Source organism: Triticum urartu, chromosome 2A (assembly GCF_056163025.1).
Source record: "Triticum urartu cultivar PI428250 chromosome 2A, HENAU_Tu73, whole genome shotgun sequence".
Taxonomy (NCBI): domain Eukaryota; kingdom Viridiplantae; phylum Streptophyta; class Magnoliopsida; order Poales; family Poaceae; genus Triticum; species Triticum urartu.
The window spans coordinates 631,877,835-631,949,923 of NC_141874.1; the positions used below are offsets into that span (position 1 = coordinate 631,877,835).

General features: G+C 47.1%; 3 protein-coding genes across 3 annotated transcripts; all 3 read right to left on the minus strand.

Annotated features, from left to right (window-relative positions):
- Positions 1–25,572: 25,572 nt before the first annotated feature.
- Positions 25,573–26,281, minus strand: LOC125539290 (uncharacterized). Its single transcript, XM_048702715.2, has one exon. It carries the CDS (start codon positions 26,171–26,173, stop codon positions 25,808–25,810), a length of 366 nt encoding a protein of 121 aa, XP_048558672.2. The 5' UTR covers positions 26,174–26,281; the 3' UTR covers positions 25,573–25,807.
- A 9,092-nt stretch (positions 26,282–35,373) lies between these two features.
- On the minus strand, positions 35,374–38,947 carry LOC125537589 (uncharacterized). The gene is made up of 3 exons (XM_048700911.2): positions 38,261–38,947; positions 37,946–38,147; positions 35,374–36,196 (listed from the first exon to the last, which is right to left on the minus strand). Exons 1-3 carry the CDS (start codon positions 38,696–38,698, stop codon positions 35,724–35,726), a joined length of 1,113 nt encoding a protein of 370 aa, XP_048556868.2. The 5' UTR covers positions 38,699–38,947; the 3' UTR covers positions 35,374–35,723.
- A 26,961-nt stretch (positions 38,948–65,908) lies between these two features.
- On the minus strand, positions 65,909–66,848 carry LOC125533820 (dehydration-responsive element-binding protein 1E-like). Its single transcript, XM_048697159.2, has one exon. It carries the CDS (start codon positions 66,802–66,804, stop codon positions 66,151–66,153), a length of 654 nt encoding a protein of 217 aa, XP_048553116.1. The 5' UTR covers positions 66,805–66,848; the 3' UTR covers positions 65,909–66,150.
- Positions 66,849–72,089: the final 5,241 nt, after the last annotated feature.

Genomic DNA, 72,089 nt, shown 5'->3' on the forward strand with positions numbered 1-72,089 from the left:
CCCGAACCCGTAGGGTCTACACACTTAAGGTTCGATGACGCTAGGGTTATAGGGAATAGAAATACGTGGTTACTGAATGTTTTTCGGAGTCCCAGATGAGATCTCGGACGTCATGAGGAGTTCCGGAATGGTCTGGAGGTAAAGATTTATATATGGGAAGTCCTGTATTGGACACTGGAAGTGTTCTGGGCGTTATCGGTAATGTACTGGGACCACCAGAAGGGTTCAGGGGTCCACCGGGAGGGCCCACCAGCACCGGAGGCTTCTGTGGGCCAAGTGTGGGAAGGGACCAGCCCCTAGGTGGGCTGGTGCGCCTCCCACAAGAGGACCAAGGTGCATGGAAGGCGAGAAAGGGGAAACCCTAGGCTCAGATGGGCCTAAGGCCCACCTAGGGTGCGCCCCCCTCTCTCCCCCTCTGACCGCCCCCCTAGATGCATCTAGGGATGGCCACCACCCCTAGGGGGGAACCCTAGATGGGGGCGCAACCCCTCCCCTCCCCCTATATATAGTGGGGGTCTTGGGGCTGCCAGAGACACGAGTCTCCCTCTCTCTTGGCACAACCCTACCCCTCTCCCTCCTCGTCTCTCATAGTGCTTGGCGAAGCCCTGCTGGAGTGCCACGCTCCTCCACCACCACCACGCCGTCGTGCTACTGCTGGACGGAGTCTTCCCCAACCTCTCCCTCTCCCCTTGCTGGATCAAGGCGCGGGAGACGTCACTGGGCTGCACGTGTGTTGAACGCGGACGCACCATTGTTCGGTGCTTAGATCGGATTCGGCCGCGATCTGAATCGCTTCGTGTACGACTCCTTCATCCGCGTCCTTGTAGCGCTTCCGTTTCGCGATCTTCAAGGGTATGAAGATACACTCCCCTCTCTCTCGTTGCTAGTCTCTCCATAGATTGATCTTGGTGATGTGTAGAATTTTTTTAATTTCTGCAACGATCCCCAACAGTGGCATCATGAGCTAGGTCTATGCGTAGTTTCTATGCACGAGTAGAACACAAGTTGTTTTGGGCGTCGATTTTCTCAATTTACTTGCCATTACTAGTCTTATCTTGATTCGGCGGCATCGTGGGATGAAGCGGCCCAGATCGACCTTACACGTATTCTTACGTGAGACTGGTTCCACCGACTGACATGCACTGGTTACATAAGGTGGCTAGCGGGTGTCTGTCTCTCCCACTTTAGTCGGATCAGATTCGATGAAAAGAGTCCTTATGAAGGGTAAATAGAAATTGGCATATCACGTTGTGGTTTTGGCGTAGGTAAGAAACGCTCTTGCTAGAAACCTAGAGCAGCCACGTAAAAACTTGCAACAACAATTAGAGGACATCTAACTTGTTCTTGCAGCATATGTCGTGTGATGTGATATGGCCAAAAGGATGTGATGAATGATATATGTGATGTATGAGATTGATCATGTTCTTGTAATAGGAATCACGACTTGCATGTCGATGAGTATGACAACCGGCAGGAGCCATAGGAGTTGTCTTAATTTATTTATGACCCGCGTGTCAACATAAACGTCATGTAATTACTTTACTTTATCGCTAACCGTTAGCCATAGTAGTAGACCTAATAGTTGGCGAGACAACTTCATGAAGACATGATGATGGAGATCATGATGATGGAGGTCATGGTGTCATGCCGGTGACGATGATCATCATGGCGCCCCGAAGATGGAGATCAAAAGGAGCAAAATGATATTGGCCATATCATGTCACTATTTGATTGCATGTGATGTTTATCATGTTTTTACATCTTATTTGCTTAGAACGACGGTAGCTTAAATAAGATGATCCCTCGCAATAATTTTAAGAAAGTGTTCCCCCTAACTATGCACCGTTGCTGAGGTCCGTTGTTCCGAAGCACCACGTGATGATCGGGTGTGATAGGTTCTAACACTCGCATATAACGGGTGTAAGCCAGATTTACACACGCAATACACTTAGGTTGACTTGACGAGCCTGGCATGTACAGACATGGCCTCGGAACACGGAAGACCGAAAGGTCGAACATGAGCCGTATAGAAGATACGATCAACATGGAGATGTTCACCGATGATGACTAGTCCGTCTCACGTGATGATCGGACACGGCCTAGTTGAATCGGATCATGTATCACTTAGATGACTAGAGGGATGTCTATCTGAGTGGGAGTTCATTAAATAATTTGACTAGATGAACTTAATTATCATGAAAATAGTCTAAAAACTCTGCAATATGTCTTGTAGATCAAATGTCCCACGCTAATGTTGCCCTCAACTTCAACGCGTTCCTAGAGAAAACCAAGCTGAAAGATGATGGTAGAAACTACACGGACTGGGTCCGTAACCTGAGGATTATCCTCATAGCTGCCAAGAAAGCATATGTCCTTGAAGCACCGCTAGGTGATGCACTTGTTTTCCCAGCAACTCAAGACGTTATGAACGCCTGGCAGTCATGTAGTGATGATTACTCCCTGGTTCAGTGTGGCATGCTTTACAGCTTAGAACCGGGGCTCCAAAAGCGTTTTGAGCAGCACGGAGCACATGAGATGTTCCAAGAGCTGAAAATGGTTTTCCAAGCTCATGCCCGGGTCGAGAGATATGAAGTCTCCAACAAGTTCTACAGTTGTAAGATGGAGGAGAATAGTTCTGTCAGCGAGCACATACTCAAAATGTCTGGGTTGCACAACCGCTTATCTCAGCTCGGAGTTAATCTCCCGGATGATGCGGTCGTTGACAGAATCCTTCAGTCGCTCCCACCTAGATACAAGAGCTTTGTGATGAACTTCAATATGCAGGGGATGGAAAAGACTATTCCTAAGGTATATTCAATGCTGAAATCAGCGGAGGTGGAGATCAAAAAGGAACATCAAGTGTTGATGGTGAATAAAACCACTAATTTCAAGAAAGGCAAGGGTAAGAAGAACTTCAAGAAGGATGGCAAGGGAGTTGCCGCGCCCGGTAAGCCAGTTGTCGGGAAGAAGACAAAGCATGGACCCAAGCCTGAGACTGAGTGCTTTTATTGCAAGGGAAACGGTCACTGTAAGCGGAACTGCCCCAAGTACTTAGCGGATAAGAAGGACGGCAATACCAAAGGTATATGTGATATACATGTTATTGATGTGTACCTAACCAGCGCTCGTAGTAGCTCCTGGGTATTTGATACCGGTGCGGTTGCTCATATTTGTAACTCAAAACAGGAGCTGCGGAATAAGCGGAGACCGGCTAAGGATGAGGTGACGATGCGCGTCGGGAATGGTCCCAAGGTCGATGTGATTTCCGTAGGCACGCTACCTCTACATTTACCTACGGGGTTAGTTTTAAACCTCAATAATTGTTATTTAGTACCAGCTTTGAGCATGAAATTGTATCTGGATCTCGTTTAATGCGAGATGGCTACTCATTTAAATCTGAGAATAATGGTTGTTCTATTTATATGAGACACATGTTTTATGGTCATACCCCGCTGGTCAATGGTTTATTCTTATTTAATCTCGAACGTGATGTTACACATATTCATAGTGTGAATGCCAAAAGATGTAAGGTTGATAATGATAGTCCCACATACTTGTGGCACTGCCGCCTTGGTCACATTGGTGTCAAACGCATGAAGAAACTCCATGCATATGGACTTTTGGAGTCTCTTGATTATGAATCATTTGACACGTGTGAACCATGCCTCATGGGAAAAATGACCAAGACTCCATTCTCCGGAACAATGGAGTGAGCAACCAACTTATTGGAAATCATACATACTGATGTGTGCGGTCCAATGAGCGTTGAGGCTCGCGGTGGTTATCGCTATGTTCTCACCCTCACGGATGACTTAAGTAGATATGGGTATGTCTACTTAATGAAACACAAGTCTGAGACCTTTGAAAAGTTCAAGGAATTTCAGATTGAGGTTGAGAATCAACGTGACGGGAAAATCAAGTTCTTACGATCAGATCGTGAGGGAGAATATTTGAGTCACGAATTTGGCACTCACTTAAGGAAATGTGGAATTTTTTCACAACTCACGCCACCTGGAACACCTCAGCGTAATGGTGTGTCCGAACGTCATAATCGCACTCTATTGGATATGGTGCGATCTATGATGTCTCTTACCGATCTACCGCTATCATTTTGGGGTTATGCTATAGAGACTGCCGCATTCACTTTAAATAGGGCTCCGTCTAAATCCGTTGAGATGACACCGTATGAATTGTGGTTTGGGAAGAAACCTAAGCTATCGTTTCTGAAAGTTTGGGGATGCGATGCTTATGTCAAGAAACTTCAACCTGAAAAGCTCGAACCCAAATCGGAAAAATGCGTCTTCATAGGGTACCCTAAGGCAAGATCTTTGTTGCCAAGAATGGATCCTTTCTAGAGAAAGAGTTTCTCTCGAAAGAAGTAAGTGGGAGGAAAGTAGAACTTGACGAAGTATTGCCTCGTGAACTGGAGAGTAGCGCAGCTCAAGAAAATGTTTCTGTGGTGCCTGCACCGACTAGAGAGGAAGTTAATGATGATGGTCATGAAACTTCAGATCAAGTTGCTACTGAACTTCGTAGGTCCACAAGGACACGTTCCGCACCAGAGTGGTACGGCAACCCTATCCTGGAAATCATGTTGTTAGACAATGGTGAACCTTCGAACTATGAAGAAGTGATGGTGGGCCCGGATTTCGACAAATGGCTTGAAGCCATGAAATCCGAGATAGGATCCATGTATGAAAACGAAGTATGGACTTTGAGTGACTTGCCCGATGATCGGTGAGCCATTGAAAATAAATGGATCTTTAAGAAGAAGACAGATGTGGATGGTAATGTAACCATCTATAAGGCTCGGCTTGTCTCTAAGGGTTATCGACAAGTTCAAGGGGTTGACTACGATGAGACCTTCTCACCCGTAGCGAAGCTGAAGTCTGTCCGAATCATGTTAGCAATTGCCGCATTCTATGATTATGAGATATGACAAATGGACGTCAAAACAACATTCCTTAATGGTTTCCTTAAGGAAGAATTGTATATGATGCAGCCGGAAGGTTTTGTCGATCTTAAGAATGCTGACAAGGTATGCAAGCTCCGACACTCGATCTATGGGCTGGTGCAAGCATCTCGGAGTTGGAACATTCATTTTGATGAGATGATCAAAGCGTTTGGGTTTACACATATTTATGGAGAAGCATGTGTTTACAAGAAAGTGAGTGGGAGCTCTGTAGAATTTCTCATATTATATGTGGATGACATAATATTGATGGGAAATGATATAAAACTCTTGGAAAACATAAAGGCCTACTTGAATAAGTGTTTCTCAATGAAGGACCTTGGAGAAGCTGCTTACATATTAGGCATCAAGATCTATAGAGATAGATCGAGACGCCTCATTGGTCTTTCACAAAGCACGTACCTTGACAAGATATTGAAGAAGTTCAATATGGATCAGTCCAAGAAGGGGTTCTTGCCTGTATTGCAAGGTGTGAGATTGAGCATGCTTCAATGCCCGACCACGGCAGAAGATAGAGAAAAGATGAGTGTCATCCCCTAAACCTCGGCCATAGGGTCTATTATGTATGCCATGCTATGTACCAGACCTGATGTAAACCTTGCCGTAAGTTTGGTAGGAAGGTACCAAAGTAATCCCAGCATGGAACACTGGACAACAGTCAAGAATATCCTGAAGTACCTGAAAAGTACTAAGGATATGTTTCTTGTTTATGGAGGTGACGAAGAGCTCGTCGTAAAGGGTTACGTCGATGCTAGTTTTGACACAGATCTGGATGACTCCAAGTCACAAACCGAATACATGTATATTTTAAATGGTGGGGCAGTCAGCTGGTGTAGTTGCAAGCAAAGCGTCGTGGCGGGATCTACATGTGAAGCGGAGTACATGGCAGCCTCAGAGGCAGCACATGAAGCAATCTGGATGAAGGAGTTCAGTACCGACCTAGGAGTTATTCCCAATGCGTCGGGCCTGATGACTCTCTTCTGTGACAACACTGGAGCTGTTGCCCTTGCCAAGGAGCCCAGGTTTCACAAGAAGACCAGGCATATCAAGCGTCGCTTCAACTCCGTTCGTGAAAATGTTCAAAATGGAGATAGATATTTGTAAAGTGCATACGGACCTGAATGTCGCAGATCCATTGACTAAACCCCTTCCACGAGCAAAACATGATCAACACCAGAACGCTATGGGTGTTTGATTCATCACAATGTAACTTGATTATTGACTCTAGTGCAAGTGGGAGACTGTTGGAAATATGCCCTAGAGGCAATAATAAAATAGTTATTATTATATTTCCTTATTCATGATAATTGTCTATTGTTCATGCTATAATTGTGTTATCCGGAAATCGTAATACATGTGTGAATACATAGACCACAACATGTCCCTAGTGAGCCTCTAGTTGACTAGCTCGTTGATCAATAGATTGTTACGGTTTCCTGACCATGGACATTGGATGTCGTTGACAACGGGATCACATCATTAGGAGAATGATGTGATGGACAAGACCCAATCCTAAGCCTAGCACAAGATCGTGTAGTCCGTATGCTAAAGCTTTTCCAATGTCGAGTATCCTTTCCTTAGACCATGAGATTGTGCAACTCTCGGATACCGTAGGAGTACTTTGGGTGTGCCAAACGTCACAACGTAACTAGGTGGCTATAAAGGTACACTACAGGTATCCCTGAAAGTATCAATCGAGACTGGGATTTGTCACTCTGTATGACAGACAGGTATCTCTGGGCCCACTCGGTAAGACATCATCGTAATGAGCTCAATGTGACTAAGGGGTTGGTCATGGGATGATGTGTTATGGAACGAGTAAAGAGACTTGCCATAACGATATTGAACAAGGTATCGGTATACCGATGATCGAATCTCGGGCAAGTGCTATACCGGTAGACAAAGGGAATCGTATACGATATTGATTGAATCCTTGACATCGTGGTTCATCCGATGAGATCATCATGGAACATGTGGGAGTCAACATGGGTATCCAGATCCTGCTGTTGGTTATTGGCCAGAGAGATGTCTCGGTCATGTATGCATGGTTCCCGAACCCGTAGGGTCTACACACTTAAGGTTCAATGACGCTAGGGTTATAGGGAATAGAAGTACGAGGTTACCGAATGTTGTTCGGAGTGCCGGATGAGATCCCGGACGTCACAAGGAGTTCCGGAATGGTTCGGAGGTAAAATTTATATATGGGAAGTCCCGTTTTGGACACCCGGAAGTGTTCTGGGCGTTATCGGTAACGTACAGGGACCACCGGAAGGGTTCGGGGGTCCACCGGGAGGGGCCACCAGCCCCGGAGGCTTGCGTGGGTGTGACGCCCCCGATTCAATCGTACACTAATCATACACGCAAACGTGTACGATCAAGATCAGGGACTCACGGGAAAATATCACAACACAACTCTACAAATAAAATAAGTCATACAAGCATCATATTACAAGCCAGGGGCCTCGGAGGCTCGAATACAAGAGCTCGATCTTAGACGAGTCAGCGGAAGCAACAATATCTGAGTACAAACATAAGTTAAACAAGTTGCCATAAGATGGCCAGCACAAACTAGGATACAGATCGAAAGAGGCGCAGGCCTCCTGCCTGGGATCCTCCTAAACTACTCCTGGTCGTCGTCAGCGGGCTGCATGTAGTAGTAGGCACCTCCCGAGTAGTAGGAGTCATCGTCGACGGTGGCGTCTGGCTCCTGGGCTCCATCATCTGATCGCAGCAATCGGGTATAGAAAGGGGGAAAAGAGGGAGCAAAGCAACCGTGAGTACTCATCCAAAGTACTCGCAAGCAAGGAGCTACACTACATATGTATGCATTGGTATCAAATGGAAAAGGCTATCATATGTGGACTGAACTGCAGAATGCCGGAATAAGAGGGGGATAGCTAGTCCTATCGAAGACTACGCTTTTGGTAACCTCCATCTTGCAGCAGAAGAAGAGAGTAGATGGTAAGTTCACCAAGTAGCATCATGTAGCATAATCCTAACCGATGACCCTCCCCTCGTCGCCCTGTGAGAGAGCGATCACCGGTTGTATCTGGCACTTGGAAGGGTGTGTTTTATTAAGTATCCGGGTCTAGTTGTCATAAGGTCAAGGTACAACTCCAAGTCGTCCTGTTACCGAAGATCATGGCTATTCGAATAGATTAACTTCCCTGCAGGGGTGCACCACATAACCCAACATGCTCGATCCCATTTGGCCGGACACACTTTTCTGGGTCATGCCCGGCCTCGGAAGATCAACACGTCACAGCCCTACCTAGGCACAACAGAGAGGTCAGCACGCCGGTCTAAACCCTATGGCGCAGGGGTCTAGGCCCATCGCCCATTGCACACCTGCACGTTGCGTACGTGGCCGGTGAGCAGACCTAGCCTCCCTTATACAAGAGTAGGTGTTCCAGTCCAACCCGGCGCGCGCCGCTCAGTCGCTGACGTCACGAAGGCTTCGGCTGATACCACGACGTCGAGTGCCCATAACTGTCCCCGCGTAGATGGTTAGTGCGTATAGGCGAGTAGCCAGACTCAGATCAAATACCAAGATCTCGTTAAACGTGTTATTTTGAAATAACCGCGAACGCCGACCAGGGCCAGGCCCACCTCTCTCCTAGGTGGTCTCAACCTGCCATGTCGCTTCGCCAAAGAGATCCACCCAGAGGGCCGTCGGGACAAAGGTCCTTTCAGCCCACAATCCGTGAATCACTCGCGGGTACTCCTCGAGCCAACCCGACTTTAGTCATCACATGTATCATGTATAAAGTATATAGTATATACCCGTGATCACCTCCCGAGTGATCATGGCCCAGTAGTATAGCATGGCAGACGGACAAGAGTGTAGGGCCACTGATGATAAACTAGCATCCTATACTAAGCATTAGGATTGCAGGTAAAGGTAACAACAGTAGTAGCAAGGACAGGTTATGCATCAGGATAGGATTAACGGAAAGCAGTAACATGCTACACTACTCTAATGCAAGCAGTATAGAGAGTAGAGTAGGCGATATCTAGTGATCAAGGTGGGGGGGCTTGCCTGGTTGCTCTGGCAAGGAGGGGTCGTCGTCGACGTAGTCGATCACAATGGCAGCATCGGTCTCGGGGTCTACCGGAGAGAAGAGGGGGAAGAAACAGTAAATATAAAAGCAAACATAGCATCACAAAGCATAACGTGGCAACATGCTGTGCCGGGTGTGACCTAACGTATGGCTACACGATAAAGGTGAAGGGGGAATTCAACCGGGAATGGTTTCCCGGTTCCGGACCTATGTCATACAGATGACCGGAGAGGGAAAGTTCCATGTTCAGCATGCTAGGGGCATGTGACAGATGAACGGACCGCGTATTCGGATTCGTTGGATTTTTCTGAGCAACTTTCATATAGAAAACATTTTCATCCGAGCTACGGATTATTTTAAATGAATTTTCAAAGTTTTAAAATTATTTTGAAATTATTACTAATAAAAAAACAGGAAATTGCTAGGTGCACCCGGTGTAGTGCACCCAGCAGCGCAACAGAAAATGACAGTGGGTCCAGGGGGTCCCAGTTGACCAGTCAACGTTGACTGGTCAACAGGGGGTGGGCCCCCCTGTCATACATACCTTTATCTAATTACTGATTTAAATCACTAATCTAGTTTGTTAGTTTAGTTAAAGCTAATTAATTAAGTTAATTAAACAATTAATTAATTAATTAATTATATTTTATTACTTTTTTCTTAATTTCACAGGTGCCTGGGGACGGGCCCAGTGGTCAGTGGCCCACTTAGGCCTTAGCGGGGCGGGTACGGGCGCAAGGGCGTGGGCGTGGGCGCCCGCCCAAACGGCCATGGGCGAGGGGATGCGCCAACGGGCACCGACGCGGTGCCGACGCCGGACGCTAGAGGTGGTCGCGGGGACGGGCGCGGATGTAGGCGGCGGCGCTAGCGAAGCAGCCGCAACGCGACGGACGGAGGCGCCGGCTAGGGACGCGGCAGCGGCGTCCGGTGGCAGTGGTGGCGGAGCGGCAACAGCGGGCCGGCAGAAGCAGAGGCGCAGCGGCGGCAGGCCGGACGCAACGCTGGTAGGAGCGGGCAGGCGCGGCTTCAGCGCAACAGCAGAGGAGCCATGGCGGCGGCGGTGTAGCAGCAACAGAGAGCAGTATAGGAGGCGGTAGCAGCGGGAGAAAGGCGAGCGGGGCGAGGCTGCGTGCAGGCAGGCTCGCGGCCAACACGCCCAGGCGGGCGCGCGCGTGCACAAAGCGCGGCAGCGGAGCCCCGGGGCGCAGGCTGGGTAGGGGTGCAGGCTGCGGTGAGCGCGAGCTCCGGTGGGTTCGGCCGCGGTGACGTACGACAACTACGGCGACGGATTCGACGGTGGGAAAGGGGGAATCGATGTAGGAGCTCACATTGGTGCGGCTGGAGAGGTCAGTGAGGTCGGGGGAGCACCGGAGGCGGCGAATTGAGCGGCGAGGTCCGGCGGGGCAGAGGTTGAAGATGGCGTCGAGGAGCTTGATGCGTGCGTCGACGTGGGGGCCTCCCGGCCTCAATCCGGCAGCGTAGAGGACGAAGACGAACACAACGGAGCTCCTGGAGTTGGTCCTAGCCGTCGGGGACCTCGGTGGCCGCGTGACTGGCGGCGTCCATGGCGACGATGGTGCGTGCGGTGGCTGTAGCGAGGGGATCGAGCGGGGGGAAGAGGAAAAGGGGCTAGGGTTTGACAGGGAGAGAGAGGTGGGGCTTGGGGTGCCCTTATCCATCCCCTCGACCGCAGGATGAACGACAACGGCGGCATTGGCGGCCATGGCGGGGTGGATGGCTGCCACGCCATCCCCCAGTGTACAGAGGAAAAGGATGAGGGGGACTGGGATGGGCCTTGCACTGTGGTCTTTCAGCCCAGTCCACAGTGGGAGGCCTTTTAGTTTCCTATTATCTTTTCTGTTTTTAAACTTTCACCGCTGTTTTCTATTTCTAGCTACAGCTTGGTATTTATTTGAGTGAGCAAACAAATTTTTTTATAGACGAAACGTGGCACATAAATACAGTACGATAGCATAGGGCCACACACAAAGTTTCTTGTGGTTCGGGAAAAGTAAGAATATATGTTGGAATTTAAATGACCAAATTAAATGTTGTTGGTCCACCAAAATAATGCCATGGCCAAAATAGAAATCCAATTTGAGTTGATTTCTTCATGAAAATTACTTGACGAATACTTGCAACCCATTGAACATTTTTATTTGACAGATTAAATAAATAAGAATTTGGCTTGTATTTCAAAAGAAATTTGGATTTGAATTTTCTCCAGTAGCAATGTGGCTTAGTCAAACTTGATGACATGGAACCATTAGTGTGAGGTTAATGTAGTTGAACTACCGGGGTGTTACAGTGGGCCAAGTGTGGGAAGGGACCAGCCCCTAGGTGGGCTGGTGTGCCTCCCACAAGAGGCCCAAGGCGCATGGAAGGGGAGAAAGGGGAAACCCTAGGCTCAGATGGGCCTAAGGCCCACCTAGGGTGCGCCCCCCTCTCTCCCCCGCTGGCCGCTCCCCTAGATGCATCTAGGGATGGCCGCCGCCCCTAGGGGGGAACCCTAGATGGGGGCGCAGCCCCTCCCCCCTATATATAGTGGGGGTTTTGTGGCTGCCAGAGACACGAGTCTCCCTCTCTCTTGGCGTAGCCCTACCCCTCTCCCTCCTCGTCTCTCGCAGTGCTTGGCGAAGCCCTGCTGGAGTGCCACGCTCCTCCACCACCACCACGCCGTCGTGCTGCTGCTGGACGGAGTCTTCCCCAACCTCTCCCTCTCCCCTTGCTGGATCAAGGCGCGGGAGACGTCACTGGGCTGCACGTGTGTTGAACGCGGAGGCACCGTTGTTCGGTGCTTAGATCGGATTCGGCCGCGATCTGAATTGCTTCGTGTACGACTCCTTCATCTGCATCCTTGTAACGCTTCTGTTTCGCGATCTTCAAGGGTATGAAGATACACTCCCCTCTCTCTCGTTGCTAGTCTCTCCATAGATTGATCTTGGTGATGCGTAGAAATTTTTTAATTTCTGCAACGATCCCCAACACCTATGCATAGGGGTTGGCACACGTTTTCATCTTGACTCTCCAGTAGAAACTTTGGGGCACTCTTTGAAGTACTTTGTGTTGGTTTGAATAGGTGAATCTGAGATTGTGTGTTGCATATCGTATAATCATACCCCGCGGATACTTGAGGTGACATTGGAGTATCTAGGTGACATTAGAGTTTTCATTGATTTGTGTCTTAAAGTGTTATTCTAGTACAAACTCTAGGATAGATTGAACGGAAAGAATAGCTTCATGTTATTTTACTACGGACTCTTGAATAGATCAATCAGAAAGAATAACTCTTTGTTTGTTCTCCGCTATTAGTGACTTTGGAGTGACTCTTTGTTGCATGTTGAGGGATAGTTATGTGATCCAATTATGTTATTATTGTTGAGAGAACTTGCACTAGTGAAAGTATGAACCCTAGGCCTTGTTTCCTAGCATTGCAATATCGTTTACGCCCACTTTTACCATTATTTACCTTGCTGTTTTTATATTTTCAGGTTACAAAAACCTTTATCTACCATCCATATACCACTTGTATCACCATCTCTTCGCCGAACTAGTGCACCTATACAATTTACCATTGTATTGGGTGTGTTGGGGACACAAGAGACTCTTTGTTATTTTGTTGCAGGGTTGCTTGAGAGAGACCATCTTCATCCTACGCCTCCTACGGATTCATAAACCTTAGGTCATCCACTTGGGGGAAATTTTCTACTGTCCTACAAACCTCTGCACTTGGAGGCCCAACAACGTCTATAAGAAGAAGGTTGTGTAGTAGACATCAAATATCCATCAAGTGATGCTACGTGAACATGGAGAAAAAACAAAGAAATAAAGTGATGTGGATGGAAATTGCTGAGGTGGCTAGACGATGATGTGGACGGGTTGCATGTTGAGAGAATTGGTAGTAGTGGGGATCAACTTTTTAACAATGTAAAATGCGAGGAGTAGGGATTTCCATGCAACGGATGCACTAGAGCTATAAATGTATGAAAGGTCAACAAAAGAAACTAAGTGGGTGTGCGTCCAACTTGCTTGCTCACGAATACCTAGGGCATTTGAGGAATCCCATTGTTGGAATATACATGCCAAGTTCTATAATGAAGAATTCCCACTAGTATATGAAAGTGACAAAATAAGAGGCTCTCTATCATAAAGATCATGGTGCTACTTTGAAGCACAAGTGTGGAAAAAGGATAGTAGCATTGTCCCTTTTTATTTCTTTTCTCCCCCTTTTTTTGGGGCCTTTCCCTTTTTTGGCCTTTCTCCCTTCTTTTTTTATTTTTTTATTTGGGACAATGCTCTATTAATGATGATCATCACACTTCTATTTATTTACAACTCAATGATTACAACTCGATACTAGAACAAAATATGACTCTATATGAATGCCTCCGGCGGTGTATCAGGATGGGCAATGAATCAAGAGTGACATGTATGATAAATTATGCATGGTGGCTTTGCCACAAATACGATGTCAACTACGTGATCATGCAAGGCAATATGACAATGATGAAGCATGTCATAATAAATGAAACGGTGGAAAGTTGCATGGCAATATATCTCGGAATGGCTATGGAAATGCCATAATATGTAGGTATGGTGGCTGTTTTGAGGAAGATATAAGGAGGTTTATGTGTGATAGAGCGTATCATATCACGGGGTTTGGATGCACCAGCGAAGTTTGCACCAACTCTTAAGTTGAGAAAGGGCAATGCACGGTACCGAAGAGGCTAGCAATTATGGAAAGGTGAGAGTGTGTATAATCCATGGACTCAACATTAGTCATAAAGAACTTGCATGCTTATTGCAAAAATCTACAAGTCGTCAAAAACCAAGCATTACGCGCATGCTCCTAGGGGGATAGTTTGGTAGGAAAAGACCATCGCTCGTCCCCGACCGCCACTCATAAGGATGACAATCAAAGAACACCTCATGTTTCAAATTTGTTACACAACGGTTACCATACGTGCATGCTACGGGACTTGCAAACTTCAACACAAGTATTTCTCAAATTCACAACTACTCAACTAGCACGACTCTATTGTTACCATCTTCATATCTCAAAACAATCATCAAGTATCAAACTTCTCATAGTATTCAATGCACTTTTACGAAAGTTTTTATTATACCAATCTTGGATGCCTATCATATTAGGACTAAATTCATAACCAAAGCAAACTACCATACTGTTTAGAGACTCTCAAAATGATATAAGTGAATCATGAGAGTTCATCTATTTCTTCAAAATAAAACTACCACCGTGCTCTAAAAAGATATAAGTGAAGCGCTAGAGCAAATGACAAACTACTTCGAAAGATATAAGTGAAGATCAATGAGTAGTTGAATAATTATGTAACTATGTGAAGACTCTTTAACATTTAAGAATTTCAGATCTTGGTATTCTATTCAAACATCAAGCAAAACAAAATAAAATAAAATGAGGCTCCAAGCAAAACACATATCATGTGGTGAATAAAAATATAGCTCCAAGTAAAGTTACCGATGAACAAAGACGAAAGAGGGGATGCCATCCGGGGAATCCCCAAGCTTAGGCTCTTGGTTTTCCTTCAATATTACCTTGGGGTGCCTTGGGCATCCCCAAGCTTAGGCTCTTTCCACTCCTTATTCCATAGTCCATCGTATCTTCCCAATACTTGAAAACTTCACAGCACAAAACTTAACAGAAAACTCGTAAGCTCCGTTAGTATAAAAACAATAAACCACCACTTTAAGGTACTTTAATGAACTCATTCTTTATTTGAATTTGTGTTAAACCTATTGTATTCCAACTTCTCTATGGTTCATACCCTCTGATACTACTCACAAATTCATCAAAATAAGCAATCAACACAATGAAAACAGAATCTGTCAAAAATAGAACAGTCTGTAGTAATCTGTATCATTCTAATACTTATGTCACTCCAAAAATTCTGAAATAAATTGAGATTTTTGTCTATTAATCATCTGCAAAAAGAATCAACCTAATCGCACTCTTCGGTAAAAAAATGGCAGCTAATCTCGTGAGCGCTAAAGTTTCTGTTTTTTACAGCAAGATCGCAAAGACTTCACCCAAGTCTTCCCAAAGGTTCTACTTCGCACAAACACTAACTAAAACATAAAAACACATCTAAACAGAGGCTAGATTAATCATTTATTACTAAACGGGAGCAAAAACCAAGGAACAAAAATAAAATTAGGTTGCCTCCCAACAAGCGCTATCGTGTAACGCCCCTAGCTAGGCATGATGATTTCAATGACGCTCACATAAAAGATGAGAATCGAAACATAAAGAGAGCATCGTGAAGAATATGAATAGCACATTTAAGTCTAACCCACTTCCTATGCATAGGGATTTTGTGAGCAAACAACTTATGGGAACAAGAATCAACTTGCATAGGAAGGTAAAACAAGCATAACTTCAAGATTTTCAATACATAGAGAGGAAACTTGATATTATTGCAATTCCTACAAGTATATATTCCTACCTCATAATAATTTTTAGTAGCATCATGAATAAATTAAACAATATAACCATCACATAAAGCGTTCTTTTCATGATCTACAAGCATAGAAAATTTATTACTCTCCACATAAGCGAATTTCTTATCGTGAATAGTAGTGGGAGCAAACTCAACAAAATAATTATCATGTGAGGCATAATACAATTGAAAATTAAAATCACGATGAAAACTTTCATGGTTATCATTATTCTTTATAGCATACATGTCATCACAATAATCATCATAGATAGCAATTTTGTTCTCATAATCATTTGGAACCTCTTCCGAAATAGTGGATTCATCACTAAATAAAGTCATGACCTCTCCAAATCCACTTTCATCAATATAATCATCATAAATAGGAGGCATACTTTCATCATAATAAATTTGCTCATCAAAACTTGGGGGACAAAAAATATCATCTTCACCAAACATAGCTTCCCCAAGCTTGTGGCTTTGCATACCATTAGCATCATGGGTATTCAAGGAATTCATACTAACAACATTGCAATCATGCTCATCATTCAAATATTTAGTGCCAAACATTCTAATGCATTCTTCTTCTAGCACTTGGGCACAATTATCGGAATCCTTATTTTGAAAGACATTAAAAAGATGAAGCATATGAGGCAATCTTAATTCCATTTTTTGTAGTTTTCTTTTATAAACTAAACTAGTGATAAAACAAGAAACTAAAAGATTCAATTGCAAGATCTAAAGATATACCTTCAAGCACTCACCTCCCCGGCAACGGCGCCAGAAAAGAGCTTGATGTCTACAACACAACCTTCTTCTTGTAGACGTTGTTGGGCCTCCAAGTGCAGAGGTTTGTAGGACAGTAGCAGATTTCCCTCAAGTGGATGTCCTAAGGTTTATCAATCCGTGGGAGGCGTAGGATGAAGATGGTCTCTCTCAAGCAACCTTGCAACCAAATAACAAAGAGTCTCTTGTGTCCCCAACACACTCAATACAATGGTAAATTGTATAGGTGCACTAGTTCGGCGAAGAGATGGTGATACAAGTGCAATATGGATGGTAGATATAGGTTTTTGTAATCTGAAAAAATAAAAACAGCAAGGTAGCAAGTGGTAAAAGTGAGCGTAAACAGTATTGCAATGCTAGGAAACAAGGCCTAGGGTTCATACTTTCACTAGTGCAAGTTTCCTCAACAATAATAACATAATTGGATTATATAACTATCCCTCAACATGCAACAAAGAGTCACTCCAAAGTCACTAATAGCGGAGAACAAACGAAGAGATTATTGTAGGGTACGAAACCACCTCAAAGTTATCCTTTCTGATCGATCTATTCAAGAGTCCATAGTAAAATAACAGGAAGTTATTCTTTTTGTTCGATCTATCCTAGAGTTCGTACTAGAATAACACCTTAAGACACAAATCAACCAAAACCCTAATGTCACCTAGATACTCCAACGTCACCTCAAGTATCTGTGGGTATGGTTATACGATATGCATCACACAATCTCAGATTCATCTATTCAACCAACACAAAGAACTTCAAAGAGTGTCGCAAAGTTTCTACCGGAGAGCCAAGATGAAAACGTGTGCCAACCCCTATGCATAAGTTCACGAGGTCACGGAACTCGCAAGTTGATCACCAAAACATACATCAAGTGGATCACGTGAATATCCCATTGTCACCACAGATAAGCACATGCAAGACATACATTAAGTGTTCTCAAATCCTTAAAGACTCAATCCGATAAGATAACTTCAAAGGGAAAACTCAATTCATCACAAGGAGATAGAGGGGGAGAAACTTCATAAAATCCAACTATAATAGCAAAGCTTGCGGTACATCAAGATCGTACCATTTCAAGAACACGAGAGAGAGAGAGAGAGAGAGAGAGAGAGAGATCAAACACATAGCTACTGGTACATACCCTCAACCCCGAGGGTGAACTACTCCCTCCTCGTCATGGAGAGCGCCGGAATGATGAAGAAGGCCACCGGAGAGGGATTCCCCTTCCGATAGGGTGCCGGAATGGGTCTAGATTGGTTTTTGGTGGCTACAGAGGCTTGCGGCGGCGGAACTCCCGATCTAGGCTTCTTTCTGGAAGTTTGGGGTTATATAAGAGGTGTTAGAGTCGGGAACAAGTCAGGGGGGTCCCCGAGGCGGCCACGAGGTAGGGGGCGCCCAGGGGGGTAGGGCGCGCCCCCCACCCTCGTGGGTGCCTCGGGACTCTTCTGGCCGATCTCCGATATTCCGTCGGCTTCTTCTGGTCCAAAAATAATCTCCGTGAAATTTCAGGTCAATTGGACTTCGTTTGGTTTTCCTTTTCTGCATACTCAAAAACAAGGAAAAACAGAAACTGGCACTGGGCTCTGGGTTAATAGGTTAGTCCCAAAAATCATATAAAATAGCATATAAATGCATATAAAACATCCAAGGTTGATAACATAATAGCATGGAACAATAAAAAATTATAGATAGGTTGGAGACATATCAATGTGCTCATGTTTATAATTTATGATGATATATTGTTATTTATGATTATTTGTTGCTCAAGTTGATGTGTGCACACGCGGGCATTTTTACCTGTGGGTACCCATTTCCCCTATTAGGTGGTGGATATGGGGAAAATTTGTACCTGTTGACGGATATAGATACGGGTGATAGGTAAGCTCGATGGGGATGGTTAAGGGTATGAGATACCTCCACCCGTACCCAAACCCAGCCGGTGGGTACCATCCCTACACGGGAGGAGGCAGGGGTGCGCATTTGTGTGTTGTTCCCCGCCCTGAATCCTATTCAACGCCTTAATCGCATGTTACAATACATTTTGCAAACGGACGGGCACCCCCCCCCCCCTTCCGCGTTGGACCGACCCAATGTGGTGTGATTTGAACCGGCGACTTTCTTGGTTCAGTGTACGCCGTACTAACCAGCCAACCACCTCACCGGATGTGATTAAGTACCTCTTTTTCCATCTTTTCTTCTTGCTCCTTTTTTCTTTTTTCTTCTTCTTCGCTCGATGAACTTTGTTCAAATTCATGAAGTTATTTCTTCAAAATCGATATTATTTTGCAAAATTCCTGAACTTTTTTCCAAACTCAATGAACTTTGTTCAAATTTGTGAACTTTTTTTTATCAAAAGTTCATATTTTTTCCAAAATCGATGAATTTTTCTCAAAACTGGTAAACTTTTTAAAAAAATTGATGAACTTTTTTCAAAATCGATGAAAATTTTCAAATTTATAAAATTTTCTTCAAAATTGACAAACTTTTTAAAATTGTAATTTTTTCTTCAGAATTGATAAACTTTTTTGAGTGAGTGCGATCGAGAGCGAACTCGCCTATGTGATTGAGAGCGATCTTTCTGTGTTTTTGAGGCAGTACGGTTGAGAAGGATCGAAGCGTTTTAATGGGTCGGCCCAATTAACCGTGCGTGTGGGCACCAACAAGGTCGACGAGTGCTTAAGACGCTGTATAGGAGCTCTAGTCCCCTGCACAGGTCCCTCCTAACACGGGGATCCTTCCTTTGAGAGTCCCTTAGGATGGCGGATCCTATTTGGCGCTTCAGGCGCTCATTCCTATTGTTTTCGCAAGCGGGCACCTGAAGGCACATCTAGTTGGGCTCGGCCCATCTTTCCTTTTTTTTTTGTAAAAGAAAAACACTATACACACGTTTGGTGGTATTCAAACCAACGACCTCCAGGCCGTTCGCACCCTGCACTAACCACCCCACCGGCCTCACCTCATGTGCTCAAATATATCTTCTTCACCATTTCCTTCTTATGTCTTTTTCTTTTTTTCGTTTTTCTTTTATATCTGGAACAATTTTGTTCAGTTTTCTATTCTTTTTTTTCTTTTTGCTCATTTGAATGAACTTGTTTTTTCAAAATCAATGAACTTTTTTCAAGTTCGATGATTTTTTTTCAAATTTGATGAAATTTTTGCAAAATTGATGATATTTTTTCAAAATCGATGATTTTTTTAAATTTGTGAACTAGTTTTCAAATGAATGAAACCTTTTTCATATTTGATGAACTTATTTTCAAATTCGATGAAGTTTTTCCAAAATTGGTGATTTTTTTTTCAAAACCACGAAATTTTTACAAATTCTATGAAACTTTTTTCGAATTTGTGTTTGTTTTCCATATGTTAACTAAGGTAGCGTCAAATAGAGTTGTTTCCTACTTGTTTTCAAGGAAATGAGCTAGACATAGTGGTTATTACTTATTGCCTTAAACTCTCACGAGCAGTGTTCAAATGCCGCTTCTCTAAAACTAGTGATAAGAATCGGACATTTTATATTCCTTTTCTCTGTGTTTGCGAGCAGGTTGGGGAATTATTGGGCCAGTCCAGGAGCGCGGCGCGTGAGCGCCAGGTGGAACATCTGGCGCTGAATGCGTTGTTTAGGAGCTCCCCCTTAGACATTTGCAGTTTCACGAGAAAAAGGCAATGTAGAGACACTGTTTTGCTTCGTACTGTAGCAAAACGATGTTGTAACGTTCGGTTCACTGTAGTGTTCTTGTTTTTTGGGAGGTTTTCATTTTGACATTTTATGAATATAAATGCTGAACAAATTTTTAACACACGTTGAACATTTTGGTAATATGCATTGAACAATTATTTAACTACAGTGAATTTTTTTGTAAAAAATGCAGAATAAATTTCAAATACACAATGAACATTTTTTAGTATACATTGAACAGTTTCTTAATATACGGTGAACAATTTAATAATACGCAATGAACATTTTGTAATATATATTGAACAATTTATTAATATATGATGAACATTTTTATCATACACGATGAACATCTTTGTAATGCATGGTGAAGTTTTTTATAAATATACAGTGAATATTATCTTAATATAATATGAATATTTTTATAATACATGATGAACTTTCTATATAATATATGCAATAAAGGGAAGAAAACAGAAACAGAAAAAAAGTAAAGGCAAAAACCGAAAGGAAAAAAGGAACCGGAACAAAACAACAGAAAACCGGACCAAACGCTGAAAATCGGAAGCAAAAAACCTCAGAAGAAAAACGAAAAAAAAACACGCAGGGAAAACAGCAGCGAACGAAAATAGCATCCGTTGGTGGGCTGGCTCAAGTGGACGCTCGCTTCAGCGAAGCCTTGACGGGCGGCCGAATAACTGCCCAAGATACTGTAAAAATGTCGGCCCAATAACCCATGGGCTACTGGTTTTCTCTCTTTTTTTTGGCGCTTTCTTTCTTTCTTAATTTGGGACTAAATAAATTCACATGTACGAACGGTATGAATTGTTCTTAAGAATTTTTGTGTTAAATTCGCGGAAACAATGCTCATGTGTGAAGTTAGAATTCGATACCAAATTGGCCAGGACAATTTTTATATGCAAGTGGGGAAATAATAATACTTTCTCCGATCCATATTAATTTGCACAACCTCTATTGAGACTGCGCTAATTAATTTGGATTGGAGGGAGTAACATGAACAAAAAGAAAATTCACTATAACAAGGGTCATGCATACGTATGAACGTTTAATAGATTGAGGTGAGCAATAGTTATAAATTAGTGAATAGAACAATAAGTAGCATGATAAAAATTTGTGACATGCATAAAACACATATGAACATTTTTTAGGGCTTGAGGTTTTCTAAGTGAACAAACAAAAAAGTTGATGAAAATGATATGGCTACTGCTAGTGGTGTGCGTACATACAGATGTATGAGCATTATAATACTCAAGGTGAACAATTCAGATCCTATTTGTCTCACAAAAAATCAGATGCTATTATGAACACAACAAATTTTCATAACCGGCAAGAGACACTAATGGGTGAGTTTGCTTAGTACTTCGTGTATTGAGAGCATCTCCAACCACAATTGCTAAATTTGTGCCCCCATTTATCTAAGGACATGTCCGCGGACAACAAGGGGTGGTCCCCATTTGTCTGTCCGGGAATGATGCCCCTCATTTGCCCTTTCAAAAATCCATACAGCCCCATGTAATGTCGATCGACATAGCAACACCCAATTGCATATGCCATTTGATAGTACATAGTTCATACATATGACAAATAGCACATAGTTCATGCATAGGACATTGGACATACTACATTCAACATAATAGGCATAGGACATGAAAATATCATCTTCGCCGACGTTTTCCGTTGCACTTAGCATCTTCATGACGCTAGTAGACTTTGAAAAACAACGGCTCGTCGAAGCCGTCGACCATGGTGTATGGTGGCTGACGGCTGCCCAATATATGTCGGAAAGCCAAGGAAGTTGGTGCCATGACAAGGAAGAGACAACCAAGGCCCCAGTGAATGACGACCATAAGGTGAAGAAATTCCTTGTCTGGTAAGTTTTGACCCGCATGAAAGGTGTAACGATCTGGGCACTCTCTTGAAGGAAGGCTCGGTGACGACGTGAAGCAGGTTTGTTAATCGATGCCGTTAACTGATTATCCCACACACGGTGGTTTGGGCAGGGATATGGAGACCCTTAGCTTTTGTTTCGAAACCCTCTTAAGGCAATTTGCATTCCTACCTGCTAAGGTATATCTGTTTCCATTGTATGAATTGTATCTTGGTCCAAAGATTCATATTGTATTCATTCATTAAAGTTGACCCTTCGGAGTTGTTCTATATATACTTATTGTTGTTGCCGACCGTTTCACCACATGTCATGCATGTTTTCACATGTATGTTATGTGAAGGTGATGTCTTTGGATCGGAGGCTAGCAGAGGTGGCTAGATCTACATAGTGCAGGTCCTATCTATATTTATCCAAAGCCCACAAAATAGGTGCTTTTTAGCTTGTAAGCGAAAGTGCAAAAGCCAAGAGTAGGCCCAACCAAATACCCTCTAAGCGCCCCTGCATTGGACATGCTCGACATCATTTTGTGGTTATGAGTCATTTGTGTGCTATTTCATTTTGTTTCACCAATACACAATCCGGTAGTGCTATTTTACAAAGTTTCTATGCAATAGTATTGCTCCATAGTCTTTATAGTTTGGTTTGAAGGAAATATTTTAATTTTGGTATTTTTTAACATAAGGGTCTATTCTCTTGTGAATGAAGATATTGTGCTTGAACATATTATTTTTAAAAATCATACAAATATTTTCTAAACAATCTACTGTATGAAATCATATATTGGTTTTTAAACATGATTTATGAATTGTAATTTTATGACCAAACTGTTAAGAGGAATCATAAAATTTAGTTGGGCCAACCTGATTTGCCGACTCCTTTGCGCTTTGCATCACTTGACTCCTCAAACACATAGATAATACCCGAATGCTATTTGGCGCCTTCAGAGCCACATAGAGTGTATTTTTTTTAGACAAAAATAGAGTGTAAATCGTATGTGGTGCAAACAAGACCGAATGGCCGACCCATTTAATGCCATAGCGGCAGTCTAGTTCTTCTCGTGTTTTTTTTCTGGTCGGTTCTTTCATGTTTTGTCTCGGTCCATATTTAGGCCGCTTTTGGTTCCTTTTTCCCTTTTATTTTTTTATTTTAATTTCCACGAATTTTTTTATTTTTCAAATTTGCAAACTTGTTTTCCAAATTCGTGAACTTTTCTTAAATTCGCGAACTTTTTACAAATTCATTTTTCAAGTTCGTGAATCTTTTTCCAATTCACTTATTTTTCAAATTCATGACCTTTTCGAATCCACAAACTTTTTTATATACATGTTTTTTCAAATTGATGTATCTTATTTGTATTCACAATCTTTTTTTTCAAATTTGAAAAGACATTGGTCAACACAGTCAACGATGAGCCATCAAGGCTCCAATGGTCAACTTATGACCGAGTTTTGTCTTGAGAAAATTGACAACAAAACTAGTAGGGACAATCAAGCGAGCAAGCAGGCTGTTCGAGCGGTGTCGTGCTGAATGGGCTGGCCCAAACGATCTCGTGTGTGAGGGTCGCGTGGCAAAACTGGCGCATAAGGTGCCATATAGGAGGTCTCTAGGTAACATGCGGAACACATGAGCCCATTGAGAGTCCAAAGCTACCTAGTTAAAACACGAAATAACTAGTTATTCTACTTTTTCGTACGCTGACAACTGGCGCACTGCATGTACGCCACTTGACGTAACCTGCGAGTTTTTTCTTTTTTTTAGATTCGTTTATTCAAAATGATTTATCTTTTGAACCGTCCGTTCAAATTCCAAATTGTTTTCACTGCTGGATTTCTCGCGTCGAAATCTTAGAAAGTAGATCCAATGTTATTAGGTTTCGATGATTTTTTTCCTAGGATAAAAGCCAATAACCGACCCCCCCCCCACCACCACCACCACCACCACAAAAGATGAAAAAATGGCAACAAAAAAGGAATGATGAAAAAAATGGTTGCGGCATTTCACTTTCCCCTTTTGAGAATCTGTACTTGCACAAAAAGAAAATTTATGCTTCTTGTGGAAGCACGGTTTGTTTTTCCGAGAAGCAATTTGTGTGCTTGTCGTGGAAGCACAATTTTTTCCCTTTCCCAGAGCACAACAATGTGTTTGTTGTGGAAGCAAATATGTACTTCTCATGGAAGTACGGTTTTTTCCACTGTGTTTCTCGTGAAGCAAATCTGTGTCTCTGTGAGAAGCACATAGATGCTTCTCGTGGAAGCACATATTTTTTCTATTTTCAAAAAGCTTCCCGTGGAATTAAATATGTGCCTTTAGGAGAAGCAAATATGTGCTTCTCGTGTAAGTAATTTTTTTTCTTTTTCAAAAAGCACAGCAGAAAAAAATTTGTGCTGCCGTGAAAAGCAAATTTGCACTTCTCATGAAAGCATAATTTTCAAAAATCCAAAAAATCATGCGCAAAAAGAATCTCCAAAACGTAGGGAAAATCGTGCGAAAACCAAAAAGCCAAAAAACCTCGTAGAAAACCCCATCTAAAAACCGAAAACGCATACAGAAAAAAATGAGAAAACAAAATTCAGAAAGAATGTTTAGCATGTGACATGTGGCGACGGCTAGACACCACATAGGGTACTCCTAGAGCATCAAAATTGACCCTGTTAGTGCTCCTGTTGAAAAGGGTCAGGGACGGCGCGTGGCGAGTTTCGCGGGTGGCAGATATGAGCTACTGGCATTTCAAAAAAAAAAGATACGAGCTACTTGTGTTCTACTCAAGTACTCAGCATTAGTTGATACATACTCTCTTCGTCCGAAAAAACTTGTTCCAAACTTGTTTCTTAAATGGATGCATCTAGCATTAATTTTGTGCTAGATACATTCATTTGAGAGACAAATTTTTTCAAACAGAGAGAGTACGTTATTACGTTACACTTGCAGTTGCAGCGCCACTTGCTTTGGAGTTTGGTTTTCTTGCCGTGAGTTAGCAACCTAACAAGACGTTTTGGATCATGCAGAAAGCACTTGTGTGTACTCCAACCTGAATCGAAGGGCTTGGTTATACTAATTCTTTTTTATATAATAAGAGAGCTCCCTCACCGATTTCATTTAACTGAAATCATATTGTCTTTTACAATCATCTACACTGGTTATACTAATTTGATGTACCACTAAAGTGTATACATACAGTTTCCCAAACATAAGCTATGTAGGTAGGTCTCCTGTTGAGTCATCTTTATTTTTTTTTGAGCATCAGTACAGACACAAGCGCTCATATACACGTGCATACACTTACTCCTATGAACGCACACACGCACACCCTACCCTTATGAGCACCTCCGAGAGACTGAGCCGGCATATCATCTTGAGATTTACTAAGTCACCGTAGGCGCCTCGTCGTCGACGGGAACGTCTCCTCCTACTGAAAGCGCATCGCCGGAAATTCTGAAATAAATTCAGAAATAATGCGAGCACCAGGATTTGAATCCTGGTGGATTGGGGATACCACTGTCCATCTAACCAAATTAACCACAGGTTGATTCGCTTGAGTCATCTTTGTTAGTACTACAACTTAATATGCACGGGAAGTATTCTGGGAAACGAAAAGAAGAGCCTAGTCTTTCCAAAAAGTCAGAATATACCGAAAGAAAAAAAAGATTGTAATAATCAAGTAAACAATGGATGTAAAACGAACTAGAGCCGGCCCATTCAACTCAATTTGTACTCATATAAAACTCTCAACATCCTCTTAATATATACAAGTTGCCATTTTCTCCCCTCTCATAAGAAACTTCATCAAGATGAAGATGGGCAGTTGACAAGGAAAGGATCAAAGCAACCAAGGAAAAGAAGCAGCGGAGGGGGCACAGCAGAACTCTTCGAGGTCTCCGCGCTCACCCCGGCGCGCGCGCACGGAGCAGCAGCATGTCAGACGGCCAAGGCCTAGGTGTTCTTGGTCGGCCGGAGCGCGAGGACGAGCCCCGGGAAGACGTCGTCGGGGTCGTGCACGTGCGGGTTCCTCTCCACGATGAACGGGTCGCCGCACTTGTCGCTGATGGTGTGCAGCGTCTCGCCTTCCCCGACCACGTACACCTCGTCGCACGGCCGCGCCGCCGCGCCGCCGAGCCGCGGGCCGCGGAAGTACGCCGCGGCGCCTTCCCCGTCGCCGTCCGCGGTCTCCGCGCTGAGCGCGCCCAGCAGCACGAGCGCGACGAGCGCCACCGCGCACCACCACGACGCCGCGTCCGCGGCCGACACGGCGGCGGCGCACAGCTCCGCGCGCCGGAGGCTGGTCGCCGGCGCGGCCATGCGATCGAGGGAGCGCACGGACCTCGTGAGCGTGTGCGTCTCCGTCTGGGGCGGGCAGAGAGAGGTTGCCTTGGCTGGCTTAGGGGGTTTCTGTGGGGCTGGGCCGCGGGAGGCGGTTTATAACGCGGAACGGCGCACGGACGTGGTGGTTCCGGCATGGCGGACTTTTGTCACGGTTTGGTAAACGTGGGGAGCCCGCGCGGGAGAGGGGCCGGGCGCCCGGGGCAGTGCTGATTAATGGTGCTTATCTTCTTCCCTGAAATAATTTGGTTGCTTGCTTCTAGTACTAAGTACGACATGCCAATTGTGGCACCAATTCAATGCTCCAGTGAAGTTACTGCTAAATTTTAGTACTAGATTTTGTAGAAAATTAATCCCGCATGTAAAATGCTGCGTTATACTAATCATATAGTCATCATTAATTATTCAAGAACTATTCTCTTCTTCCTTAGAGCAACTCCAACAGGCCGACCCAAACGGACGACGATTTCGTCCGTTTTTTGTCCGTTTGGGTCGACCAAAGCTTCCGCATTTGACTCGGCGCCTATGCCCAACGCTGGCGTGAGACCAGGGCCCGCCCTGAGAGGGGGGAGGGGGGGCGGCCGCCCCGGGCCCCCAAAATCGAGGGGGCCCTCCCCAGAGTATACAGCTAGGCTATGGCCCAATATGTTTTCCGTGATAAAAGAAAAAAAATTGAGCTGGACGTCTGGCCTGAGGGCCTCACGCAGCGAGGAAGGACGTGAACGTAGAAGAAAAAACGGACTGATTGATCCCTTCTAATTCTTTCCAGGTTAGTACGTGCATGTCGAGAAAATAGGAACTGATTGATCCTTCCATCCTATCACATCACGCCGTATTCACGCAACGATCCTTAATTTTCTAGCGGCCGCCGACGCTTGTGTCATCGCGACTACGCATACGGTGCTCTTTTTTTTCTTTATTCTCCTAAATATAATTTCTTTGCTAATTCAGATTGTCCATCGATTTCAGTTCCCGGGCGGCCGTCGCACCTCCGCTGTGCTCTTCGTCCATCAACAATCCGACCTTCCGAGGTATGTCCTATATTCATATTGCGGTTCCTAGTCTCCTAGATGAATAGCTCTTCAACAATAGTCAATTGATGCATCTTTTTATTTTTTTTCAGTATTGTGTCTTATCATGTTGGGAAAGTATCCATCTCGTAGTGATAACAGGAAAATGAAGAAAGCTGCGGATGATTTGGTACAATCACAGCTCATAAATATTCATCAATTTTTAAGTAATACTGGTGCTTCCCCTATTTCAATAAACCCAAATGATGAGTTGGTGATAGTTGTCAAAGAGAAAGGACAATCAACTGATGGGAACTCAGAATCTGATGAGCAAGAAGAAAATGGCGACACCAACATCTTGTGGCTCCGAGAATGTAGGTAATTCATTTGATGCATAGGCATAGTCAGCTAGTGTTGATGAACAACCAGTTTATACTGTTGATATTTATCAATTTATGATTCAAGAAATTTGGATAATCTTGATAGTAAAGCAAGAGCCATCTTAATTGAGAAACGGCCTATGAGAGAAGACAAAAAAATGAAATACCATCTACACGATGAAAATATTTTTATTATGCTCATTATAATAGGAAATTAAGCAATTGAGAGAAACAGTGACTCAAAGAGAGTTTAAATGGTTTGACAACATTATGCGTCGAGAAGAAATTATTAGATAGATACTAACATCACCACATTCATAAGTGACTTTGAATCAAGGAATAATAGAAGAAAATTTTAAGGTAATATATATATATATGTATATCACTTTTTATTGTTAGGATGTCTATATTAAGGGCCCCGAGTTTTAGTCTCGCTCCCGGCCCCCAAAATCACAGGACCGGCCCTGCCTGAGACCCATTTTGACGGCGCCAAAAAAATATGAACGCATGCATATTTAAAAAAAGAAAAACATCATTAATTAAACATTAAAGCCGGTCATGAAGGCCGGCGAGAGTCCACGCGTCCACATTTGTATTTAAAAAAAAATAAAAACAGCCTAAACTACAAGGCGGCGCGCTACCCTAGGCGTCGTTGTCGTCGTCCTCGGGATCCGTAAGGTCGATGAGCGTCGGCGCCGGCCTGGCCCAGGCAAACGCCGTGTTCCAGAGCGCCGCCATGTCGGGCTGTGCCGGCGCAGGTAGTGCCAGGGCGGGTGGCTGTGCGGCCGCCTGTGCAGCCACGGCCTGGCGCGCCTCCTCCTCGAGGTCGCGCTCGAGAATCTCCTCGTACTCGCCTTGACGGCGCTCCTCTTCCAGCCGGCGCTGGCGCCACATCTCGAGGTAGGCCTGCTCCTGCGCCGGCGTCGCCCCCAGCCAAACCGGTGGCGCGGACACCCACTCGCGCACCACTTCATTCCAGGAGAAGCGCGCGATGGGCTCGGGCTCGGGCTCCGGCTTGATGGGGACGGCGGGGCCACCGGCGGCACCACGCTGTCGCCCGCCGCGGAGAGGGCAAGGGCCTGCGCCATTGCCGCCTTGTAGCGGGCCTCCTCTTCCGCCTCCGCCGCCTCCGCTCTGCGCCGCTCGTCCTCCTCACTCTCCCGGTAGACGGCCGCAAGGGCCGCCTGGTCCTCCTCGCGGACGACCAGCGGCGTTCGCCTCCGGTCGACCTCGCGCACGCCCCGTCGCCTCGCCTCCTCGTGCTCGAAGGCGAACCACCTCGCCCAGTTGGGTGTGTCGGTTGCATAGGCCCTGTCGAGGCGCTGCTCCGGCGTCAACAGCGCCCGCCGGCGCCACACCTCCTCCGCGTGAGCACGAGCCGACCGCGGCGCCGCCGGCACTGGGATCCTATCTGGATCCAAATGCCAGTCGTGCGGCAGCGTCACGTCCAGATACGACAGAGGCTGACGGTTCGGCCAGTGCCACTCCGCCTGGTGCACTAGCACGCTGATGCGCTGCCTCTGCCGGCGAGGCGCCGGCGGGGGTGGGAGGAACTCGGAGGGGAAAGGGGTGGCGGGGGACTTGCCCTTGGCCTTGCTGCCGCTGGCGCCAGAGAAGAGGCCCATCCTCGCTGTGGTTGTGGTGGCTAGGGTTTGCCGGCGACGAGGGAGCAAGGTGGGCAGATGGAGACAACGAGTTTGGATGAGGACGGCCCCGCCGCACGGTCGGCTTAAAAAAGGACGAACGCCGTCACTGACGCGTGGGCCCGTCGTTATAAATTAAGCTGACCCTGTGGGCAGCGGGTAGTAAGCGTCCGTTCGGTGTCCGCGCCGACGCATTTGAGGCGTAAATTTGGGCCGCAAATGCGTCGGCACGACGCGACGCAGACGTGATTTAGGTTTGGGTCGGCGCGTTGGGCCACCACTTTTGTCCGCGCCGATTCAAACGGACGCAGACGGACGAAATGGGTCGGCCCTTTGAAGTTGCTCTTAAGGCAAGGAGAGTTGTTTTTTTTAAAAAAGAAGAAGAGAAAGAGTGGGAGAGGCGGTGCAAATGGAAGAAGCTGTTGCAAAGTAGTATCCCACACTAGTTTGTATCGGAAAGCAAAACAACGACCCACACCCACTTTAAGCAGTGTTCTACACTGTAGGGAAGTACACCACAGCTCCGTTTTTAGGTATTGGCACCGGAATGGCAATGATTAGCGTAGCCATATTTCCTTTGCTTCATACCAAAGCAGTGTAGGCAGACACCACGAGCCACATGTGACTTCCGTAAGCAGCGCCACTTAGATTTGGAGCAGCCGCAGGGGACCAAACAACCACCGTGTGTCCGTGTCCGCCACTTGGTACGTTCCTCCCGTCTCGTACGGCCCGGCGGCCACACCAAAGCGTGGGATCACCTGCGCGTGCCACCTCGCCGCTACAGCAACTGTTCACCTACACGGCGCCGTCCGTCGCCTCTGTGCGCGTCCTCGCTCGGGTCTTCCGTTGTGTTCACCCTCGCGCAGCTCGCGTCCAAGGCATGCGTCGAATATTCAGCAACGGAAATCGAGTGCCGGCTGGCCCGGGTTTTCCCGGGAAGGTATGGCCGGCAGCGTGCGTGGACGGCGACGTTCGGGTGGCGACCGGCCGGCGTGTCTGCTTCGCCGAGGCCGGCCTCGCCGGTCCGCGGCCGAGGGTTTGTCGAGAGGGATGTGTGAGGCGAAGTGATGCCCCGGGCCAAGCCGGATGGATCAGAGCATATCCATACCTTGCAACCGAGTAAGTACACGTTCCGGGTAGATAGATAGAACACGCACGCATGGCGTGGCCAAGTATCCTCCTAGATGTCCTAGTCCATCATTGCCTCGTTCTTAACCTAAACCCAAACAAGATCACGAACCAACCTGTGGTTGGATGGTTAGGTGAGCTCATCGGGGTTCAAGTTTTAATACTCATATTTATTCTTGATTCATTTCAGGATTTTCGGCGATGCGTGTTTAGTGGGAGGAAACGCTAGCCTATGATGACTTCATAAAATTTCAAGATGATTTGTCGACTCGGTTCCTCAAAGGTGCTCATAGAGGTATGATATGCATGTGTGCGTTCATAAGGATGAGTATATGCACGTATATATGAGCGCTTGCGTCTGTGTCGTGTTAAAAAAAACTAAATCTAAACAAAATCAACACAGCAACAACCAGCATGTTTCAGTCCTGATACTTACCAAGAAAAGCTTCTTGTTGCTGCTCATTATTCCGCGTTGAAATGAAACACCTCGACCTGCATAGGCAGGTGGAGAGGACGCACAGCAAAAAATGATGATCAGTTGAACCAAACCTTGAAATTGCCGCAAGGTCACGTTCACGTACGTACGCCCTCTTGATTGCTGTTCGTTCAACTGCTTCTTTTCTACGACGAACCAAGCGTACATTCTCACCCAACAAAGCTACTACACCATTCATGGTCCATGCACGGGGTCACGCCAGGAACGCCGGTTCCCTTAAGTCGGCCAAGCCGATGTGCGTTTTGTTCCCAGAATTTCCAGTCCACCAGATAACGATGCACCACCGACTTGACTCGGCTCAAAACAAAACAAAAATACGACTGCGATTTTGTTCGAACGCTAATTCGGAGTGTCGAGGAATAGTACAAAACTGTCTTGGGAATCTAATCGCTGGAAGAAATCTTCTGCGAGCCCATGCATGAAAGAGAGCGGCAGTCACTAGCTGCAGTACTTCAAAACTTTCTCCGTAGCATATTAATGGCAGGATAATCACACCAGAATCCTAGCAAAGTAGAGAAAACTGCTGGCTGAGCTGTTTCTGCAATTCCGCGATAGCAAAAAATCAGGTTTTTCCAAAATGCTCACCAAAATAAGGTTCCTAGGAAAATAAACCAAAGTATCTCCGTTCGATTATTTTCGTACTCCTATTTCGACGCAAGTAAGAAATCAGATGATAGTGGTCTGTATGTGGAAATAGACCAATAGTTTCTCCTTAGGACAATGCATATGCTCTACGAGCAATAGTTGAGAGATGCAAACAAATACAAAAAATTGCCGCCAGTGCTATATCTCGCTTATTGCAAGTTATAACTTGCGCTTGCTTAAGAGTCGAAGCATGCATGAGCAGGCTCATTAGCGGGCATTTTTTTCCACTGATTCGGAGTTTCTATTTTGCTTCTTTCTCTCCTTTTTTTATCTTTTCTGCTTCTTTCTTCTTTTTGCACCTTTTCTGTTCTCCTTTTTTGTTTTCTCTTTATGTTTGTCATTCCTTTTATAACATTTAAACTTTTTAAAAATACATATTTTTTCTAAAAGTGTGTGAACACTATTAAAGAATATACAAAACATTTTTATAAGCTTGTGTTTTTACAAGTGTACAAACATTTTAAAAAGATGTGAGCAGTTTTTAAATATATGAACAATCCAAATTACGTGATTTTATTATTTACAAAAGATTTATCAAATATGCATGAAAAATCGTTAAAAGTACACGAACATTTCCCTCAAAAAAAGTACATGAACATTTTATTAAATATATGACTATATTTTTACAAATACTTGGATAGTTTTAAATATAAAATATTTTTTAAAATATCAGATATTTTTTAGTGAATGACGAACAATTATTAAATACAAAAACATAATTTTTAATACCTGATGAACATTTTTTAATTACCCAATAAGGATTTGTCAATACATGATGAACATTATTTAAATAAACGATTAATATTCTTAAATATGCTATGAATATATTTACTACATGATTACTATTTTGGAAATACCCAACATAACATATTCTTCATTCATGATGAACATTTCATAAATACGTGATTAACGGAGAATACATCCTACAACCGGGTGTAGTTATACCCACATATCATATACTACCATGTGTAGGGGCAGAGTGTCGGAGGGACAATTCCGGGTCTTGTCCGCCCTTCCAAAAGAATTTGATGCAATGAGCAGCTAATACTACTGTTAAACGCAATTCTATTTACCCGGCCACTCTAATCTTCTAGCCGTTTTTGGCGTGTGTTGCTGTTTATCCCCCCTGACTCCGTTCGTTCACGCTCCGCCACTGACCATGTGGTAGTATATACTACTTTACCATTTTTAGTATATTCATATATTATATTTAAGATACTTCAAATACAGTTATATTATATTTATAGGATGACAGAAGAAAAGCAAAGACTTATGTCTAGGGGGGGGGGGGGGGGGTCCAAAGCACCGCGAGAGCTATGTGTCACCTATTACGAGATTTTAGTCGTCTTTCGCCTGTTGCACTCACTACTATCTAGCCCAGTCAAGTGGTTTTCGGAAGGGTGTGAGCACCATTTCGGGGAACCTTCCATCAGTTTAGGAAGGCTTCGACCATCTTCTTTCTTTTTCATTTTTCTGTTTTCTTTTATATAGTTTTCATTTATTTACTTTTTATTTTTATTTTTATGTTCATCCAATAAAAAATATTATTTTGTACCCCTTTTAACTTTTTAGAATACATGTCAACATTTAAACACATGATCTTCATTTTTATTACAGACGCTGAACTCTTTTTGGTACACGTTAAAAAAAATTCAAATACTTGTTTGAATTTTTAATACAAGTTAAAAAAATAAAGTACAGATCAAACATATTTTAAATACATGTTAATTATATTTTTTTTCAATACGTGTGAAACAGTTTTCAGATATACCATGAATTCCTTTTTCAAAAATACATGATTTTCAAGTAAAAATTTAACCTTTTTTTAATACACATTGTATTTTTTTAATATACACGCTGAACAGTTTTTTAAAAATAAGATGACATTTTTTTACAAATACATGTTTGAACATTTTTCTGAATACACATTAAACATTTTCCGAACACATGTTGAACATTTTTAATACACGTTGAACATTTGAAAAATACATGTGAATCATTTTTCGTATAGAACTTGAATTTTTTTTCAAAATACATTATGAACATTTTTTTTCAAATAGATACTGAACATTTTTTTGATTACCCGATGTACATTTTTCGTATAAGCGCTGAAATTTTTATATACGTAATGCATTTGATTATTTTTTTTATAAAATACATGTTCAATTTCTTTGAGTACTTGTTGAAATTTTTTCAAATAATCTTGAACATTGTTTTAATACATGTGAAATATTTTTCCTGGATTATACGGAGATTTTCTAAAAATTACACAAACAACTTTTTTTTCACAACATGAACATTTTTCCAATATGCGATGGACGCTTTTGAAAAATTAAGTACGTTAATTTTTTGAATATATGTATTTAGAAAATTTTAAAATATAAACAGAAGTAGAAAGGAAAGAGGAGAAACAAATATGGGTATACTCTACCCCATTGTGCGTATAGTATCAATGTACTCTACCTCGTTCTGTTGTACATAAAATCTTGGACCCAGCCCATTTTGAGTTGCATCGTAGGCGATCGTCCCATACATCTTGCAAGAAGTGAGGTACAAGCACTCCCTATATCACAAAAGATATATACCTCCGACTACTATCTTGGACCCAGCCCATTTTGAGTTGCATTGTAGGCGATCATCCCATACATCTTGCAAGAAGTGAGGTATAGGCACTCCCTGTATCACAAAAGATATATACCGTCGACTACTTGATCATCGCCGCGATCACCTACAGGTTGTATCGAGCAGGCATTATTGTACTCCCTTTTGGGACGGTTCCAACCATTTTTTTTTATTTTGGAAGGTTTGGATTTTTTTTGCATTTTCCCTTTATCTTTTTCTTTTAGTTTATATCTGTTTCGGTTGGTTTTTCCCCTTTTTTCTTTCTTCATTTTTTTTCAATTCATGAACATTTTTAAAATTCTAGAACAATTTTAAAAGTGGGCTCCTCCATCATCAGGTCTAGTTTGTGTGAACAATTGATGTTGCGGTCTTCTCCTCTTCTTCGAGTGTGTGAACAATTGATGGTGCGGTCTTCTCCTCTTCTTCGAGCTCAGTGAGTAGCATAGTGATTTGATGCCATAGAGGCACATGTCTGATGGCCCGTCGTCAGTGTTTTGTTGGCATCACCACGCCAAAATTGTTGAAGCACTAGCTTTATGAAGTGTTGTTGCTCTTGCTCGGGAGGAAGGCTTCCACAACTTGGTATTTCGATATGATTGTCTTACTCCGGTCATAAAGTTGAATGTTGCTGCTTGCTCAATTATCGTAGAGATCAAATCATTGGTTAGTAGTTTTTCTTTTGTTTCTTTTGTTCATGTAAGCCATAGAGCTAATGAGGCGGCTCATGTGTAAGCTAGATCGAGCGAACTCGTTCCTCACTCGATGTATTTTCATTGTATCCCTGGTTGTATCCAGGATCTTGTAAACTCTGAATGTTTGTGTGAATACTGGGCCATCTTTGATAAAAAAACCGAGGACCAAAAAACCTAAGAATAAAGTTTCTCGGTTCAATTCAATTTTGGTGTCCAATTTTTGGTTAAAAAGTGTCAACGACCCCTAACAAGAGGCTTTGGGGCGTGCTGAACATGGGAGGAGCATGAGACAAATTAGAGAAGAGGGAGTTTGCACTCAAGTATTAAGATGGTGGCCCACGTGCCCCATCAGGAAAAGAAAAGAGGGCGGATTGTGTGAGTGAGACCCGGGTCAAACGCAAACGGTTGTGTGATTTAAACTTTTTGTGTGTGTTCTACATAGGAAACTAAACACGAGCACTCATTATGAAGTATGTCTCTTTCCTCGTTGAAGATGATTTACATCATGTGACTTGACTTGTGGAAGAAAGTGATTTTCCTGATGCATGTGGTTTCCTAGGATCTTACAAGAAAATATGGTTTATTACAACTTTGTCGCAATGCATGTGGTTTTCTAAGATCGTATAAGAACACATGTTTTGCCAAACTTGGCATGCCCTATCCCAAGCAAAAGATTCATATCCTATAGATTGTGGACCATTTACAAATGTACAAGCACTCACACGTGACAAATATTGTAGCATCATTATATCAACATACTATGTTGTGAGATCCCGCAAGGTTGCAACAGTTCACATGGGCTTCTGTTTCAATGATACACACACCAAATGGAAGTTGTGGGACAAAGTTGCCCGATCCAATTATCTCGATATTCCAAAGCTGTTTTCAGCAGTCATCTTCTCATTGCGAGGAGTCAATATAACTCGTCAGCCAATTCTCCGATCAACGACGAGATGATATCACTCTCTAGATCTGCGGCTAGTAGATTCTTTTCGTCTTCTCTGAGGCATCTCCACTGCTCGATGGACGCAACCTCCACCTTCACCACTGTCCAAATTGGTCTTAATGAACAATTTTGCCCATCCAGCCATGCTTGAGCGGTCTCCAACAACACCTTTCCTCGGCCTAGATTTCTTGGGGTTTTATCGTCGCGAAAGAAATCTACCAGAAGCTTTTGAAAGCAGTGGCTGGACCCCGAGGAGCTTGCTTCTAGGAGGTCTAGTATGCCCTGTGCAGACGCATCGTCACCGTCTTCTATGGAATCTGTTTCCAACATGTTGTAGCTCACATCCTCTGTGGTCGTGGTAGCATCATCCACGTCGGATACGTCTAGGTCGCCTAGCTGCTCAAACCGCCGGATTTTTTGAAGCAACTCTTGACTTGCTCCTACACATCATAAGTATTTAATCAGCGGTTGATGTCGAATGATTTAAAAGATGGTGATTGATATTATGAGCTCTGAAATAGCTTGCATTAGAAAAAGGGGGCACTTATAAACTAACATCTGCTCCATTGGTAATGATCAACAATATATAGATAGATGGTCCATTGTCACCGGTTCATCTTAGAACAAAAACTTGGTGAGCACAGAATAGTAGTATGTCAATGGTGAAAACCCCACCGGGTGGCAACATGGCATCATTGGCATGACAAATCACAACAAAACACAAGATATTGGGCGTACATGGCCCATAACTATTTGGCATTGCCAGGCTGCTAGCTTAATTTTCACATTCTTTGGGTAGCCAAAACTCTAGAGGATTAGAGTCCACGTACCCTTCGACCATATTACGGCATAACTTAACACATAATGAAGTCAATCTGGAGCTAGCCAACCTTTATTTATTAAGGGCATCTCCAAGGCTAGTCATCAAATGGAAACGTCATCCAAAGCCCCCACCCCACACACACACACGCCTTGATTTGAGGATGTTTTGGAGGATTTTGGTTGTCCGGACCAGTTCGTGTAATTTGAGGACTAGCGTTAGAGGCCTAAAAGTGTTCTCAAACGCCTGAGGAAAAATCTGATGATCCGTGGTGAAGATGCCCTTACTCACTGCATATTGCTTTAGATTTCTGCCCATCTTCATGCTATATATGGCACTTAACGAGCCGGCGCACGCTAAATTGTTAACTGCAAGTATGCACAGCTAAACAACACAATCATAGTCGACAGCCGGGCGTATTCCCCTTTTGAGCTATGAAACGCCACTAACATATACGGTATGCAAAGCTAAAGCAAGATCACTCTGAACGAGCACCAGATGGATGGTACGCCCTGCATGATTACACCCACTGGCCAGCCGCTAAACGGTTGATAAGGCGATTATTCCGTCCATCATTTCCCCTCCTTTTCGCTTTTCATATTGCGTCGCAAACTTTAGAATACGACATGCTCTGTACTTTCCGATGGTGTAGGCCGGGGTCGAGAATCAAGTTGGCCCCCGGAGTTAACACTTGTTTAATGTGCTCATAAACAATTCTCCACGCAACCATTATGCGTTGCCGCTCGGCCATCAACGTCACGTTTCCCCCGCTCCTTTTTGTAGGAGTACTACACTACACTGTTCCTTGCTTGCACGTATTTGCATCCAACGGTGTGCTCGAGTCGATAAGATGGGAGACAGGAATGGGTCACCGGAGATATATTCGTGGCTTGTGGTTATCATAGCCATAGCCTAATACGCCAACGGTTCGTGTGCATGTATGCATCGATCAGGGCATCGGGCTGTACTTGACCTACATTGATTAGTGCCTCATATCATTTCCACACGATTATTTTCTAACTAATCCGGGTTTGAGTAGTAGTACGTACGTACGAACCAAAAGGCAACTTTGCTGGTGGCTGCCGCACGTACGGTTACACTCCGGAGGACGGACAAGCCGTGGTAGAAAACGCTGTGAGTCTGTGACTGTCGGTCGGGGACTGCAGTCAACTATCGCTACGTGATCGAGACGCCTAAGCAGCTAGCCTGAACTTATTACTGTCCTAAAGAAAACCTAGGCTGGTCTTACGGGCGTTAACTAAATCAGCATGTGCGAGTGCAATTTTGCAGGGAGTTAACGTAGCAGTGACTGGATCAACGAAAACAATTCACTTCGGAATGAAGCGAGATGAAGTGCCGAAAGCCTTACTTCGAATGTTGGCGATGCTTTGCTGGAACGTCGGCGACGCGGTCTCGTCGTCTCCATCCACGCCGTCGCCGTCGCCGTTCTCATCCTCGTTGCCGTCGTCGTCTTCATCCTGGCTGAGGAAATCCATCACAGAGACCGGGCTCAGACGCTGCTTCCGCTCTTGCTCCTGCTCCAAGTGGGGCGTCGCCTCGAGTCCCGCAACCTGTTATTGTCGCCCGACCCGATGCAGATCAAAAACCAGGTTAGACTAAGAACATGATCGGAAAAGGCAATCGAGACGTGAGGTGAATTCTCAGGAGAAGAGTGCACTCTTACCTTTGTTTCGTTGCTACGGCGGCCGGCGGCACCTGCACCTACGCTTTGGCCACGCTCCGGGTTCTGTCGTCGCGGTAGCGTCGCCGGTGACGAACCATCCCTCCTCCCACCGGCGGTAGTCGACGGTGAACAGCTGGGCGCCCTCCTGTCCACCGCCTCCTCGCCCCTCCGCTTCTTCCAGAAGCCCATACGCAGCCTCCTCGGAGAATTCCCGGCGAGCGCGACCTCCCCCTCCCTTCCAGTTCCAGGCGGCCGGAACAGCGCGGCCCTCACCGCGGCGGATACCCTCGCGATGACGTCGCCGTTCCGCCGTGTGGTACGGAGCTCGGCGACCAGGTGGCGCGGGTAGCACCCGAAGCCGTCGCGGGAGAGCTCCGCGGTGAACTCCAGCTCAAGCCACTCCTTCAGCATCAGCGCCGGCCTCCCCTCCAACTCCATGGCTGGCACCCTGCGCTTTCTTGCACGGCTGCCCAACTGAATTGCACGGCTGATGGCTGGTAGAGCAGAGGAGACGAGACCTTTGTGACCTTTGGAGTTTGGAGGGTGGTGAACAGAGCTGCAGACGAAGACACTACGAGTAATAATCTTGTATATAATCTGCCGATTGTGACACGCACGAGTTAGTCGGAGATTCGGGGAGTGGGATGGTTTGGGTGGTAGTGTAGTAAAATTTTGTTTGGAAGCTAGAGCGAGCCGCGCCAGAGGTGCAGAGGATGTTTGCGCTTGGCAGGCCGGGATTAGAGCATCTTCAACAGAAGCCGGACGCGCGGCGCGTAAAATACAGATTTGTCGCGTGTATATCGTCTGGTTTGGCGCAGCGCGCAGCGCCCGCTTCAGCAGCCGCGCTGAAATGCAGCGCGCGTTGCTCCAGCAGCACGCAAAAATGTAGCGCGCGCGACTCGCCGGTGCATTGCATATGGCATTTTCAACATAAAATGATAAACATTTTCAACACAAAATTTCACTCAAACAAGTTGATGAAAAAAAGTTCATGCCCACAAGTTTAAAATTATGCCCACAAATTCATCCAACCAAGTTCAAAATACAAATCAAGTTCAATACATCGATGTCTTGCCGATGTCTTTCTTCGCCGATGTCTTGCCCTTCTTTGGCGGCGCCGCATTGGGGAGCTTTGAGGAGGAGGGGGCGGCGGCTCGGGCCGGCGCTGGCGCGACGCCACCCGCCACCGAGGTCATCCGCGGCGGCATGAAGAGGCCGTGCGCGAGGCCGATGGTCGGAGGAGCTCCGGCGGAGACGAGGCCAACGTCACCCGGGCTAGGGTTTGTGGCAGCGCGCGGGGGGGGGGGGGGGGGGGGAGGGGGGGTCGCGGCGACGGGGTGAGCGGGGTGCCGGCGCATGCGTCCATGGCTGCGGGTCGCTGGCGCCGGCGCGCGCGGGGCTTTGGAGCGGGAGAAGACAGAGCGAGCGAGTGTGCCGCGCGCGGAAGCAGACGCCGCAAATACACTATGCGGGGTACCGCTTCTTGCCGCGCGCCCAACTGCTTATACCGCGCGCATGGTTATTGCACGTCCGCTGAAGCCATCCGTCGGATTGCGCGCGCGCTAAAGTGGATCTATTTACAGCGCAGCGCTTGTTTAACGCACCTGTTGAACATGCTTGTGCCGCATGGGTTTCAGGGCGGTTGCAGCCAAAACAGTGGATGCATCGGATGCTTAGGCCGCTTTCACGCACTATTTGTCGTGTTTCACTTATGCGAGCATTGGATTAGAATGACCGTCCAAAAGTAAACATGTGGCATGTCCGTAGGTCACCGTCGTCGTGGTCTCGTGAATACTGCCTAATTATCTAGAGCTGCAGAAACTATACGCTTATCAGCGCAAATCTAGAAGGCAGATTTATCTTGGTATAATTCAATGTGTAAAAGGAGCTACTGGTGGTAGTACTGAACTATAGAAAATTTCCTTGTGAGGGAAATCACATCCATGCTGTCATGCACTCCCCGGCCGCTGAGAGACACTTTTCTAGGGCGAACATGCATCGAAGCAACAAAAATGGAGCAAAAGACTTCCACAGCCCGAGTCAGATCTTTTACTTGAGACAGGACCACCTCCCTCTGTCCATGGAAGATGGGAGCCTCCAACATTCGAACTCAAATCTGAACTCGCCGTGGCAAAGCTCGCGTCTCGCTTCGCACGCAAAGCGCAGGGCGCGCTGAGTGGAGCTCCGTGCCGGGCAGAGCTGGCTTCATGTGACGGCCGAATAGTTTTAGGGCTCGTCGCGTCCACCGGGACAAGTGCCGGCCGGCGGGTTCAAAAATCGCTGGCAGCCCAGCCGGTCCGATCGCTCCACCGCTCTACGTGGCCGGCGGCGCTTGGCTGGGCGATAGGGCGCTTGCGTGCGGCCGAAGCTGCTTCCGCGCTGGGGCATGTGTCGTGGTTTTAAGTCTGACAGTAATGTATGGGATAAGTATAGAGAGGCGAGATCTTAGCTATGAAAAAGTCGTAAGGACGCAAGGTTTACGAGTTTAGACCCTTCTCGGAAGAAGTAAAACCCTACGTCTCGGAGCCCGGAGGCGGTCGACTGGATTATGTGAGTATGAGTTACAGAGGTGCGAACCCTTGTCTCGGAGAAGGGGGTGGCTTATATAGAGTGCGCCAGGACCCCGGCCAGCCCACGTTACGAAGGATTCAATGTACATTAAGGCAGGGCGTTACTGGTAACGCTAGTAATAAAGTGCTATGATGACCATAAAAGCTATTTAATGACCGACCGTTAGCGTGCGGGTTGACTTTAGGTCTCCTGGCCGTCGAGTGGTTGGATCTTGGTCGAGTGATCGCTTCTTGGTCGAGTGACTTCGAGTCTGTCGAGTGGAACACCTTCAAGTCGATTGAAAGGTGATTTCTTCTAGAGATGTCCTTGGATAGGGCAGTTAGGACAGGTCCATGACCATACCCTAGGTACATAACTTCATCATTAGCCCCCGAATGGATCGAGGTTTGAGTGGGGAAGGAGTTGAGGACCTCTCCGACTTGTTTTTCATGCCGTGAGCATATCTTGCTCTGGATCAATGGACCCGAGTGATGGCAGCAACTTCCTTTTCAGTTGACTTGATCCATTCTTAATTCTTCGTCGAGTGAGTTTCTTTACTTGTAAGGCTCCGAGTGACGGTGCGGAGAAGATCTTTGGTCTGACAAGTTATTTGCTGCCCGTGGATTTAGTGGGATCCGAATTTTGGGAAGCGCGCGGGACGGGGGAGGCCGCAGTAATCGGACGAGATAGAGCGGAGCCGCCTCGATCCCCGCGCCACCTTTTTCGCCACGTATTGCTCGTGCGGTCGTTACGGGATTTGGCAGAGCCATCTGGGCCTACCTGTCAGCCACTCGGAAGCGGCCTCATATAAGGCGTTGGACCGGAGTCTCCCGAACAGTGCGCCCATTATCTCTTCTCCTCCTCACGCCTCTCCTCTGCGCTCGCTCTCGCTCCAGCGCCACCACGCCACACGCGTCTCGTCGGCGACAATGGTGAAGGAGAAGACAGCGGCTCTGGAGCGGGCAAAGAAGGTGACAGCGAGGTCAAAGCGGAAGGCGACGAGCCGGGGCGGATCTTCCTCGTGGACTGGCCTGCCGAGGGGTTGTATCCAGGGCGACTGGATCCACTCGAGGATCTCCCAAGAATACCTCGACGACCTGGCCGAGGGAGGGCTGATCCCCTACGACTCGGCGCGGCTTCCGGGGAAGGAATCCGAGCCGCAACCCCGGGAGGGTGAGCGCGTTCTTCTTGCCACCCACGTCGACCGTGGGTTTTCCTTGCCTCCTCATCCTTTCTTCCGAGGGTTTCTGAACTTCTTTGGGGCTGAACTCCACCATTTTACCCCCAACTCAATCGTTTATCTTGCCGCGTTCATTTCCTTGTGTGAGAACTTTTTGGGTTGTCGACCTCACTGGGGTCTTTTCAAGCATATTTTCACTTGTCGCTCCCAGACAGTGAAAAAGGCTAATCCGAGTGACGAGAGGACCCAAGTGATCCAGATGTGTGGGGGTCTTGGCATCCATACGAGGGGAAAAAGCTCCTTTCCGGCCATGATTCTTCCCGATTCAGTTCGCGGATGGCAGTCGACCTGGTTCTACTGCAAAGACCAGTCGACGCCAGGGCAATCGACTGGCCTCCCTCCCTTTACCATGGACCGAGTGGAAAAACCCTCCCCTTTGAAGGTGCTCCCGGAGGAGAAGGCGCACGTGAAGGTGCTGGTCAACCGAGTGGTCCAGCTCATTCGTGACGGGGTCACTGGTATGGATCTCTTGGAGGTCTTCCTTCAGCGGCGCATCCAGCCTCTCCAAGCCCGAGACCACCCGATGTGGATGTATTCGGGTCTAGAAGACTCCACTCGGATCCACCCGGAGGAGGTCGATGACGACACGCTGGAGAAGTGGTTGTCGAGCATTACCGGGAACAAGGACAATCCCAGAGGAGTCAGGAGAGTTCCCCCATTCGACCAGTCGCGTGCACCAGAGCAGGTCTGATTCTGAGTTTTTGCTTGTAATCTAAATTCACTCGCGCAGCTGTCTGTATTGCGTCGACTGACTTTGTTCTCCCTGCTTTCTTTCAGGCCATTATTGAAATGTATTCGATGCCCAACGTGGAGCAAGAGCAAGTTCTGAAAGGCGAGGCGAGTGGTGGCGAAAGTGGCGAGTGGACTTCCTATGGTGAAGGGGATGGTGGAAGTGACGACTCAAGTGATTGGGGAAGAAGTCGAGTCGCCTCCTCGCATAGAGAGACGATCCAGGCTTGACCAAGAACGGCCGAGTGCCCGCGACAAGGCAACTGCTCAGGCTGGTCAGTCTTCGAAGCGTCCTCGGGTCTCTTCACCAACCCCGACTGAGAAGGCGCCAAAGCACCCCAAAGTTGCAGAGCCGAAGACTAGGAAGGCGCTGCCAAAGATCAAGATCGATATCCCTGTCGCCTCCGCATGAGTGTCTCTCCCTGTATTCACTCGACGCTCCGCGCTGTTTGTTTTTCTTGTTTTAACTGGACGAACTTTGGAATTGTTAGCGCTGCCACTTCCGGGACCTCAGCTTACAGGGATGATGATGAGGTGATGGAGGATGCGGTCACTTCTAATCCGGGTATGATTTCTGCCATACTATCTTTCTTTGGTCGATTCAACTGCATCGTGCATCATTGGGTGACGTGATTTTGGCAATTTGAACTTTGTACAACTCCCAATATTATTGACCTTCCTGATGATGATGAAGAGCCCGAGAGGTTTTTGACGAGGAAGAGTAGGCGAGCTCCTGTAAGTGAGGCGCTACAGTCGACGCCGAGGGCGGAACCAATCGTTCATGACACTGGTGACGTCAATCGGGGTTCTGTTACCTTCGCGGAGCCCCTGTCGAGTGCCTTGCCTTCTTCTTCGACTGCTCAGGCCCCTGTCGACCCGCCTTCACTTTTTGCAACCCATCATGTCCCGGAGAACGAGGTGAATGCTGCTAGGGAAGCCATACGCCAGGCGGGCATTATGATGGAGAAGATGAAGACGGTGCGGGACGCCAGCCAAGCCGCCTATGATGCCAGCTCAGCTCTCCAGAGCAATGTTCAGATTAGTTGGTCGCCGCTTGTTCTGTTAGGATATGCTATCTGAAGATTCTTTCTGAAAATCTTTTCATCTGTACACCCACTGGGTGTGTCGATTGAATTTTTTGGACTAGTGGGGGCACGCTGAGTGCACCCACTGGGTGTAGTCCCCGAGGCTACGGCGGACTGCTGGCAGTCGACCGTAGTATTTGTATTTTGTCGAGTAAAACCGAACTAGTAGTTTGTTTCTTCCGCTCGATCCGGTCAAGTGGGATCAGAACCGGTGGGGGCACGCAAAGTGCACCCACTGGGTGTAGTCCCCGAGACCGCGGTCGACTGCTGGCAGTCGACTGTGGTCTGAGTTCTACTTTGTCTCTTTTTTTTGAACTCGACTCCGGCGGGCTGGTCAAGTGGAATCAGAACCGGTGGGGGCACGCAAAGTGCACCCACTGGGTGTAGTCCCCGAGACTATGGTGGACTGCGGGCAGTCGACTATAGTCTTAGTATTTGTCGTTTTTGCTATGGAATAATTTCTCCCCTTTGATTTCAGAAATCTTGTGATCTTGGAGCTCGCTTCACTGATTTGGAGAGGCAGCAGATTCAACTGAAACTTGACTGGGAGTTGGCCAGGACAGAACTGCAGACGGTCAGAGACGGCGCCGCTGGTAAGACAAGTTTGTCGACTGGTCAGTTTTCAGCTCGAGCATCCTTCTGCTATTTCTGAATCAATCATCATTTCTTTGCAGAAAAACTAAGGGAAGCTTTGGCGAAAAAAGATCAGGATTTGGCTGCTGCCCAGAAGGAGGCTGACGATAGGACCGCTCTAGCCGGACAGAAGCTGGCTTCAGTCGGCCAGTTGGAAGAAGAGAATACCAGGCTGAAGACTGCTCTGAATGAAGCCAACAGGGAGTGCGCACGCTGAGGAGCCTTGCCAAGAAGTTGTATATCAAGCTTGAAGATGCACATTTAGTTCCAACTGATTTTTTTTGTGTCGACTCAGTGTATGAAGATTGACTTATCCTTGGATCGTGAATGCAGAGTTTTGCCAGAACTTTGAAGAAGAGACTCGGAGGATCGAACCAGGTTTGGATCCAATCAACTCTCCAGTGAAAGATGAAACTGCCATGAATCTGCTCCGACTGGAATCTCGCATCGACGGTGCCGTGGACTACTTGGCTCGACTGAAGGTCGCCATGTCACGGATCGACCCGGCACTCTGGCCAGAGGCTACGCTCCAAAACGATCTTGAGTCTCTGATGGCTCGACTTAACGGAATCCCTGACCGAGTGCAAGAGTGGAAGAAGTCTTCTGCTCGTTGTGGCGCTGATGTGGCTCTGTCCTTAGTTCGTGTCCACTACAAGGAGGTGCAACAAGACAAGCTGGCCGCAATCAAGGTCGCAAACACCCAGAAGCACGACTTCCGAACTTTTATGGAGACCTTCATAGCTGCCGCCACTCGGATTGCCGATGGCGTCGACCTGGACGAGTTCGTTGAGCCTGCCAGCCCTCCTCCCGCGGAGTGAACAAACTCTTGTGTCCTACCTTAAATTTGCCTCGGAATGCCGAGTGGTTTTTGTAACCATTAAACTTTTTCGGGCTGCATGCCCGAGTACCTCGATCCATGATCCAGAACCTTTAGAATGTTATCTGAACTTGGTTTACCGTTGAATATCTTTATGAATCTCCTGCTGAGTGAACCCAATCTTTATTCGAGACAACTTTCTGTATTCGCAGCGCAGCTCCGAAGGAGGGGGAAGCAGTCGACCCATGTCTTGTATTTGTGGCGAAGCTCCCCAGGGGCGGGCGGCGGTCAACCCACACCCTGTTACTGTAGAGTGGGACGGAGCGCACATTGTATTTGTGGCGAAGCTCTCCAGGAGAAGGTGGCAGTCGACCCGTACTTCGTTACTGTAGAGCGGGATGAATCCCGCATTGTATTTGTGGCGAAGCTCTCCAGGAGAAGGTGGCAGTCGACCTACCCCTCGTCGTCCTTGAGAATTGAGATGTGTTTGGGAGAACTTAGGCGAGTACTGGACTGCAGCTAAGCCCCCGAGTGAGAGGATCGCTCTCCACTCGGTAGGATTTTTTCAAACTTAGGCGAGTGCCTGACTGCAGCTAAGTCCTCAAGTGAGTGAACTTAGGCGAGTACTGGACCGCAGCTAAGCCCCCGAGTGGGAGGAATGCTCTCCACTCGGTAGGATTTTTCTAAACTTAGGCGAGTGCTTGACTGCAGCTAAGTCCTCAAGTGAGAGAATTTAGGCGAGTACTGGACTGCAGCTAAGCCCCCGAGTGGGAGGACTGCTCTCCACTCGGTAGGATTTTTTCAAACTTAGGCGAGTGCCTGACTGCAGCTAAGTCCTCAAGTGAGAGAACTTAGGCGAGTACTGGACTGCAGCTAAGCCCCCGAATGGGAGGACTGCTCCCCACTCGATAGGATTTTTTCAAACTTAGGCGAGTGCCTGACTGTAGCTAAGTTCTCAAGTGAGGGAATTTAGGCGAGTACTGGACTGTAGCTAAGCCCCCGAGTGGGAGGATTGCTCTCCACTCGGTAGGATTTTTTCAAACTTAGGGGAGTGCCTGACTGCAGCTAAGTCCTCAAGTGAGAGAATTTAGGCGAGTACTGGACTGCAGCTAAGCCCCCGAGTGGGAGGACTGCTCTCCACTCGGTAGGATTTTTTCAAACTTAGGCGAGTGCCTGACTGCAGCTAAGTCCTCAAGTGAGAGAACTTAGGTGAGTACTGGACTACAGCTAAGCCCCCGAGTGGGAGGACTACTCTTCACTCGATAGGATTTTTTCAAACTTAGGCGAGTGCCTGACTGCAGCTAAGTCCTCAAGTGAGGGAACTTAGGCGAGTACTGGACTGCAGCTAAGCCCCCGAGTGGGAGGACTGCTCTCCACTCGGTAGGATTTTTTCAAACTTAGGCGAATGCCTGACTGCATCTAAGTCCTCAAGTGAGAGAACTTAGGCGAGTACTGGACTGCAGCTAAGCCCCCGAGTGGGAGGACTGCTCTCCACTCGGTAGGATTTTTTCAAACTTAGGCGAGTGCCTGACTGCAGCTAAGTCCTCAAGTGAGGGAACTTAGGCGAGCACTGGACTGCAGCTAAGCCCCCGAGTGGTAGGATTGCTCTCCACTCGGTAGGATTTTTTCAAACTTAGGCGAGTGCCTGACTGCAGCTAAGTCCTCAAGTGAGAGAATTTAGGCGAGTACTGGACTGCAACTAAGCCCCCGAGTGGGAGGATTGCTCTCCACTCGGTAGGATTTTTTCAAACTTAGGCGAAGCGGATTCGCGGCTAAGCCACCCACTGGGGGATTTCTTACGCAAACAAAAACAATAATGATCACTGGGAGAATTATAACGCTCTTGTCTTTTGATAAATAAACTATATGAGTTTTTCTTATTACATCTCATCCGAGTGAGAATTCAAGTATAAAAGGGGCGGAGTAGCTCCGCATTCCAGGCTCGTGGCTCATCAATCTGGCGATTGACATTGTAGAGGTGGTATGCTCCATTGTGGAGGACTCTGGTGACTATGAATGGGCCTTCCCAAGTAGGAGCAAGCTTGTGTGGTTTTTGCTGATCCACTCGAAGGACTAAGTCTCCTTCTTGGAAGGCTTGGCTCTTCACGTTTCTGGCATGGAATCGACGCAAGTCTTGCTGATAGATGGTCGATCGGATCAGGGCCATTTCTCTTTCTTCTTCTAGGAGGTCGACTGCGTCCTGCCGGGCTTGTTCTGCTTCATCTTCTGAGTAGAGCTCGACTCTGGGAGCGTTGTGAAGCAGGTCACTCGGTAAGACTGCCTCGGCTCCGTAGACCAGAAAGAATGGGGTTTTTCCGGTCGATCGATTCGGGGTTGTCCTCAATCCCCAAAGGACTGATGGGAGCTCGTCGACCCATGCACCTACTGCGTGCTTGAGATCGCGCATCAATCGGGGTTTCAGTCCTTTGAGAATTAGGCCATTTGCCCTTTCTGCTTGTCCATTCGACTGGGGGTGAGCGACCGAAGCATAGTCGACCCGAGTGCCCTGAGAGGCGCAAAAGGCCCTGAACTTGTCGGAATCGAAGTTTAATCCATTATCCGTGATGATACTGTGCGGAACTCCATATCTGAATATCAACTCTCTGATGAAACTGATAGCGGTGCAAGCATCGAGATTCTTGATAGGCTTGGCTTCAATCCATTTGGTGAACTTGTCGACTGCTACCAGCACATGAGTGAAGCCGCTCCTGCCTGTTCTCAGTGGCCCAACCATGTCCAGCCCCCAAACAGCGAAGGGCCAGAAGAGTGGAATGGTTTTCAGGGCTGATGCGGGCTTGTGCGGCATATTGGAGTAATACTGACACCCTTCACATTTGTCGACTATCTCTTTAGCCATCTCATTGGCCCTTGGCCAGTAGAACCCCGCTCGGTATGCTTTAGCCACAATGGTCCGAGAGGACGCATGATGACCACAGGTCCCCGAGTGGATATCGTTAAGGATCATCTGACCTTCTTCTGGTGTGATACACTTCTGGCCGACCCCAGTCGCGCTTTCCCTATATAACTGTCCCTTTATGACTGTAAAGGCCTTGGATCGACGGACGATCTGTCGAGCCTCTTCCTCTTCTTCTGGGAGTTCTTTCCTCAAGATGTACACGATGTATGGTTCTGTCCAGACGGGAGTGATAACCAGCACTTCCATTACCAGATCGAACACAGCTGGAACTTCAACTTCAGTCGGATCCGTGGCGCTTTTTGGCTGCGGGGCCTCTTCTGTGAAGGGATCCTCCTGGACTGATGGTGTGTGGATGTGTTCCAAAAACACATTGCTGGGAATGGCTTCTCTTTTGGAACCTATTTTTGCCAAATCATCAGCTGCTTGATTTTTTAGTCAGGGTATGTGATGAAGCTCTAACCCCTCGAATTTCTTCTCCAGCTTTCTCACTGCATTGCAATAACCAGTCATGGCTGGACTTCTGACATCCCACTCCTTCATCACCTGATTAACCACCAAATCTGAGTCGCCATAGACCATGAGGCGACGGACGCCGAGTGAGATGGCCATGCGCAACCCATATAAAAGTGCTTCATATTCTGCCTCGTTATTGGAGGAATCAAAATGGATTTGAAGAACATATCTGAGTTTATCTCCTCTGGGGGAGACCAACACCACTCCGGCACCGGAACCACTCAGCATCTTGGAGCCGTCGAAAAACATAGTCCAATGCTCCGAGTGAATCTGAGTCGGCAGCTGCTGTTCAATCCACTCGGCGACGAAATCTGCGATTGCTTGGGACTTGATAGCTTTCTTTGCCTCAAACTTGATGTCAAGGGGAAGGAGTTCAATCGCCCATTTTGCCACTCGACCAGTTGCATCCCTGTTATGCAGGATCTCTGATAATGGAGCGTCGCTGACGACTGTAATGGAATGATCAGAGAAGTAGTGAGCAACTTTCTTGGTGGTCATATAAATCCCATATACAAGCTTCTGATAGTAAGGATATCTTTGCTTCGATGGGGTCAAGACTTCAGAAATATAATATACTGGGCGCTGAACTTTGAAGGTTTTCCCTTCTTCTTCCTGCTCGACTGTAAGTACCATACTGAAGACTTGTCCTGTGGCTGCAATGTAAAGCAGCAAAGGCTCTTTGCTGATTGGGGCAGCAAGCACCGGCTGGGTGGAGAGCAGAGCTTTGAGCTCTGCAAACGCTGCATCAGCTTCGGGAGTCCACTCGAACTTGTCGGACTTCTTCATCAATCGGTAAAGAGGTAATGCCTTTTCACCGAGATGAGATATGAATCGACTTAGGGCGGCCAAACAACCAGTAAGCTTCTGGACGTCGTGCACTCGCACAGGGCTTTTCATTCGGAGTATAGTGCCAACTTTTTCTGGATTGGCGTCGATTCCCCGTTCGGAAACAAGAAAGCCGAGTAACTTTCCGCCAGGAACTCCGAATGTACACTTTGATGGATTAAGCTTGATATCATACCTCCTGAGATTGGCAAAGATTTCAGCAAGGTCAGTCAGCAGGTCGGAACCCTTCCATGACTTGACCACAATATCATCCATGTATGCTTAAACACTTCTGAATCATCCTCATGAATGTGGCTCCGGCATTCTTGAGGCCGAACGACATGGTAACATAAAAGAAGCACCCGAATGGAGTGATGAAAGCTGTCTTGATCTCGTTAGGTCCATACAGACGGATCTGATGGTACCCGGAATAGGCGTCTAAGAAAGACAGTCGCTCACATCCCGCAGCCGAGTCGACTATCTTGTCGATGCGGGGGAGAGGAAAATGATCTTTCGGGCAGGCCCGATTGATATGTTTAAAGTCAATGCACATGCGAAGTGACTTGTCCTTCTTGGGGACCATGACAACGTTGGCGAGCCACTCGGAGTGGTAGATTTCTCGGATGAACTCCGCTGCTAAGAGCCGACCCACTTCTTTGCCAATAGCTTTTTTCTTTTGGACGGCGGACCGTCGAAGATGTTCCTTGATAGGTTTTACTTTTGAGTCGACTCTCAGGCGATGCTCAGCCAGCTCCCTGGGAACACCTGGCATGTCAGAAGGCTTCCATGCGAAGATGTCCCAGTTCTCATGGAGGAACTAGATGAGCGCTTCTTCCTATTTGGAGTCGAGTGTTGTCGAGATATGAGTCGGGGCGGCGCTGGGGTCGGTCGGGTGGATGTGAGCTGTCTTCGTGTCGCCAGTCGACTGGAAAGCTCACTTTGTAGCGGGCTTCTTGGCTCGCAACAGATCACTCGGGTCTGTAGTCTTCTGGTATTCTTGCAACTCCACCACTGCCATCTGTGCGTCGATGATCTTCAAACCCTTCTGAAAACATTCTTCCGCTTTCTTCCGATTGCCCGTAATGGTGATCACACCTTTGGGGCCAGGCATCTTCAATTTGAGATACACATAACATGGTCGGGCCATGAAGCGTGCATAAGTCGGCCTGCCCAAAATAGCGTGATAGGCACTCTGGAAGTCTACAACTTCAAATGTCAACTTTTCTTTGCGGTAATTCTTGGAATCACCGAAAACCACATCAAGAGCAATCTGGCCGAGTGATTCAGCCGTCTTCCCAGGAATGACTCCATGGAAACTCATGTTGCTGGCACTGAGTCTGGACATCAGAATGCCCATCCCCTTCAATGTCTTAGCGTATAATATGTTCAAACCACTGCCACCATCCATCAGGACTTTGGTCAGTCGAGTGCCTTCAACAACTAGGTCGACCACCAAAGCTTGCCTCCCAGGGGTGGCGATGTGCGTTGGGTGGTCGGACTGGTCGAATGTTACGGCAGTCTGAGACCATTTCAGGTAACTAGGTGCCACCGGAGCGACCATATTCACCTCTCGGTTAATAACTTTCAGTCGACTTTTGCTTTCAACATCAGCAAAAATCATCAGGGTGGAATTGACTTGAGGGTATCCGTCATCACTGTCCTCTTTGTCCTCGACCTTATCTGACTCCTTTTCCTTTCCCTTGGGCTGCTTGCCCTGGAACTACTGGATCAAGAGTCGACACTGCCGAGTGGTATGTTTCGGGTAAATAAAATTACCCTCTTCATCTTTCTTCGTGTGGACCAGACACGGTAAGCCAACACATCATTTCCCTCCTGGTCTTTAACCTTTTTGGGGTTCCAAGGCCCTTTAGGTTTCCCTTTAGACTTTCCTTGGGCCAAAGCTAAGGCTTCCTCGGGAGCCGTTGGCTCGGCTTTCTGCTTCTGTTTCCGACTGGAATTGCCTCCGGTTTCTTGGGCGACTGACTTGAGCTTGCCACTCCTGAGTCGACCCTCATCTTCGCCGTTAGCGTACTTGGTGGCAATCTCCATCATCCGATTCAGGGACATATCTCCGGTTCGACCGAATTTCAAATTCAGTTCTCTATACTTGACGCCTTCCTTGAAGGCACAAACTGCTTGGTGGTCAGGCACATTCTCCACCGAGTGATGTAACGTGATCCATCTCTGGATGTAATCCCTCAAAGTTTCATTCGGCTTTTGCACACAGGACCGCAGTTCTGTCAGTCCTGCCGGTCGCTTGCATGTGCCTTCAAATGTGGTGACGAACACTCGGGAGAGATCTTCCCAAGTGTAAATGTTGCTAGGTGCTAACTGGTTTAGCCACGCTCTGGCCGAGCCCTCCAACATGAGAGGCAGGTGCTTCATGGCCACTTCATCATTGCCGCCGCCAATCTGGACGGCCACTCGGTAGTCCTCAAGCCAAGTATCGGGCTTGGACTCGCCAGTGAACTTACTGACTCCAGTCGCCAACCTGAAATTGGGAGGAATCACAGCAGCCCTGATGGCTCTACTAAAGCACTCTGGCCCCGAAACATGTACTCTGCTGCTGGCAGGCGCATCTCTGTCGTGGCCTTCTCGGTGAGCCCTGTTCCTGTCGACCAGACCTTGGACGAGGATGGATCTCGCGTCAAAGCCTGGCCCTCTAGGGTCGACTGGAATCCTTCGCCCACCACTATGAGGGCGCCTGTCATCCTGCTGGCGAGGCACATACGACCCGCTCCTCGGGGGAGGCGTGGGCACTCGACGTCGACCGTCACGATCGACTCGATGATCATACTGCTCATGGTTCCCATACTGGTCACGCCGGTCTCCACGTCCCTCACGCCTCGGGGGAGATCTCGGGCTGTGAGCCGACTGGACTGTGTCCGCAACAACGGATCTGCTGTGAATTCTGTTCCGCGACTGAGAAACAGCGGAATTCTGATCTCCTGCTGCCCGGAGTAACGCTCTGATCTGTAGCAAGCCTCTGCCAGCCTCCGACTGGGAAGGCTGAATCGACTCCGCTATACAGGCCGCAGCTGCTAAATTCTGAATCGGAGTCCGATATACCTGCGGGGGCGGGAAGAGCTGACGTCGACTGGATTCGGGAACCCATTGTCACGCCCGCTCGTTGAGTGCTCGCTGGAGGTTCTCCAGTCGAGTGCGCTCGGCCAAGTTTGCCAGACGCGCGTCCTCCAAGGCGCGAGCCTCAGGGGTTTCTCCAACGATAGGAGTGTGCAGCGCATCCACATTCCGGCAGCGAAGTTCTTCTCTCTGTAGCGACATGAGAGGCTCAGGAAGATACTCCTCATGGGGACGCAACGGGTCGCCTCCTCCCGCGCCTCCGTCGGTGCGGGTAAAACCGGGGGGACTGGGCGGTCCATCGACCATCAGAACCTCTGCCGCCGGATCGCTGCTGTCGCACTCGGATGCAGTCTCTTCGGAGCCAGTTGACAGGTCGAACAGGCCGTCGAGGGATTCGTCGGGCTCGATCGCCGTGACTTGAGGGATGGCCGACTGACGGGCCACCGCGTGTCTCACCCACCGCTGAAGTCTCGATCGACCGGAGCGCTTGCGCCGGCGGGAAACGGGAAGGGAGGACAACACAGGAGCCGACCGGTAGGGGGTCGACAGTTGCCGCAGGAGAACGCCGCGGACGCACGCGCTAAAGTGCGTTGCCCCGTAGACAGGGAGTGCGTCCACGTCGAGCGGAGCCTCCTGAAGCTAGGCGGAGTTGTCGGCGATGAACGTGAGCGCGCCGAGACGGATCTCGCGGCCCTCCACCAAAACTCTGTCGAAAACCATGATGATTCGGGTCAGAAAAGATCACAACTCCTCCAACAAAACGCTAAAACACCGGCCCCACGGTGGGCGCCAACTGTCGTGGTTCTAAGTCTGACAGTAATGTAGGGGGGTAAGTATAGAGAGGCGAGATCTTAGCTATGGAGAAGTCGTAAGGACGCAAGGTTTACGAGTTCAGGCCCTTCTCGGAAGAAGTAAAAACCCTACGTCTCGGAGCCCGGAGGCGGTCGACTGGATTATGTGAGTATGAGTTACAGAGGTGCGAACCCTTGTCTCGGAGGAGGGGGGTGGCTTATATAGAGTGCGCCAGGACCCCGGCCAGCCCACGTTACGAAGGGTTCAATGTACATTAAGGAAGGGCGTTACTGGTAACGCTAGTAATAAAGTGCTATGATGACCATAAAAGCTATTTAATGACCGACCGTTAGCATGCGGGGTGACTTTAGGTCTCCTGGCCGTCGAGTGGTTGGATCCTGGTCGAGTGGTCGCTTCTTGGTCGAGTGACTTCGAGTCTGTCGAGTGGAACACCTTCAAGTCGATTGAAAGGTGATTTCTTCTAGAGATGTCCTTGGGTAGGGCAGTTAGGACAGGTCCATGACCCTACCCTAGGTACATAGCTTCATCAGCATGGAGATGTGCGAGGGTATGTGCGCGGCCGAGGTGAGCGGGCGCGCGCCGCGCGTGGCGGTGGAGTCCGGGACCGGCATCCGACGGCCTCGCCTTCCCGTGTTGAGCTCCCGAGGATCCCTTCCTGGCTCGATGTGGGCACGGCAATGTCCCTACTCCCTACTAGTATATCGGAGTGCTCACCCGTGCTTTCTTGGATTCCATCGGTAGCAGCTATGTAGCGGCCTAGGTCTGTCTTTGCTCGGTGCAGTTCGATCATGTGCTTGGCTTCTGTACAACTTGTGTTGCGCTACGCGGCTGTGTGGTTAGAGCATCTACAACCGGACCTCTTAAATTTGTCTCATACGTCTGGGCGGCCTGCCCGTCCGTTCACTGTTTGGTCACAATTTTTAACTCAAACGGGCATCTCAAACGGCCGGCCTGACCGGTATCCCCCATATCCAGCCAAAATATGAAGCGGATACGAGGGCTCTCGGGCACGCCCGTCACGTCGGACCCGACAAATCCGACCCCACCCTAACTTGCACCAAATCACCCCTCCCCCCCCCCGAGTTGCCGGATTCATTTGCTCTCTCCTCTCTTCTTCCTCCTCCGCGTCGTCCGGCTCGTAGCTCCGCCGCCGCGCCCACTCCGCAGTCGTTCCCAGGCTCTCCGCCGCCAGCTCCGGAAGAGCGCTCCCATCCTTGCAACGGGGAACGTTGTCGCTGGCCCGGACGCCACCGTGGTATGTCCGACAACTCTTCGGCTATGCCTTGCGCTTGATGTGTTCGACATATTGACCGACCGGAATTATTGTGATTTTGTTAGGTAAATGATGGATTCTGATACTTTGTCGAACGAAGAGTATGGACCGATGGAGCTTGACCAAATGATTCAAGATGAGTTCTTCGGTTCGTCGGATTCGGGCGAAGAAGTGAACATGATCATACTCATGAGCATGCAAGAGGAAATGGACCGGCAAGTGGAGCATATTCTCAACTTCAAGGGCTCAACCAAAGGGAGAAGAGTGATCAACCAGGACAGGGTGTCCAAAGCAAAGCTACTGCACAATGACTACTTTGCTCCCACACGTGCTTTCTCGGATGATCCATGGTTTGGTCGCTGTTTTTGCATGCATAAACCATTGTTTTTGCACATTATGGAGGGAGTGAAGGCACACGACGACTACTTCAAGCTGAGAAGGGATTGTTGCGGTCAACTCACTTTCTCGGCCAAGCAGAAGTGCACGGCTGCTCTGAGGATGCTTGCACTTGGTACTGCTGCCGACGCCATTGGTGAGATGGTCAGGATGGGGTAGAGCATGTGCCTCAAGACTACTGTCAAATTTGCTCGCGTCGTGGTTGAGGTGTTTGGACCAGAGTATCTCAGAGAACCAAATGCGCAGGACACAGAGAAGTTGTTGGCTATTGGAGAGGCAAGGGGGTTTCCAGGAATGTTCAGATCAATTGATTGCATGCATTGGCAATGGAAAAACTGCCCCAAAGGTCTGCAGGGAATGAATTAAGGTCACACTAGAGAGGCCACCATCATACTAGAAGCGATGGCATCACATGACTTATGGGTTTTGCATGCTTTTTTTGGAATGCTCGGTTCTCACAACGACATCAACGTGCTTCAACGATCTCCGGCTTTGCAATGGGGAATCACAGTCGTGCAACTACACCGTCAATGGTCGGAACTACAACATGGGGCATTATGTTGCCAATGGTATCTATCCTCAGTAGACGGCGCTTGTGAAGACCATATCCAAGCCTCGTGGCAATAAACAGAGCCACTTTGCAACAATGCATGAAGCGGCTAGGAAGGACGTGGAGAGGGCATTTGGTGTGCTTCAAGCTCGTTGGGGTATTGTGCGGAGCGCTGCAATGATATGGGAATCGGAAACTTTTTCGCAAGTGATGACATGTTGTGTTATTCTGCACAATATGATTGTCGGGGATGAGGGTGATGGTGTAGCCTAAACCCGTGATTTTGAAGCACCCGAAGAACAAGTTGAAATCCTGGAAGATCAAGATGCAGCTCAGCTTATGAACTTTCTGTAGATGCATTAGAATCTTCGAAATCAGCAAGTGCACACGCAGCTACTCAATGATCTTGTGAAGCACATGTGGATCCACAATGGCAACCAATGAGGCAATGCTTGAGTTTGGCACTTTAAATAAATTTTATGTAAACGCTGTGTATGCTTGATACCAACAATTGCTATTTACGTGTGAAATTGTGTTGCATGATCGATGTGCATGTATTTGCATGGATTTGAGAGTTCGAATTTAAGATATGTGGATGCACGGAAGAAAATATGAGGGTCCATCCAGATGCGCCCGCGGGCATGCCCGAACGCCTGATAACCCACAAGTATAGGGATCGCAACAATTTTCGAGGGTAGAGTATTCAACCCAAATTTATTGATTCGACACAAGGGGAGCCAAAGAATATTCGCATGTATTAGCAGCTGAGTTGTCAATTCAACCACACCTGGAAACTTAATATCTGCAGCAAAGTGTTTAGTAGCAAAGTAATATGACAGTAGTGGTAACGATAACAAACGGTAATGGTAGAAAAAGTAATGTTTTTGGTATTTTGTAGCGATGATAGCAATAGCAACAGAAAAGTAAATAAGCGAAGAACAATATATAGAAAGCTTGTAGGCAATGGATCAGTGATGGAGAATTATGCTGGATGCGGTTCATCATGTAACAATCATAACCTAGGGTGACACAGAACTAGCTCCAATTTATCAATGTAATGTGGGCATGTATTTCGAATATAGTCATACATGCTTATGGAAAAGAACTTGCATGACATCTTTTGTCCTACCCTCCCGTGGCAGCGAGGTCCTAGAGAAAACTAAGGGATATTAAGGCCTCCTTTTAATAGAGTACTGGACCAAAGCATTAACACATAGTGAATACATGAACTCCTCAAACTACGGTCATCACCGGTAAGTATCCCGATTGTTGTCACTTCGGGGTTAACGGCTCATAACACATAATAGGTGACTATAGACTTGCAAGATAGGATCAAGAACTCTTATATATTGATGAAAACATAATAGGTTCAGATCTGAAATCATGGCACTCGGGCCCTAGTGACAAGCATTAAGCATAGCAAAGTCATAGCAACATCAATCTCAGAACATAGTGGATACTAGGGATCAAACCCTAACAAAACTAACTCGATTACATGATAAATCTCATCCAACCCATCACTGTCCAGCAAGCCTACGATGGAATTACTCACGCACGACGGTGAGCATCATGAAATTGGTGATGGAGAATGGTCGATGATGACGATGGCGACGGATTCCCCTCTCCGGAGCCCTGAACGGACTCCAGATCAGCCCTCCCGAGAGGTTTTAGGGTTTGGCGGCGGCTCCGTATCGTAAAACGCGATGAATCCTTCTTCTTTATTTTTTCTCCCCAAAAGCAAATATATAGAGTTTGAGTCGAGGTCGGAGGAGCTCCTGGGGCCCCATGAGGTAGGGGGGCACGCCCTAGGGGGGCAGGCGCGCCCCCCACCCTCGTGGCTAGGGTGTGGGCCCCCTGGTCTTCATCTTTTGCAAGGATTTTTTATTATTTTTGAAAAGATGTTCCGTGAAGTTTCAGGTCATTCCGAAAACTTTTGTTTCTGCACATAAGTAACACCATGGCAATTCTGCTGAAAACAGCGTCAGTCCGGATTAGTTCCATTCAAATCATGCAAGTTAGAGTCAAAAATAAGGGCAAAAGTGTTTGGAAAAGTAGATACGACGAAGAAGTATCAACGCCTCCACGGACGTTTGAGGGGCCGGATTTGTCAAGTCCGGCTGTAGATGCTCTTATATGCCTTTGATTGCCACACACACAAAATGAAAGACATAAGTATTTTTTGAACAAAAGAAGGGTCCAAAAGGACCCTGATGCTTATATTAAACATAAAGCAGCAATGCACATCTTACAACAGGACCCTTAACAACCAGGAAATAACAAACTCATCCCTGTTTGTGACAAAGAGGACCTCCAAGAGCTAATGAAGATTGCAATCGAATCCCTAGCTGCTCCCGTACTAACCCATCCTTGTTGTCACCTGGGATGGCAGAACTAATGAAAGATTGCAATCAAATCCCTAGCTGCTCCTATACGAACCCTACCTCGTCGTCACCTGGGATGGCACCACTTGGGACGGGGAAACCTCCATGACACCTCGCCATGAACTTCGTATTGAAGCCGCATTGCCTCCCTTTAAACATCATGGCCGGAAGGAAGAAGTAAACCCGTCATTCGGCTAGAAGATTTGATGCGAGGAAGACAGTCGGCAATTAACCGCAATTGTAGGCGCTAAGGTCTCTCGTGGGAGCCACTGACGATGAGCGTGAACCTAGCTTGGATCTCCATCTCCCCGTAGCTCCTTCTCCACCACCATGGTGACCTTGCAACCATGGAACATGGAGGCCCTCCTCAAATCCAGTGAACTAAACGACCTTATTCTTGGAGTCGCCAGTGACGTGAATCCCACCAGCGGCTGGCAGCCAACCAGCACAGGCAGGACCACCATCACCGAGAGCCATCAGTCGTTCCGCCACGGCATAACGCCTTTCGCCATGGAGGCAAAACTCGTCCTAAAGTTAGACCAGAACCTAGTAGTATATACAGGACTAGTTCACGCATCTCTCCCACCTCTGCTCCGGCCAGCATCGCCGTTGAAGGAGATTAGGGATCGGGCGGGATATTCATGGCTACGGCTGACTCTCGTGTTTGCCTAAGGGAATCGAGTCACACCTTTTGTGTGTACGTAATGTGAGGCACTAGTGTGCTGGCCTAAGGTGTGGCTTGAACAAAACACCCACTTAAGTTGGTCAAACTTATCCAACCTTAGGTGTGGCAATCTTAGGCAAATTTAGTCTCAAACCAAACAACCCCCGTAACGAAGAAGGGACGACGACAAGGCTCGTCGAGATTTGGAAGCAGCCTTTGTATTTTGCTGAAAAAAGCAGCCCCTGTATTTGGGAGTTTTCACGATCGCACTACACAATTTATTGTGTAGTAATATTAATTTGATTCAATGGTTGATATAATTCAATAATTCGGCCTGTAGTTGGGCTTGAGGTTAATTTGGGAATTTCCTTGTTAGCCCAGTATGGGCAGATCTGTACATTTTCATGTCATCGATCCTAATTAATCTATGATCTATGCTAAAAAAATCTACGGTAACATTCTAATAATTGCAGTCACTGATGCAATTAACTCTTCGGGCGCCGCGTTGCCAGCGACCGCACACTGGGGTGTCTTCTTCGTCATCCCCCTTTGCCGCCTGCCTGCCACGGCCAGCCATCCGTCTGCCGATTTGTATTATGGTACTCCCTCCAATCCATAATAAGTGTAATAGTTTTGAACTAAGATAGAACTAACCTTAGCTCAAAAACGCGACATTTATTTTGGATCGGTGGGAGACTTGATTTGTAGTATTGTCTCATGATTTGTAATCAACCACCTAGCATGAGAACCATTAAAGTAGTTCCGTAGTTCGTATGGTACCTGATTTGTAGTATTGTCTCATGATTTGCCTAGGCTGGTTTTGGAAGTACTAGCAACGATGTGGTACGATTTTGCTAGCTTGATCTCTGATTGTCTCAGGACATTCACGATTAGCCGCCTTCGATTGGGATTTTGTAATTACGGAAGCGAATCATGAATGGTAACCGATGATAATATGAAACCTGTTATCTACTTTTAGTTCACTTTTGGTGTAACTTGGAATTTTTCTTTATGACTAGTCAATGTGTATGTGTAATGCACGTTAATTTGAAAGTATATTAAGTGAATGTAGATATTAAGTAGGATATTATTTATGTGTTATTATGTGATTATCACTATTTTTAGCATGAAATTAACTGCACGTTAAACGTGTTGAGCGCTCGACATTGAAGCAGTCTAAGTCGTTGGATTGACATGATTTGATGACCGAGATTAATTGGATTTGCCAATTTAAGTCTTTTTATATTGCTATAGATATATAACAGTGAATTGCCTAAAGTGCCCTTGCTGTCTAAATATACTACAGTACAATACTAGAATTTTGTTGTAGTATTGTCTAATTTAGGCCTCTAGATTACAAAAATAAACAGTCCAAAATAATTTGACGTACTATAAAAGGACTCCTATATTTGGTTACGTTTATTTTGCCAGCACTGATTGTCATTAGTGGCAGAGAAAGGGGGGCCAATCAGGCCCTGGCGGCCCTAACAATGGAGATATAGTGCTAATTTGCTGATGAACAGTGCAAACACTAGTGATTATTTTCTGTTAAAAGCCTATTATTTAATGGCTTGGCCCTCCCAACCTGTTTTAACACTATCCGGCCCCACTATAATTTGTTGGCTCCGCCACTGATTTTCAATACCAGTAGCCGTTAACCCCACAAATCAGAAGACATTTTTTTTTCGCAACTGACAAAAGTACATCCACCACTAGAAAAAAAATGCATCCTGATAATGTTAGAAGTTCCAAAAGTGTCTCATTCAGTCATTACCCCTTTTTTCCAAGTTAGTCAGCAATTGTTGTTAGTTGTTGATATCTGTACTCGAGTACAGCGACTGAGGAGCCAGAGGACGGAGTTAGTGAAGCCAGATGTTATTATGACTGACTAGTTGAATGCCCGTGCGTTGCTACGGAGACACAACTATCTATCTGTTAACACCAAGGATATCAAGCCAATACCAAATCATCACCTTAATCTTGAATACCAGACACCGTGTCATGCATACATATTTCCCAAGGATATCAAACCTATATGAAATCATCGCCTTAGTTTTGAATACCAGACACCATGTCATGCATACATATTCTTACATATAAGCCTTTTTAGAGATTCCAATATTGACTACATACGTAGCAAAATGAGTGAATCTATATTTTAAAATATGTCTATATACATCCATATGTAGTTCGTATTGAAATCTCTAAAAGGGCTTATATTTAGAAACAGAGGGAGCATTTTCCAAGGATATCAAGCCAATATCAGATCATCACCCTAGTTTTGAATACCACACAGGGTGTTATGCATACATATTCCAGCTTGACTCGAATAATTACCCATATAAAACAGACACGAAATCTCTTCTCAAGAATAAGGATGTGCCCTGATAGAAGATAAATGGTTTTTATAGATAAACAATAATGGTTATGTCAGCATAAAGCAGATCCATACATGGAGTTATAAGAGAGAAAAATGATACATGTAGTAGCTACTTGTGAGCGAAGAGAAATTTGACTATTTTATTGTTCAGCTTTGTATTTTGGTATTGTACTCCTTGACTACATAGGTTTGCCCTTGCTCCTTGGGATTCCAGCCATACCTTATCCTTTTGTGAACTAAAAAATAAAAATTATCAGAGATCATCCATACGACTCTTAACAACTATTACGAAAACCAGGCACTACATACATAGAACTAAATTATTCTCAAACAATGCCGAGCCATTAATTGCATGAGAGATTTTATATCCCTCCAAATAGTCCGTCCAACCTGCAATTTCCATTGACCATAGAGAAAATAGATGCAAAGAGCCAGCCTTTTTTCCTCCTCCATCCAGCACTGAGATGACAAAGTAAACACTATAAACTACAGGAAGGATCAGCCACTTTGATCCAAAATCTGACTATCCATGTTAAAGAAATGGATTTATGAGCTTATTTGACAGAATATAGGTTAGGTGAATACAGCTATTGCCAAGAGTAAATCTTCCGGAATTAGATGTAGAAAATATGAACACCTTCCTGTCAATGAGGAGGAACCTAAACAAGCCTGCAGTTGTGTTCTTTTTAGGGCATCATCATATATATAACAGAACCTAAATCAAGTCAGATGTGTTCCTTTTAGGGCATCTACTTGCTAAATCAAGTTGTAGGATATATATAAGAGGAAGGGCCAGAATGATTTTGAATGCCTACAACTCACGTCTATAGAAAGACATTCCAAAGTGAAGCGTGGATCCAGCTCGTAAAATATATATATATATATATATATATATATATATATATATATATATATATATATTACAAAGAAGAATGGATGGAAGACGAAATTGTGTATTATACTACTTTCATTAGTACTTTATACCAGAACACGGCAAAACAAAAAGTTACTGCAGATTTCAGTGGCATAAAAAATCTTCTATTTTACTGCTTTCCTCGGAATTTTGCAGTGGTACACATTTCTGATCAGACTATCCATCACCTGGGTCTCCAAATAAAAAACTACTCCATCCGTCCCAAATTAAGTGTCTCAACTTTGTACTAATTTTAGTAGTAAGTTGTACTAAAGTTGAGACACTTACTTTGGGACGGGGAGAGTACCGTTTACTGCCGGTCTACAACCATACCACTTGTTAGAGTTAAAAACATGAACAAACAATGCAATTCTTATTCAAGCAAAACAGACAATAAAAGTTAGCACAATATGTATATCTCCATTCATGATGAAACAAATCAAAGAGAGGCAATATTGACCTTCCATTTGATGTATTAGATGGAGTGAAGCATGTCGATGTCGCAATAGCGTCGACTTAATTAGGCATATATCTACACATTCAGATGTTGGCAGAGAAGTTTTTAACCTCACTGAGTCGTTGTTAGCATTGAGTAGGGCAGCCAGAACGCAATATGTAGAAAACTGCATCGAGTTAGTCATGAGAAAGAACTACAGGTTTAAGTGTTTTTCATCACATTCGCCTGAAAGGTAGCAAAAAGTTTCAAGTATATAGAACCATTGACTCATGTTTTAGATGTCTATAACGTTAAGCATGCAACCAAAAGTATATAGCAGCCTTTTGGAACTGTACTATAACATTCACGAATCAAGATTTAGTGGCTGAAGAGTGGGGCAGAAAAATGTTTAATACCTAGTTCTTGACAGCCTTGGCCATCTAGCAGAACTCCTTGTGCATGACAGTATTCTGGTGGAACGCGATAGACTTGTCCTTCTTCCGTGTCTTGGTTGTCAAGAGACGAAAGAAGGACAAGCGTGGAGCGTGGATTCGATTGGACCATGGCTCCACCCAATGCCATCTCCTTATCAGTAGTTAGCTATGTGCCGTCAGTCTTCTTGTTTACCAGGACTGAAAAACACACCAACCACCAAACAGATCTGCCAATGGCGAGACATCCATAATTCAACTGATCAAGAGATAGCAACAACTACTAACCAGAGTGCTTGTCAGAGTGGACAATGTAAAACTTGTTAGGCTTCGTGACTGAACAGAACCTTGGCAGTACTCATGCTGAACTGCTACATTAGGAAACAAATGTTCCTCTTGACAAGTTCCCAGGCCAGATTGTCCGGAACCGTCACCATTTATCTGTTCCTAAAAAATCATATCAACCAATGAATATGAAACCCATCAGAAAAAAGTGTAAGGATTCTCAAGTTTCTATCTCACATAGCCGATAGCTTCTGCATAGTGGTAACGACTGGTGTTCCTGCTCGTGGCTGCCCTGAAGTGCGCATTGAAGGCAGACGGTTCTGCTGACGCTCTTTGTTATGAGATAGCCGCAAGAGGCTGCAGACCATCATGGGCGGCATCAGGTTGAGATGCATCAACGGCTGGAAGCATGCAAGGAAGTGGACGGGCCATACCTCTTTGGAAGGAAGCACCACAGTCCTAGAGCAGCAGCGCGACCCCACCACGGCACCACGCGCAGGAACCATGGCCTTCTCTTTCCCTGTGGGCATTAGGCCAGCACCGCCCGCTGCGCTCTTCCGCCGCTTGCTAGATTTCCACCGGCGATTACATGTGTCCACCTGCTCCTCCCACCGTCCGTTGCCACAAACCGATCTTCCGCCGGCTGTTTCACTGCCACTCAGACGGCCCCTGCCATGGGAGAGAAAACGTAGGGGTCAGACAGTACAGGCTACGGGGAGAAGATGGGTCGGAGGGAGGGTGAGATAGCGTAACCTGGGCCTCATTCATCGCGGCCATGGGCGCGGCGCTCTTGCTCGGCTCCCTCCCCACGTCAAGCTCCTCCTCAAGTCGGTGAAGAACAGATGAGATTGGAAGGGCTTGGATCCACCGTTCCAGTCTAATTCGGCTACAGTGTGGAACCGCTCGAGGTCGCCATAAGCGTGAGGAGGTCGGCGGCGGTGATTCCTCTAGGGAGAGCAACGGGATTGAGAGGGAGGGATTTGGGGGAAGGGGAGTAGGAGGTGGGACGTGCGCTGCGCTGTTTTATTTGCTTTTTCTTTTCTTCCTTCGTGTGACGGGTGGAGAGGAGCGAGGAGGTCCGGTTTTTTCGCATGCTGGGAGAAGTTTACATGCGAGGGGAGGCCTGGTTGAACCATCACGTCGACGGCAAATTCCCCTTTAACAGTAGAGATATACACATATATTGGTTGGTTCGTGGATGCACAAGATACGACGTCTTGGTCATAATAACATGTTACTCCGTCCGTAAAAAAATATAAAAGTGTTTTATTACTAAAGTAATGATGTAAATGCTTTTATATTTATTTACAGAGGAAGTATATCATAAGACGGAGATAGTACTTTCTCCGTCCGAAAATATTTGTCATCAAAATGGATAGAAAAAGATATATTTAGAACTAAAATACATCTAGATACATCCTCTTTTATTCATTTTAATGACAAGTATTTTCAGACGGAAAGAGTAACATTTAAGCGTGATGCTGGTATATGCTGCCTGTATACTGAAAATACAAAAATGGAAGGTTCCGTAGTTAGTGCTTGCTACTGGGCAAAAACCTCCATTTCCGACGGACACACCATCAGACTCAAACAGACTCAGTAAAAATGCTTGCGTTTGACAAGCAATCAGACCATCCAATTTTGTTTCTGAAGTTTGGTTCTCAAGTTGGAACAAGTCTTTTTTCCGCTGTTTTTCCTTTGCCCCTGTCTTTTTCCACTGGTTAATCTGCATCAGGGCATCCTTCTGGCGCTCCCTGTGGCTCGGACATGGAAGTCTCTCGCAACGCTTCCCCATGCTCTTCATCCACTCTCGACGAAAGCACAGATCAGTCCACGACGCACTCAACAACGACACCTGGATCCGCGATCTTGCCCACGGACAAAACCAGCACCTCCTCGAGGACGTTCTGGCTTTGCATCGCGAACTGCAGCGATCGGCAGGGTGTGCCGGACGATCTCACCAGGAAGCATTCGAGTTCGGGGACGTACTCGGCCAGGTCTGCATACCAGGCTCAGTTTCAGAGCAGGACGGCGACCAACTTCAATCAATTGATCTGGAAAGCCTGGGCATCGGGGAAGATCAAAATCTTTTCATGGCTGCTGCTGCGGGACAAGCTCTGGTGCAATGACAGATTGCAGAGGCGGGGTTGGCCGAACGGCTATTTCTGCCAACTCCGCGTCAGAAGCCTCGAGTCCTCGAGCCACCTGTTCTGGAACTGCCTGGAGTCTAGGCAAGTGTGGAGCGCGATCGGGCAATGGCACGGCTGCTCCGCCCTCTCCCCCGCGGACTGCTGGAGCCACGGAAACTCCAGCATGATCATCCACTACATCTTGCCGCGCACTGATCCATCACGACGACACGGTGCGCGGTCAATCCTGCTGCTGGCATGCTGGGAGATTTGGCAAGAAAGAAACAACTGCACCTTTCGACGCAGCCTTCCGAGCGTGCGAGAAATCATCAGGCGCATCCGAGACAGCATCGAGCTCTGAAGGGCCGGGTGAAGCAGCTTGAGAGCCCCTTCGGGGAACCAGCTTGAGAAAAAAAATTCCTGTACTAGGGTTTTCGGCCGCATGTGGCCATCCCTACGCACTTGATCCTCGGATCTTCACCTCCCCTTTGTTTTCCCGCTGCTTCCTGCTATAATCAATGAAAAGCCAGCATTTGCTGGATCTTTCAAAAAAAAAACTTCTGCGACAGCGCAAGAGCCTGTTAGTCTGACCAAGTTATCTCAAAGCAGGAAATATATGAATCGGACGAGTAAAGGCTTGAATTTTAGCGTGCCAAGATCGCCCGTGCGAGTGCTATCTCTGGCACTAATTGTTTGTTGACCCACATTGCCATGACATTTTCGTCACAATAGCAGGGAAACATTACACACCACAAGTACAGGGCGTCCTGGATGGCGATATTAAGCTGTATGTACAGTGACAGTGAGCCATGAAGGCCAGGCCCGAGCCGGCTCAGGTGCGCGGCATCAGTAGTTCCACAGGCTGACCTCGCAGTCGTAGTCCTCCTCGATCCACGTCGACGGCCCCGCCATTGGCGGTGGCTCGATCAGCATGCCGTGCGCCATGTCAAGATAGCCCTGCATTTCGAATTCTAAACCATCCATGAGGTGGTAAGGAGAGTTTGCAACGAGCTCCGCGTTCCCCGCGTCTGCCGGTGAAGCAGCCGGCGCCTCGGTAGTAGCTGCATTGCGCTGCCCAGGCTCCGGGCGGAACAGCTCGGCCGCCTCGACCGCGGCGCGGCGTATCTCCTCGTGGCCGGCCCCCTGCGGCGGCACCCGGAGCGTGCGCGGCGAGTCCGCGAAGTTGAGGCACGCGGCGCGGCCGCGGAGCGCGAGGGCGGCGACGTCGTGCGCGCGCGCCGCCATCTCGGCGGTGTCGAAGGTGCCGAGCCACAGCCGCTGCTTCCCGTGCGGCTCGCGCACCTCGCAGACCCACCGGCCGGGGTTCCTGCTGCGCACCCCCTTGTACACCGGGTGCCTCGTCTCCCTGACCTTGGTCCTCCCCGCCCGCCGCTTGGGCGGCGCCGACGACACCGTCATGTACGAGCCCTCCTCCCGGCCGCCGGCCGCCGGAGAGTTCGTTCCCGACGACGAGTGGCCGCCGCTGTACGCCCACTCCATCAGTGATCAGTCCGTTCGAGGTGGACTTGTGTGCCTGGCTTGGTTTGAGTTTGGGTTTGGGAGGGAAAGATCCGGCGGCGGTTTATATATAGCTACGCATGTGATGGATGGATGGATGGATGGGATGGGAGGGAGCGCGTGCGGAGCGCTGCTGCAAACGCGGGGTGACACGAGGAGCCAGCCGGAGTGAAGTGAAGTTCGATGTACCATGGGCGGGAGGAGATGGTGACATCGATGGTAGAGTGGTCAGGCAAGATAGAAATCTTAATATAATCTGAAGACGAATCTGTGAAAGATGGCGGCGACGATACGCGAGTGCGTCTGACCAGATTGTGCCCCAGACACGGTATGTGGCTTGGCTGAGGTTTCCGGCTTTTGATGTTAAGTTTAGGTGAGTGGTTTGGATAGTGACTCAGCTAGCATCCCTTCATCATTTGGATAAGAGTAGCGGTATATGTTGCCAAGATGGTGGATTCAGGTATATTGTTTGTAATATTTTGTAAAGTCCTCAAGAATAATCAATAAAGTAACCGTATGCATTTTCTAGATGTAGAGGCAGGGGCCATCCTCCTTTTTTGAAAAAAAAATGAATGGACCGGGAGTAGGCTCTCGCGGTTTTTTTGGTTAGGTGGGACGCTTCAGTTGGTTGTCAAACCAGCTGTAGGCTGCACGGAAGGCGATGGTGACGCCCGCGACGCGCTGCCATGGGCCACTTTGGGTCTCGACGGCGCGCGCGCGATCGAGCGTTGTGGGCTGCTGGGCTTTGCTTCCGTTCGTTTCGGGGGGTTTGGAGTTGCTACTATTTTTTGAGAGGTTGTGAAGTGGACGCGTCGCGTGTGCTGAAAGAAACCTCACGGTGAGGGGCTGCGGTTCTTTCTCAAAACCTGAGCTGGCCTTTAAAGTGGGTTGATGCGGACTTGCGCAAGTTGGAGAGTGCGCGTGGCCCTCTGTCTGTGGAATTTGAGGTTTTCAGTTGAGGACGACAACGACGGTCGCCATGACGCCAATTTCAGCTGGTTACAAAATATCCTGGACAATCGTATGCCCCGCTTTATCGTGACAGAGCAGGTGGGCGTGGACTGGGTCGCACGCGCACGTACCTGCCAAGTGAAAATGGACACTGACCACAGTCCAGACACGGCTGAGCTTGCTGCTCGGGGAAATAGACGGTGGCTTTGGGGAGTTTCACGTCGCACCTCGCGACGCATGCTGGTTGCTCGGAGTATTTCGGGACATCACATGGGATGGGACCAGTATTAGTTGTAGTACTAGTACTGTACTAGTATCATTGGCCTCCTTCTGTTTTTCTCCAGACATGACGGCCTTTGATTACAGTGCTCCTACGTTTTCAGAGGCCTGAACCTGTCGGCCTCGATTTGGAATTGAGGCCATGCACCTCTTTGGCTTCTGCTTGGAACTGCGCATGTGAGTGTACGACGTGTCTGATCCACTCATCACCTGCGGTCCTCCTCTCCTCCTCCTTCGACCTCCAATACACACGACCGATCGTAAGGACGCGTTTGATTGTCTGCATAAGGCCTAACCAGGTCCGCGCGAAAAGAGAACAGATTGTTTGGACGTTTGGTTTTACTATTGAACCTGCACAGCACGGAATTTAAAGCACCTCTGGGCCTGGCTCGCTGGGAACGCACTAATCTACAGTTTCTTCAGGGCCAAGCCCGAGCGGTGCACGTGGGCGGCGGCGGCTGCACGCGCGCGGCCACGCTCGAGAAGCCGCGTTGCTTCCCAAGACGCCGGCAATTATTAGCCTCACCGTCCCTTATCGCTCCCTCTCCCCACTCTCCCAACTCTCACCGGCGGCGGCGGATCGGAGCAGAGGAAGAAGACCACCAGACTCCACCGCCAGCGAGCGGATCAGCAGTTGGCCCACGGCAATTGCGGTAAGCACTTCTCTCTCTTCGACATGCACGCTAGATTCGATCCACGACGATAGATTCGATCCACGGCGGAGGGGAATGGGGAATAGAGGTAGATAAGCATAGGGGGTAGTTCATACTAGTTCATAGCAGTTCATACGAGTTCATAGATGCAAGATCGAAATGCAGAAGGGGGGGTTGGGGGATAGGGGGTACACAAGGGACATCGGCTGACCCCAGCGGCCGTCACCGGCGTGCGGAGCGGCTGGTCGAGCCGCTGGCCTTCATCTTCTTTTTCATCATCGTGCGGGCTGGCGGGTCGTCGTCGTCCTTGGCGGAGTCGAGGTCGATCTGCCAGGTACGACGGCCTGGCTCCGGCTCCCTCGCTGGCATCTGCACCGCTTCTTCTTCCTCCTCCTTAGGCTCACCACCGATGACCGTCGGCGGCGCGATAGCCGTCTCCCAGTACACTGCGGCACGGCGGTCATTAGGAGCCCAGTAGGTCTTGTACTTGCACCACTTCTTCCTCTGTTTAGCGTCGTCGGAGACGACCTGATTCATGGCCCAGCGAATCATGTCAATTGCCATCGCGCCCTTCGCTGGGTCAGGAATCATCGTCTTCAGCTCTTCTTTACTGGCCTTCATGAGCACTGCATTAGATTCGTTCCGCATGTCATGCATGGAGCCGAAGTTTGAGCACACCTCCATGGTGTTCTCGAACTTGGTGCGGTCACAAACCGACCACCAGAGGAAGAAGGCCCTCCAGCCAATACCCCAAGGGAAGGGGTTGGCGTTGGAGCTGGAGCTAGAGCTCATGGCGATGGGGAGGAGGAAGGTTGACAGTGAGAGAAGAGAGGAGGTGGGTAAGTAGTGGTGGGCAGGGTGAGTAAATATAGGGGGGATGGAGAGGGGGAGAAGAGTGACAGTCATGCCGTTTTGACTACATGCTCTTCAATTAGCCATGAACTTTGTGCTGTGCTTGACTTCATGAATTGTGTGCAGATCGAGGAGAGCAATGAGATGGGCACGGAGGTTGACAACAAGGGCAAGCAGCCCCTTCATCCAATGCTCGATGAGGTTGTGCTGCCGCTCACCGCCGAGGAAGACCCAAAGACGCCTGAGGGTGGCGACGAGGGCATGGAGGAGCCCCCCAGCAACAAGCGCCACAATTACGGCCACTGCCATCAAGAGGATGGCCCGACTCACTTCTGCAAGGTCATCCTTGCACCGAAGCTTGAGTGCATCCCCATGCCCCTGGACTTCACCAAGCACTTCGTCATGGTGCCAACGGAGTTCAAGCTCAGGAACAACACCGGCTGCTCCTGGAAGGTTACAGTGAAGCTGATGAACGGCAGGGTGACCCTGAATTAGGGTTGGGCCACCTACATAGCCGTTCATCAGATCAAGATCGGCTACATGGTGACGTTCAAGCTCCTCACTCCCGACACCCTCAAGGTCATCATCTTCGACGACGATGGCATTGAGGTCGTCAACAAGTGCGGGAAGCACAACGAAGCCTTCGCCGCCAAGGAGTAGGCCGGGGCCTCCCTAAGTACTATCGAGTCTGCTTTGAACTGTTTATGTTTATGGTTTATGCGTAGAACTGTTATGAAGTGTGGTACTGCTTATCTGAAATATGTTCTTAAGTAGTTGATCCTCTGTTTATACTCTGCTCTGCTTATGATGTGTGCTACTGGTTGTGCCGAAGTGTGCTGGTAGCCTCACCAACTAGCCAAAGAGGTTACCACACACCACGCGTTGCATACAAGCAAACACCATGCCTTGGGTTTGTCCACTAACATGCGGGGAACCAAACACCAGGCAGTGTGGTTCTGCCCATGCAGGCAAGAGGGCATGAAGGCAACCAAACAACATGCAGATGGTGCACTTGAGGCTGCATTTGCATAGCTAGGTTGGGTGGAGAAGTGCATGTAATGCGGGTACTGTAGCGCACGGCAAGCAAACACGCCCTAAGATGCAAGCCGCATCCCGTTTCGTCCCACGAAACTCATCAAAACTCGCAATTAGTTCATTATTACTTGTCTGAATTGGCAATACATTGCCAAGTTTTTGTGGATTCTATGGATTGTAGTTGGGCGGTAGTTGTTACATGAAATTTATTCATGATATTCGTTCTGGGAAAGAGCGAAGCTGTTATTCTTAAACTTGACTTCGAGAAAGCTTATGATTGTGTTTGGTGGTTCTTTCTTTGCAATGTGCTTTTGGCCAAAGGTTTTGATGGTGGGTACGTGCATCGTATCATGCAGTTAGTTTGTGGCATATATATTGCGGTGTCTATCAATGGGGTGGTGGGTCCTTTCTTCTCCAATGGAAGAGATCCCAGGCAAGAAAATCCGATCTCTCCTCTTTTGTTAAAATTTCATTGTCGATTCTCTCTCCTGTATTTGGATTCGCGCTATCGTGGCTGGTCATATCACTCCCGTCAGCTCTAATCATATATCATCTGTCCTTTCTCACCTCCAATATGCAGATGATACGATCATCCTTGTCAAAAACGATGGTTTGTGTATCGTCAATTTGAAGTTCCTACTCCTTTGCTTAGAAGCCTTATCCGGTCTTAAAACTAATTTGTCTAAAAGCGAAGTCCTCATTTCTGGTAGCTCGACCGTTGAGGCTGAGCGGGTTGCCAATCTCCTGAATTGTCAGCTTGGATCATTCGCTTTTAAATACTTAGGGATTCTGATGTTCTCTCTCATGCTGCGTTGTAGAGATTTTGCTGCTATTATGTTAAAGGTTGGCAATAGGGTCATGCCCCGACGTAGCAGATATAATTCATCTGCTCGTAAGGTTTGTCTCATTAATGCTGGTCTTTCTTCCTGCCCCATGTTTTTGATATCTGGTCATAAAATGGTGGTAGAGGATTCTTAACTCTTCCCCTAGGGTGTTGTGGTTTGGTATTCTTAAAGCTAAATATTTTCCCTCTTCTAGCCCTATGCTTGCCTCTGCTGTTGGAGGCTCTCTGTGTTGGCGTGATTTGGCTAAAGTGTTGATGAATTTTGTGCTCACGTCAAGTTTGTCGTCCATGATGGCAAGTCTATTCGTTTTAGGCTTGATTGGTGGCACAATGATGCTCTGCTTTGTTCGTCTTTTCCTGTTCTTTTTTCTTATTTGTTCTAGTCCTGAGATTTCCATTATGGATTTCTCTTGCAATAACTGGGATTTGGGGTTTCATCGGGTATTGTCTCCTGTAGAGTTGGAGGAATGGCACAATCTCGGTGCTATCTTCCTTGTGCTTTTGGAGGCTAAGGACTCCGTGATCTGGCCCTGTTCTCCTTACGAGGTTTCTCGGCTAAGTCTCTTTATAATAGGCTGATTTCTGGTTTCGCTACTTCCGAGTTTCAGGACATTTGGTATGCTAGGCTTTTTTCTTTGGCAAGCAATCACATG

Excerpts from the sequence above, each read along its gene's own strand:
- LOC125539290 (XM_048702715.2), bottom strand. The coding sequence starts at position 26,173 with ATGGCCGCGCCGGCGACCAGCCTCCGGCGCGCGGAGCTGTGCGCCGCC.
- LOC125537589 (XM_048700911.2), bottom strand. The coding sequence starts at position 38,698 with ATGGAGTTGGAGGGGAGGCCGGCGCTGATGCTGAAGGAGTGGCTTGAG. Across the intron at positions 38,148-38,260 it reads GCCGTAGCAACGAAACAAAG|GTTGCGGGACTCGAGGCGAC; the intron begins GTAAGAGTGCAC and ends CGACAATAACAG. Across the intron at positions 36,197-37,945 it reads AAGCATCGCCAACATTCGAA|GAGCAAGTCAAGAGTTGCTT; the intron begins GTAAGGCTTTCG and ends TATGATGTGTAG.
- LOC125533820 (XM_048697159.2), bottom strand. The coding sequence starts at position 66,804 with ATGGAGTGGGCGTACAGCGGCGGCCACTCGTCGTCGGGAACGAACTCT.